Source organism: Thalassophryne amazonica, chromosome 7 (genome assembly GCF_902500255.1).
Source record: "Thalassophryne amazonica chromosome 7, fThaAma1.1, whole genome shotgun sequence".
NCBI lineage: Eukaryota > Metazoa > Chordata > Actinopteri > Batrachoidiformes > Batrachoididae > Thalassophryne > Thalassophryne amazonica.
In genome coordinates, this window is record NC_047109.1 from 18,451,309 (window position 1) to 18,523,397 (window position 72,089).

Sequence of the window (72,089 nt, forward strand, 5' to 3'; positions counted from 1 at the left end):
GGTCTCAGACACGCTTTGTCCCCTGTTTACAATGGGGTACTCAGGTCAAAGCAGTTTCAGTCTTTTGTTCATGGTAATGAGTCATTCACGTCATCAGGAGAGTCGTCAAGGGAGCCATCAGGGGAGGCTTCCATCCCATCATTAGGAGGGACAGCTGCCCTGTCATTAGGGGGGTGCTAACTAGAGCACAATAGGTGCTAATTAGAGCTATTGTTTAGTCACTAGCCTGTAGCAGTCGGCCTCTCGGTAGGAGGGGTCTGGTTAGGTTAAAAAACTCCAGCTTTTGTTGGCTTCTGTTTTATTCTTCTCTACAAGAGTCAAGACAGAAGTCAGACTACCAGAGCAAGAATTTTAGCTGAGGAAGCTTCTGCGATTTGAAGCGAAACATCCTCACGTCAAGCAACCCAGTCCAGTCGAAGATTCAAGCTTCTCTACTATGGAAACCACCTGGACAACTGAGAGCCTACACAGAAACATTTCAAAGAACCTTACTTTGCCGACTTTAAAGGCCTGAAATCTGTTAAACACCAGTCATATTGCATATCAATATAAAGGCAATAATCTCTTCTATCACATTGATTCATTAAAAGCTCAATATTATCAATTCTGAAAAACTGGCAAAAGAATTGCAGAATCTTGACCTTGACCTCTGATCATAAAACTAATTACATAAATGAATTCCCCATATCGGAAAACACATGAAATGATGCCTTATTTACTGAAACAGGTAAAATATGAGGAATTTCAAATTACCCACTCTCCAGGATTTGGCCCTAAAAGCGTCCACCTATAAAATTCAAAAAGTGTTGATTATAGAAATATAAAGAAAAGTTCCATCGAACGGACAATGGTTTACAGAGGTTCAGGGCATCCCCGATGATGCCTCATCTCAGTTTTTCTAACTACGTGCTCCGATTTGAAAAGTGCTTTGTCAAAGTTGGACATTTTTACTATATTTTTTTAATGTACCAGATTCTCTGGGTGTTTTAACATCAAATTTTGAGTTGACCAAAAATGGGGTAAAAGTTGGTCTGGTGAAAACCAAACTTTACCAGGTCTGATCAATCTGTTTGAAGGGTAATTGGTGAAAATGTCATCAAAATCCAAGTCGGACCTACATGGCCACCCGCCTGATTTTCTTAGAGACAGCGCGTTAATTGCATTCTTGATGCGGGCCGCAGTCCCAGCTGAATCACTGTCACATGGAAACTCACTGTTTTTGTTTAGATTTCAGAAACGTTACTGTGGTCAACGTATTTTCTTCTTCCTGCAGACGTGTGTGTGCTCAAACCGCTTCCTAGTCCAGAGCGAGATCTACGATGTCTTCATGGAGAGGTTAGCCCGAGCAATGGACAAGGAACTCCGCCTGGGTCACGGCTCAAAGCCCGAGACCACCCAGGGTCCGCTCATCAATGCCCGAGCCGCAGAGAAGGTACTTATAGAGTTCAGTTGACCTAGACTCGAACACATCCCCTCCCTGGTCCAAGCTGCTCGTCGACCCGGATGTGGCAGCAGACGGTCACCTTTAGCCTGAATGATGTCACAGGTCCTGTTGGTGACTCAGCTGACCATCTCCCTCAGGTGGCCCATCAGATTTCAGACGCAGTGTCTCGGGGAGCGAAGGTGCTGAAGGGCGGGAAGCGTGTGGGCGGGTCCTTTGTGGAGCCCACCCTGCTGGCCGACGTCACCACGGACATGTTGTGCACACAGCAGGAAACCTTTGGCCCGCTGCTGCCCGTCATCAGGTGGGCATGCTCACAGGTTACATGACACTTAAGGGGCGGGGTCACATGACATTTATCACCTGCAGTTCAAAAAGCAAACAGTTATGGTTGTTTTTGTTCTGTTATTGTGGAAATCTTCTGTTGGCCAATCAGAGGCTATGTTTGTGATTGACAGGTTTGACACAGAAGAAGAAGCTCTGGCTATTGCTAACTCATCTAACACCGGACTAGCAGGTGAGTATGTCCCTCTGGGATCCCACAGTTGGTTGAAGCATCACAGTTCCGGTACTGTATCAGGAATCCATTTTTATCTGTACAGACTGATGTCAGTCGGTCGTCTCTTCTCAGGTTATTTCTACTCCCAGGATGTGAGTCAGATCTGGCGGGTGTCGGAGGCCTTGGAGGTCGGAATTGTTGGTGTCAACGAAGGCATCCCATCCACGCCAGAGGCCACATTTGGCGGTGTGAAACAGTCTGGTTTGGGCCGCGAGGGCTCGAAGTACGGCGTGGATGAGTATCTGGAAGTCAAGTACATGTGTTTTGGAGGCCTGAAGCTTTGAACCATGTTGGAGTGAAACCCACAGGTCCATCAAAGACCAACACTGTGATCAGTGCCAAAATTATCCAGTAAATCAGTTGACGCTCAAAATCTGAAATATTTCATAGGACTTGGTATCAGCAAGGACCACACAATACAAATCACGATACGATACGTATCATGACTCATGATATGTACTTATTATGGTACTTATGGTATCACAAGCCATAATATGTACTTATTATGATAGTAAGTACGTATTGTATCATAACATACTTATCACAATTTGCAATACGCATGATACAGTATATATCACAATACATGGGACTCCTAATTTTTTTTTTGGGGGGGGGGGGGGGCAGTATGCTATGCAATTTACTGCAAATTTAAGTGTAGTTTGAGAATAAGAGTTGTTGTGTACCAGCGGTAGTATTTAGTCATAGATTTACATCACATTCTGAGAACTCTGTGGACAAACTGATTCAAAACAATTTTGTTACCTGATGGACATCAAATATGGCTATCGGGTATTGCAAAGACTTTACGTCCCTCCGTCCATCTGTGTACAGCATAAGTCCAATCTTAGTACTGCCAGGGTCTTCAAATTCACATTTGTGAGACCCAAATCTTGGACAAGTTCAAAGATGGCTAACCTTGTCCTATTTTAAGAGGTTAAAAAGTCACATTTTGTTTCAATCTGTTCTGTTTTTATTTTGAGTGGTGGAGGTGACACCCAATCAGAGTAGAGCGGCACTGTGACGTCAGTGGCAGGTCTCCCTAAAACATGTTTCTAATATATTTGTTAAAAGCTAGCGAGAAGTAAACACTTCTAAAACTGAAAACACTGTTTTAGCGGACATTAGCATGGTGATGTCGTAGGCTGATCTAGCTAGCTGCAAACTCTTTCATTTGTGTGTAAATAAAACCTCTTTGTCATATATTATGTAAAAGCTAGGGAGAAATAAACACTTCTAAAACTGAAAACGATGTTTTTGTAACCTGATAACACCTCTGGAGTGATATTTAAATGACATTTTGCGGACATCAGCATGCACACTAACTTCCGCCAACTCAAAATTACCTTCTGCTCTTGTCAGAAGCTCATAAATGCAAATGTAGTTTATGATTGATTGAGTGATTGATTGATAGAGGGGTTTTATTGAACATGTACAAATTGTAAGACAATAGGATCTTAATAATTAATGTAAATATCAATATATATATATATATATAAAATTGTAGTGGAATAACAAACATCTGCAAATTATAAAGAAAATGCTCATACAGCCAAGGGTGTTTTAGCGTTGCGTTGTATTTTTAAATTTCCATTCCAGTTTTTTAGAACTTTGCGTAGCGTCACTGAATGGACTGAGGCAAAAGATGCCAGAAAAGAATAAAATGGAAATAATCTGAGTGTGTGACTGAACTACAGTGCAGATTTGTAACATTATACGTACCTTTTCCTTCACCTCTTTGTAAATTCTGGGCACTCCGCTTGTGTGACACAGCTCCATAATGTTTACTTAAAGCCTGACATCGCCAAAGTGTGCGAAGACGAAGCTGCTGTGCTTACTATATCACCTCACCTCTGAAATAAAACTGGATGTGCCAGGTAACCAGCATGTCCTCCAGTGACATGTACAGGAGTGGAGGTCATAGATCACAGGGATTTGAGGGAAGTTTAATATTTCACTGCTAGAGCTCTTAAAAAACTCCATTGTATCTGCCCCAAAAAAAATGAGATAAAAGAAACTAGAAAAGTGAACTACATCTTGTCCTATCAGGAAACATGATAAGAATTTTTCTCTCCCTGGAAAATAAACATTGTGCTGTTCAAACAGGATTTCAGACAAGATTATAAGTGACTTTTTATTCATGTAGACTTTCTTTCATTGGAAAAAAGACAGTGGATTTGAATGGATTTACAGGAATTTACACAAGAATAAGCGGCTTTTTTTTTACTATAAGGTATGTTTTCCATGATTTTTAAAATATTGTCCAAGCTTTAGCTGTGGTTTTTGAAATGCTGTAACAGTCTGTTCCGTCTTCATGAATTTCATGTAGTTTAATTGTCTGAGTTAATGCATAATTTGGTTTACAATTTAAAGGAAAATCATTCCAGATCCTACTTCCACGTCATATTCTGTTATTTCAACAATATCATTGACAGTTCCAATGAAAGGTTGAATTCTTTTGAGATTTTTTTTCTTCCAGGAGATGCTGAAAATGTATCATTAGATACAAAATTGATTTGGTTTCTGGGGCTCCGCGGGTGCAGCCCCCCAAGAACCCTGTGAAATTTTCCTCAGATTTCACGATTTTTATTTCACAGCCCTGGACAGGACTTTGACATTGGAATTTTTTCAAAAGTACAGATTTGTGGAATTGGAAAATTCTGTTGTCTAGTTGCTTGTATTAACAGATGAGAGGAAATATTTGTATATTTCCACATGACTAAAATAAATTTAATGTTTTAAAGTTCCATCACTGCCTAAATGTTGGAGGTTGTTTTGTCACACCCATATATTTTGAGATCTGAGTTTTCTAAGTGAAGGTTCTGAGAGCATTTGACACAATTCACTGAGTTGTTATGAGTGGGCGGAGCTAGATGCTCAGTGACATCATCAAGTCTTTATGGTTGCGTCTTTGTGCGTTATCACACACAAACAAACACATTTAACATCACAACTGTCAGCCCAGAAAAATGTCTTTTTCACTCCAGAAGCAAATCAAAAACAGAACACAACATAATCACACAATCCGGTGTTACAAACTGATCACTTGTACAGAACAACCACGTTGAGTTTATTTGGTCATATACTACCGCAGCAGCCGTTGTGCTACTAGCGTGCTACAGTAGTTTACAATCACTTTTTATTAGAATAAACCATAATTTTGCACATAAAAACATAAATAGTCTAAACTGTTTAAAGTGTTTAGACGTAGCAGAATAATTGTGATTACTGTGATAATGTAGCTAAAGCACAATCTTCTGTTTTTCTGTAATATATTTGTTTTGATTGACTTGATGTCCTGTAACTGATTTTAAAAACAGAATTATCATGATTTAAAATATTTTTGTAGTTTTTCATAAAGAAATGACGAGCAGGTGGATCTGTGTAGTTCCAGTCCATGTCCACAAGTCTGTAAATGGGTACCAGCCTTGGCTGGTAAAGCAACCTGTGATGGACTGGGGTTGCCTACAGAGGTAGCCGTAGGCTCTCATCAGCTTCAGGCTCCAGACTCTGCTGATCAGGGCCAAAATGTCCCCGTAGTGTTGAATCAACAACAGCAGAAACTTGGCCAAAAGTTTAAATCAGCAACGGTACAAACTAGGCCAAAACATCCCAGCGGTGTTAAATCAACAACGGTACAAACCAGGCCATAACGTCCCCGCGGTGTTAAATCAACAACGGTACAAACTAGGCCAAAACGTCCCCGCGGTGTCAAATCAACAACGGTACAAACTAGGCCAAAACGTCCCCGCGGTGTCAAATCAACAACGGTACAAACTAGGCCAAAACGTCCCCGCGGTGTTAAATCAACAACGGTACAAATCAGGCCAAAACGTCCCCGCGGTGTTAAATCAACAACGGTACAAATCAGGCCAAAACGTCCCCGCGGTGTTAAATCAACAACGGTACAAACTAGGCCAAAACGTCCCCGCGGTGTTAAATCAGCAACGGTACAAATTTGGCCAAAACGTCCCCGCGGTATTAAATAAACAATGGTACAAACTAGGCCAAAATGTCCCCATGGCGGTAAATCAACGACGGTCCGAAATCAGTCAAAATGTCCTACTATGTGTCAAATCAATGACGGTCCAAGCTTGACCATAATGTGTCTGTAGTATTTCCGTGTTAAAATGAACAATAAGAAGTTCTGAAGTTAGATTCCAGCAGTGCTCACTTCCTGTCTGTGTGGAGTTTTTTCTTCCTGTGTTGCTGGGTTTCTCCCACTGTCATATTAGGTAAAAACGCTGCAGCAGACTACAGCGCCTCCGAGTGGTCAGGCTGTCTTAATCTAATTAGGACCCATTAAACACAGAGGGCTGATTTTGTTGAACGGGGCAGGAGTGGGGGACAAGCGGTTAAGAGAGCGTGTTTTCTGTGTGGAAGGTTCCTGGTTCAAACCCCACCTATACACATTCTCCATATAATGTGAAGTTGCGTCATCAAGGGCATCCGGTGTAAAACTTGTGCTAAATCAACATGCAGGTCCTCCTTTGCTGAGCTGTGGCGTCCCTGAGTGAAGACAAGGTGGAAGGTGAAGGGACTTACTTTTTACTGATTTTGTTGTAAAGTAAAAATAAAAAAACCCTCATTGTTACCTCTGAGTTTATGATGAAAACATTCACACAGTTGTTAATTTTATGTTAGTTTTTGTGTAACGTAGCTCATAATAAATAGAACAAAAAGGATACAGTGAAATGTAATGAGGTGACACTGTCGGAGTGAAGACGTCGCTGTTTGTTCGTCACAGCAGATTGTAATTTACAGCACAACTGCTTTAAATTATTGTGTTAATGGAAAAACAAGCTCATCTTTGTGGTCATAATCATAGATGTTAACAGAATTGTAAGAAATGTGTCATTAAACAGTTTTCTAATTATTTCCGTCTGGTGTTCCTATTTTAGACGTCGCAGGCAAGAAAACAAACTCACGATTGAAGCTGTTTGCAATAAAACATTCAAACTGTTCCAGAATGTTCTTCAATCCAATCAGTATTGTACCATGACAAACCTGCCAGCTGCAAATGTGCACAATTCCATTTCCTTCCAAAGGTCATGACCCCTGAAGCAGTTCGCTGACCTCTCTGCACCTAAAAAGTTCAAACTTTAGTCCATCAGAAGGATCCGGTGTTCCACCCTGTCAGCTCAACACATTCCCGTTGGAGGCCTGAGGGCCGAGCCGGTTCCTGCTGCGCACCGATCGGTCCCGGCTGAATAGTGTGTCCTGGTCGCTGTCCAACTCCGACTCTGACATCATCAGGCTGGAGTTGTGTTCCGTGCTGCGATGTTTGATACCTGCAAGAAGGAAAGATCTTTGAGGTCTGCCGTCCTGCAGGTCTCACTTGGTTCCTGTTACGATTTTATTAAGCGTGACTTAACTATGTTTCTGTGAAGGCTCTCAGTTGTCCAGGTGGTTTCCATAGTAGAGAAGCTTGAATCTTCGACTGGACTGGGTTGCTTGACGCGAGGACGTTTCGCTTCAAATCGCAGAAGCTTCCTCAGCTAAAATTCTTGCTCTGGTAGTCTACCAGAAATGTCCTCACATCAAGGAACCCAGTCCAGTCAAAGATTCAAGCTTCTCTACCGTGACTTAACTAGTCGGGGAAAAGTTCCAGTCCAGCTTGAACTAGATCAACAGAACAAACTGAAGTTTCAGTACTGCTGGAACGTGTAACTCAGCATCTGGATTGGAGGACTGGTCATTCCACCACCAAGACTACAAATACTCAACTGGGCCAACATGGCACCACCAGGTGTTATACATGTAGGCAGACTGTAGGGGGCAGGAGGAAGCACAGACCTCAATGAGTTCCTGCCAACAAAGCAGGAAAAAAGTAGACTGAACTCATCACAGAGTGTGAAGAAACAGGATGGAGAGTGAAGTCCTGAAGCAGAGAATTTGGATCCAGAGGATCTACCAACTGAAGCCGACTTCAAGTATTTGAACCCTGTAAAGGAGATAAACGCAGAAGATGACATCTCGAAATCAGACCTCAGAGCAACAGTCTGGTTGTCCAGAAGCAAGATGAAGTTTGGAAGCTGGTGGAGAAACCAGAAGTGTCGCCAGTCACGCAGCTGGAGAGGGAGGGGCCAAAGCACAGAGATCTAGCTGCAAAGGCGGAGAAGAAGAAGGTTCCTGAGTTGTTCTGCCATCAAATAATGGTGTTGAGATGAGCAAGTCAGGAAGCAGTAACGAGTGGACGTAGCTTTACCCTGCGAGTTCGGGTCGAAGCGGACAGCGTTATCACACCTGCAGTTTCTTTATTTTGTTCCATTGTGGCTCATTCGCTGTGGGTGGGTTTGCTTTTGTGCGGTAAAAGTTCGAAGTGGTACCAAGACGTGAATAAAGCTACACATGACAAAACTCTTCACTCATCTGCCAGAAGAACAGTTTATGTTCTGGGGTAAAGGTCATAGTGGAAGTGGGATGGTCCTGCTCCGTGGAGGCGCTCAGGATCTGTGGAACGTGAGCAAAATAATAAATGGATCACGATGAGGACAAAATGCTGAACCTGTCCAACAGATGTTTGTGTGATCTGATCCTTTCTGTGAGGACAGCTGTCCATTGTCTCTGTTTGAGGAGGCTGACACACAACATGAGTGTGTTCACTGAATTTTTGGAGCACCCCACCTCTTTAGTCTCCGTAGAAACAAAGACTTCAATTTAATTCATTTATATAGCACCAAATCACAAAGTTGCCTCAAGGTGCTTCACTCAAGTAAGGTCTAACCTTACTTACCAACCCCTAGAGCAGTGGTGGGCACAGTTCCGCTAATCCGCTAACCGTCAATTATTGAAGCTAACATTTTTGTTAGCAGATTAGCTTTTCAGATAACTCTGAAAACCATTAGCTTCCAATAAATTTAGTTCCGATAACTTTTTTTTTTTTTTTTTACAGTTTTGTTGGTATGAGATCAAATAAGCAGGTTGTGCTTTTTGTAGACATTACGAGTTTCATCAGCACGCCTAGTGAGATACTATCAAATTCTGTAAATCGAGGTAATATCTCAGTAATACCACCCACCTCAATAGCAGGGTGTAGTGGTTAAGGTGTTAGGCTTGATAACGAGAGGATCCTTGGTTCAAATCCCAGCCTGACTGGAAAATCACTAAGGGCCCTTGGCCAAGGACCTTAATCCCCTAGTTGCTCCCGGTGTGTAGTGAGCGCCTTGTGTGGCAGCACCCTGACATTGGGGTGAATGTGAGGCAGTATTGTAAAGCGTGTTGAGCATCTGATGCAGGTGGAAAAGCGCTACATAAATGTAGTCCATTTACCATTTAGTGGCTGGGTTAAGGCATGCTACAATATGTTTAACCTAATGTCGTCTATTTTCTTCTCGAAGTAATCTATGAAATCTTATGCTGTATAAGGAGAGCGACTTTCAGGTGGTTGTCCATGAATTAGTGTTGCCACGTGTCAAAGAAGAACTTTGAGTTATGCTTGTTTTTGCTGATCAAATCAGAGTAATAGATCCGCTTTGTAGCCAGTAATGCGTGCTTATATTCTAAGATAGCATCGCACCACACAAGAATACTTCTAATTTTGAACTACGCCATTTCCGTTCTAGACCTCTAGCCTTTATGCTTGAGGTCACGCAAGTAATCACTGAACCAAGGTGACTGTGTTTTTGGGGGGCGTGGTTTTAATAAAGGTGGCGCAATCATGTCGAGTGAGGTTTTGAGCACCGAGTTTAAACTGTCCACAAGACTGTCTACTGATTGGGCATTTTCCAAACGTGAAGTTAAGACATCAGGCAGTCTAGCTTTGAGTTCAGTCGCAGTTGAGGAGTTGATGCGTTGCCACAGTGATAAGGTTGTTGTTCCACTAAACATGGCAATGAAACTGTAAACCTAATAAGTGAGTGATCAGAGACCACTGAAGCAAGAGTCATGATGTCAATATTCATGACAGTAATACCATGTGCGAGAACCAAATCCAGGGTTGAACCCTGAATGCATTGCTGAAATCCTAATGCATCCACAATTTGTAATAAATGATTTGCAGAGGGGACCAGAAGACTCATTTGTATGAATCTCCTTCAAGAATCCAAGCAGGACTCTTAATGATGACCAGAACCACATTAACTAGGAAACCTAAGGATGTCTTTACAGGTCGAATATGGGGACATATCGCTGCCTCTACGTTCTGATTGGTCCAGTGAGAACTGAGGACTTACTGAATTTGGGTCGGAGTTCCACCCTCTCCTGATCGTCCACGTTGTCCAAGATTGTATACTTGGTTTTCTTCTTCACTCGGGTGTGTCTCCTCCTGAACAACAATCACAGACTGTGTTTAAATGCAAAATCAGGAAAGAGATGGGCCCATTGGGGGAGGGGGGTGTCGGAGCAAGTGCAGACCTTGAACTTTACTTTGAGGGTCATTTAATCCAAATTGTGTGTACATGGTGCAGGACAGTGAAGGTACTGTCACAAACAGTTCCTCATGTTTAAGGAGGAATGTTTGTTTGAGGGCGTACCGGAACCCGTGAGTTTGGGTTCTCTCACCTCTTGCAGCAGCAGATGAAGGTCCAGCTGATGGACAGGATGACGATCATGACAACGAAGCTGGTCAGGATTACATAGAGCGCCTGCCACTCTAGTTTATAAAAGAAAAAAATTCTGTTAAATCAAAGCTGCAGAACCAAAATGCCTGATGTGATGTTGCTCTAGAGAAGAGGGGGGGGAAAAAACGTGGCGTGGTCTTCTGTTTTGCTTCAAACGGGCTTCTCCTCATGTTTTAAATGTTTTATACGGTGCTACTTTCTGCACAATGGAATCTAAGGTTGTTTGTTTTTTGTATAACCCCAATTCCAGTGACGTTGGGATGTTGTGTAAAATGTAAATAAAAACAATACAATGATTTGCAAATCCTCTTCAACCTATATTCAGTTGAATACACCATAAAGACAAGATATTTAATGTTCAGACTGATAGACTTTATTGTTTTTGTGCAAATATTTGCTCATTTTGAAATGGATGCCTGCAACACATTTCAAAAACGCTGGGACAGTAGTATGTTTACCACTGTGTTACATCACCTTTCCTTCTAACAACACTCGGTAAACTTTTGGGAACTGAGGACACTAATTGCTGAAACTTTGTAGGTGGAATTCTTTCCCATTTTTGCTTGATGTACGACTTCAGTTGTTCCAACAGTCCGGGGTCTCTGTTGTTGTATTTTGTGCTTCATAATACGCCACACATTTTCAATGGGCAACAGGTCTTGACTGCAGGCAGCCCAGTCTAGTACCTGCACTCTTTTTCTACGAAGCCACACTGTTGTAACACGTGCAGAATGTGGCTTGGCATTGTCTTGCTGAAATAAGCAGGGACGTCCCTGAAAAAGACGTTGCTTGGATGTTAGCATCTGTTGCTTTGTAGGTGGTGAACGCTCAAAGAACACCCAACTGGAAACAGGTGAGGTGTCATGATTGGGTATAAAAGGAGCATCCCCAAAAGGCTCAGCTGTTCACGTGCAAAAGATGGAGCGAGGATCACCACTTTGTGAACGACTGCATGAAAAAATAGTCCAACACAAGAACAATGTTTCTCAACGTTCATTTGCAGGGAATTTAGGGATTCCATCATCTACAGTCCATAATATAATCAGAAGATTCAGAGAATCTGGAGAACTTTCAACATGTAAGCAGCAAGGCTGAAAACCAACACTGAATGCCCGTGACCTTCAATCTCTCAGATGGCACTGCATTAAAACCAACATCATTGTGTAAAGGATCTTACTGTGTGGGCTCAGGAACACTTCAGAAAACTATTGTCAGTTAACACAGTTCGCCGCTACATCTACAAGTGCAAGTTAAAACTCCTGCAAAGCGAAAGCCATACATCAACAATATCCAGAAACGCCGCCACCTTCTCTGGGCCCGAGCTCATCTGAAATGGACATGCAAAGTGGAAAAGTGTGCTGTGGTCTGTTGAGTTCACATTTCAAATTGTTTTTGGAAATCATGGCCATCGTGTCCTCTAGACGAAAGAGGAAAAAGAGCATCCAGATTGTAACCAGCGCAAAGTTCAAAAGCCAGCATCTGTGATGGTATGGGGGTGTGTTAGTGCCCATGGCATGGGCAACTTACACGTCTGTGATGGCACCATCAATGCTGAAAGGTACATCCAGGTTTTGGAGCAACACATGCTGCCATCCAAGCAACGTCTTTTTCAGGGACGTTCCTGCTTACTTCAGCAAGACAATGCCAAGCCACATTCTGCAGGTGTTACAACAGCGTGGCTTCATAGTAAAAGAGTGTGGGTACTAGACTGGCCTGCCTGCAGTCCAGACCTGTCGCCCATTGAAAATGTGTGGCGCATTATGAAGCGCAAAATATGACAATGGAGACCCCGGACTATTGAACAACTGAAGTCGTACATCAAGCAAGGATGAGAAAGAATTCCACCTACAAAGCTTCAACAATTAGTGTTCTCAGTTCCCAAACGCTTATTGAGTGTTGTTATAAGGAAAGGTGATGTAACACAGTGGTAAACATACCACTGTCCCAGCTTTTTTGAAAGGCATCCATTTCAAAATGAGCAAATATTTGCACAAAAACAATAAAGTTTATCAGTTTGAACATTAAATATCTTGTCTTTGTGGTGTATTCAGTTGAATATAGGTTGAACATGATTTGCAAATCATATTCTGTTTTATTTACATTTTACACAATGTCCCAACTTCATTGGAATTGGGGTTGTATTACTATTATTTTAAGCCTGATACAAGAAGTGTGTGTGTGTGTGTGTGTGTGTGTGTGTGTGTGTGTGTGTGTGTGTGTGTGTGTGTGTGTGTGTGTGTGTGTGTGTGTGTGTGTGTGTGTGTGTGTGTTTCTACCTTTGGCAGTAATCTGCTGACTTTGGAAATATACAAACGGACAGTTTTACATTTGCACCAAAACAAGTTCCTCTGAGGAGAAAACCTATAAAATGGAATTCTGGCCCCAACAGGAAACCACAGGGGTCTCAGGGTGCATTATTCTGCCAGCCCCATCACTGGCATCTGTAGAGCTTTATGATGTCACAAGACAGGTTCATAGAAGAAGAAATCATTCAGGCACTCTAATCACCACCCAAAGCCTTGATTTAATTTGTGCCTCTCTCTTTTAACTCCCTCATTTGAGGCTTTCTTTACACACATTAACGGTTAACTGTAAGTTGTGCTTGTCAGGAGAAATTCTGTCTTTCTGGCAAACTTTTGCATCACAAAACTCAAGAATTGTAAAAATTTGAAAACTGAAATATTTATACATTAATAATTAATACTGGGAGGTCAGAGCTCTGGCTCCCTCTCCCCCAAAAAAGCACATGCATTTCTGACATTTATAAATGCCTTTTTTGCTGAATTTGGGGTTTCACAATTAGGAAGCATACAGAAGCCCAGAAATGCTCACATCGCCCACTAGATCACGACAAATGCTGCCCAAATGTGCCACAAAGGTCTTGATTTGGTCTTCATTTAAGAAGTTAATGTTTTATGAAAATGAGATGGGCTGACAGACAAAAATCAACTTACAATTGTGCCTGTTGCCCTTATGGGGAACTAGTAATAATTTTCAAAGTAAAATTTGCTCGTTTTTATGGATTTTTTTTTTTTTTTCATAAAGTCTCTCTGCAGTGTTAATAATTACCACAGTTGCTCTCTCCATCACCAAGGAAACGACGAATCAGGTTATCCATCCAGAAGGTGTCGCAGACGCACTCTTTAGTGATTGGGTCACACTGACCATGCCCAGAACAGCGCAGCAAACACGCTGAAGGAAAACAACAAAATAAACTCTAAATGACAAAAAGATTTAATCAGAAATCAAACAGGATGCTGAATGTTTCCTGCATAAGCAAATGAATAAAATGAAGAATTACAAAATGCTTGTTCAGTTAAGAATAACCAATAATGTATTAATGAGTTGTTGGGGGGCCCAGGGGGCCCCTCATGTAGATCAGGTTTCTTCTCTGGATTATGGTTGATCTGTGTGTCCAACTCACAGACGGTATCGATCCTCAGGACTCTGAAAAGCAGGAAGTCGCTCTTGTCTCTGAGGAGCTGTTTCCTCAGCAGGCCGACCACCCTGGAGCCCGGTACCGGCCCCCTGGGGCCCCGCACCGAGAGCCGCAACACCGTGCTGCACACACAAAACACAGGATGCCACAGTTTCTAAATACACACATTGATTTTGTTAGAACATGCAAATATCCCTTGCGTAGCCAGGTCTACTAAATATAAGCAATGTTTAACTTAATTTAGAAGTTTATTCAAAAGTAGCTGAACACTTGATTTAATCTTCAAAACATTTCTGAACTCAACAAAGTGAACTCAAAAAAATTTATTCCAAACATCAGTAACTCTATTCAATTTCAATTTATTTTCATTTATATAGTGCCAAATCACAACAAAGTTGCCTCAAGGCGCTTCACACAAGTAAGGTCTAACCTTACTAACCCCCAGAGCAAGAACACAGGTGACAGTGGTAAGGAAAAACTCCCTCTGCCAGTATGCTAGCCATATGAAAGGGAAAATAAGTGTGTCTTAGGTCTGGAGTTGAAAGTCTCTACAGAATCTGTTTTATTGACACAGGGAGATCATTCCACTAGGGCTGCAACAAATGATTATTTGGATCATCGATGAATCTGATGGGGTTTCGACATGATTAATCGGATTAGCGGGGAATTTTTAAAAAATGTGCCAGGGAAACAATTTTTCTCTCCTTCCATCACTTTATTTAATAACAGAACATTATTTGAAAACTTAAAATACTTGAAAATCAACAAATCATCAAATGTCCCTTGGCTGTTGAAATATAAAATAATAAAGAATAAAACAGTTTATAATAAAAAACAAAAATAATTATTTCAAATGACATTGCTTTATCAAAGTGCTGAGTTCCCATAAAACAACATTGAAACATATAAATGTTATAAAATATATGGTGAAAAAAGAGGTATTTTTGTTGCTGCAAATGAGCAATTGGCATAACCAGTTAACCATAAAACCTAAATCAAAAACTGTAGCCTGACTCATTATATGTATAACATTCTCTGTATAACTTGTAAACTATGTGGTCATTTCACAATGACACGTGACTCATGTCTCTTTCTCTAAAATTGTATTGTAGCATTATTAGTTATTATTACTATTATTATTGTTGCTATTATTATTAATATATAAATAAAAATAAATTAAAAATATTATAATTTGTAATACATTTGACTCTTTTACGACAACAAACGCTGAGCCATTAATTATTATATAATCAATCAATCAATTCAATCAATTTTATTTATATAGCGCCAAATCACAACAAACAGTTGCCCCAAGGCGCTTTATATTGTAAGGCAAAAGCCATACAATAATTACGTAAAAACCCCAATGGTCAAAATGACCCCCTGTGAGCAAGCACTTGGCGACAGTGGGAAGGAAAAACTCCCTTTTAACAGGAAGAAACCTCCAGCAGAACCAGGCTCAGGGAGGGGCAGTCTTCTGCTGGGACTGGTTGGGGCTGAGGGAGAGAACCAGGAAAAAGACATGCTGTGGAGGGGAGCAGAGATCAATCACTAATGATTAAATGCAGAGTGGTGCATACAGAGCAAAACGAGAAAGAAACACTAGTAGTGTCTCCCTGATCCGAATTGGGAGCTGGTTCCAGAGGAGAGGAGCCTGAAAGCTGAAGGCTCTGCCTCCCATTCTACTCTTACAAACCCTAGGAACTACAAGTAAGCCTGCAGTCTGAGAGCGAAGCGCTCTATTGGGGTGATATGGTACTATGAGGTCCCTAAGATAAGATGGGACCTGATTATTCAAAACCTTATAAGTAAGAAGAAGAATTTTAAATTCTATTCTAGAATTAACAGGAAGCCAATGAAGAGAGGCCAATATGGGTGAAATATGCTCTCTCCTTCTAGTCCCAGTCAGTACTCTAGCTGCAGCATTTTGAATTAACTGAAGGCTTTTCAGGGAACTTTTAGGACAACCTGATAATAATGAATTACAATAGTCCAGCCTAGAGGAAATAAATGCATGAATTAGTTTTTCAGCATCACTCTGATGCTGAAAAACTGACAACAAATGCACAATAGGGTGGTTCTAAAAAATAAAAGTTGGAAATTACTCTCACCCCTTCATTTTATGATGCTTTGGGAAAAAAGAAAGTCTGCCAAATATTTTTGTCATACATTAATATTTAGAGGTAGCACATCATAGCTGAAGGTTGTAAATATATCAGTTATTGCTGCCCGAGTGCCCGTGCAATAGGTTATCCTTTATCCAGTATCTAATCACATCACTTATAAAGAGGATAGAAGTTAACCACCTGAGTGTAACTAAAGTATAATTTTATATTCAATTTAAAACTATACCTGGGTTTAAATATTTCTCACAAACAACATACTTTCAAAAATGTTATTTTAGGCTACAAGCTGAAAATTTTGCTTCAATTCACAGCTTCTTTTCTTTCAGATCTTTGGTGATGGTGAATCTAACATGAGATAAATGTAAAAAGAGATACTTGCTGACTTAACATGCTTAACCATTAACTGGAAACTTCAGTAAAACATGTCAGCTACTAGAAGTAGAACATTTGTATACCTTATTGGTTCCACTGACTGAAATAAAGGGAAACAAATTGCCCTCAAATGGGCAAATACTCAAGGTATTTTTCTTCAAACACACTGATTTGAAGAAAACTGTCCATGATGCTGCTGTGACCTCTATAGACGTGGCAATTCCTTTTTGGGAGAGAGCTAGAATCCCACTGAGGGCAAAGCAGCATCTGATCACAAAGAAAAGGTGTTCGGAAAATGGAAAACATTGAAAAAGACCAAGAATCGCAATACAGACAAGCAGAAGAAAGATGAAACAGTGTTTTGTGAATCTTTGGAGGACTTGTTTGACATGGCACATCAGGATGTCCTAACAATGACAAAGTTTGAAGATGACAGACAGTTCCTACTTGCTCAGCGAGAGAAAGGTAGAGGATGCATGACAGGCATAGATAAAATACAAACTGCCAAAGAACAAAGAGCAGAAAAAAGGAAAGCTGCAGAAGCAAAATACAAAGAGAAACTGGAGGAGCCTGGACCATCTAATGTCTCACTACCTGACACTGTCTCCAGCCAGAGTGAAGAGAACACAGAAAGTCCAGATGAATAATTTGTTATGCCAGTGCCACAAAAAGCCAGTAAAATTAAAGCTGTTGTAACACCAGGACTTGCAGCAGCATTGGATAGGACCAAAACAACAGACAGAAGTGCCACCTATATTCTGACTGAAACGGCAGCAAGTCTTGGTCATGATGCCTCTACTGGTGGTTGGCTCTCACTGCGGTATTGTATCACTTCCTGTTCCGGAGCACAGCGGTGTTTTTCTGTATCTGTTAGCTGTTTAATCTGCGCAGTTAGATTGATCTAGTTATCTAGATTACGATTTGTTTCCCAGTGTAATCTTTACGTGCCTTAACTAAAGCACTCCTTCTGCTGAATCACCTCTAAATTATTTACACATTATTCACTTTGTGTGTTTTTAGGAATCCGCTAGCTTAGCGTAGCTACTAGCTCTTAGCCGATTTAGCATGGCGGCTTCCTGTCTCTCCCGCACTTTCCTGCTCTGGGTGTGAAATGTTTAGTTATTCCTCGGCCTCCTTTAGCAGTAACGGTACTTGTAATAAGTGTAGCTTATTCATAGCTTTGGAGGCCAGGCTGGGCGAATTGGAGACTCGGCTCCGCACCGTGGAAAATTCTACAGCTAGCCAGGCCCCTGTAGTCGGTGCGGACCAAGGTAGCTTAGCCGCCGTTAGTTACCCCCTGGCAGATCCCGAGCAGCCGGGAAAGCAGGCCGACTGGGTGACTGTGAGGAGGAAGCGTAGTTCTAAACAGAAGCCCCGTGTACACCGCCAACCCGTTCACATTTCTAACCGTTTTTCCCCACTCGACGACACACCTGCCGAGGATCAAACTCTGGTTATTGGCGACTCTGTTTTGAGAAATGTGAAGTTAGTGACACCAGCAACCATAGTCAATTGTCTTCCGGGGGCCAGAGCAGGCGACATTGAAGGAAATTTGAAACTGCTGGCTAAGGCTAAGCGTAAATTTGGTAAGATTGTAATTCACGTCGGCAGTAATGACACCTGGTTACGCCAATCGGAGGTCACTAAAATTAACATTAAATCGGTGTGTAACTTTGCAAAAACAATGTCGGACTCTGTAGTTTTCTCTGGGCCCCTCCCCAATCGGACCGGGAGTGTCTGAGTGGTGTCCAAAAAATGAGGTAGGCTTCATAGATAATTGGCAAAGCTTCTGGGGAAAACCTGGTCTTGTTAGGAGAGACGGCATCCATCCCACTTTGGATGGAGCAGCTCTCATTTCTAGAAATCTGGCCAATTTTCTTAAATCCTCCAAACCGTGACTATCCAGGGTTGGGACCAGGAAGCAGAGTTGTAGTCTTACACACCTCTCTGCAGCTTCTCTCCCTCTGCCATCCCCTCATTACCCCATCCCCGTAGAGACGGTGTCTGCTCCCAGACTACCAATAACCAGCAAAAATCTATTTAAGCATAAAAATTCAAAAAGAAAAAATAATATAGCACCTTCAACTCCACCACAGACTAAAACAGTTAAATGTGGTCTATTAAACATTAGGTCTCTCTCTTCTAAGTCCCTGTTGGTAAATGATATAATAATTGATCAACATATTGATTTATTCTTCCTTACAGAAACCTGGTTACAGCAGGATGAATATGTTAGTTTAAATGAGTCAACACCCCCGAGTCACACTAACTGTCAGAATGCTCGTAGCACGGGCCGGGGCGGAGGATTAGCAGCAATCTTCCATTCCAGCTTATTAATTAATCAAAAACCCAGACAGAGCTTTAATTCATTTGAAAGCTTGACTCTTAGTCTTGTCCATCCAAATTGGAAGTCCCAAAAAACAGTTTTATTTGTTATTATCTATCGTCCACCTGGTCGTTACTGTGAGTTTCTCTGTGAATTTTCAGACCTTTTGTCTGACTTAGTGCTTAGCTCAGATAATTATAGTGGGCGATTTTAACATCCACACAGATGCTGAGAATGACAGCCTCAACACTGCATTTAATCTATTATTAGACTCTATTGGCTTTGCTCAAAAAGTAAATGAGTCCACCCACCACTTTAATCATATCTTAGATCTTGTTCTGACCTATGGTATGGAAATAGAAGACTTAACAGTATTCCCTGAAAACTCCCTTCTGTCTGATCATTTCTTAATAACATTTACATTTACTCTGATGGACTACCCAGCAGTGGGGAATAAGTTTCATTACACTAGAAGTCTTTCAGAAAGCGCTGTAACTAGGTTTAAGGATATGATTCCTTCTTTATGTTCTCTAATGCCATATACCAACACAGTGCAGAGTAGCTACCTAAACTCTGTAAGTGAGATAGAGTATCTCGTCAATAGTTTTACATCCTCATTGAAGACAACTTTGGATGCTGTAGCTCCTCTGAAAAAGAGAGCTTTAAATCAGAAGTGCCTGACTCCGTGGTATAACTCACAAACTCGTAGCTTAAAGCAGATAACCCGTAAGTTGGAGAGGAAATGGCGTCTCACTAATTTAGAAGATCTTCACTTAGCCTGGAAAAAGAGTCTGTTGCTCTATAAAAAAGCCCTCCGTAAAGCTAGGACATCTTTCTACTCATCACTAATTGAAGAAAATAAGAACAACCCCAGGTTTCTTTTCAGCACTGTAGCCAGGCTGACAAAGAGTCAGAGCTCTATTGAGCTGAGTATTCCATTAACTTTAACTAGTAATGACTTCATGACTTTCTTTGCTAACAAAATTTTAACTATTAGAGAAAAAATTACTCATAACCATCCCAAAGACGTATCGTTATCTTTGGCTGCTTTCAGTGATGCCGGTATTTGGTTAGACTCTTTCTCTCCGATTGTTCTGTCTGAGTTATTCTCATTAGTTACTTCATCCAAACCATCAACATGTTTATTAGACCCCATTCCTACCAGGCTGCTCAAGGAAGCCCTACCATTATTTAATGCTTCGATCTTAAATATGATCAATCTATCTTTGTTAGTTGGCTATGTACCACAGGCTTTTAAGGTGGCGGTAATTAAACCATTACTTAAAAAGCCATCACTTGACCCAGCTATCTTAGCTAATTATAGGCCAATCTCCAACCTTCCTTTTCTCTCAAAAATTCTTGAAAGGGTAGTTGTAAAACAGCTAACTGATCATCTGCAGAGGAATGGTCTATTTGAAGAGTTTCAGTCAGGTTTTAGAATTCATCATAGTACAGAAACAGCATTAGTGAAGGTTACAAATGATCTTCTTATGGCCTCGGACAGTGGACTCATCTCTGTGCTTGTTCTGATTAGACCTCAGTGCTGCTTTTGATACTGCTGACCATAAAATTTTATTACAGAGATTAGAGCATGCCATAGGTATTAAAGGCACTGCGCTGCGGTGGTTTGAATCATATTTGTCTAATAGATTACAATTTGTTCATGTAAATGGGGAATCTTCTTCACAGACTAAAGTTAATTATGGAGTTCCACAAGGTTCTGTGCTAGGACCAATTTTATTCACTTTATACATGCTTCCCTTAGGTAGTATTATTAGACGGTATTGCTTAAATTTTCATTGTTACGCAGATGATACCCAGCTTTATCTATCCATGAAGCCAGAGGACACACACCAATTAGCTAAACTGCAGGATTGTCTTACAGACATAAAGACATGGATGACCTCTAATTTCCTGCTTTTAAACTCAGATAAAACTGAAGTTATTGTACTTGGCCCCACAAATCTTAGAAACATGGTGTCTAACCAGATCCTTACTCTGGATGGCATTACCCTGACCTCTAGTAATACTGTGAGAAATCTTGGAGTCATTTTTGATCAGGATATGTCATTCAAAGCGCATATTAAACAAATATGTAGGACTGCTTTTTTGCATTTACGCAATATCTCTAAAATCAGAAAGGTCTTGTCTCAGAGTGATGCTGAAAAACTAATTCATGCATTTATTTCCTCTAGGCTGGACTATTGTAATTCATTATTATCAGGTTGTCCTAAAAGTTCCCTAAAAAGCCTTCAGTTAATTCAAAATGCTGCAGCTAGAGTACTGACGGGGACTAGAAGGAGAGAGCATATCTCACCTATATTGGCCTCTCTTCATTGGCTTCCTGTTAATTCTAGAATAGAATTTAAAATTCTTCTTCTTACTTATAAGGTTTTGAATAATCAGGTCCCATCTTATCTTAGGGACCTCGTAGTACCATATCACCCTAATAGAGCGCTTCGCTCTCAGACTGCAGGCTTACTTGTAGTTCCTAGGGTTTGTAAGAGTAGAATGGGAGGCAGAGCCTTCAGCTTTCAGGCTCCTCTCCTGTGGAACCAGCTCCCAATTCAGATCAGGGAGAGAGACACCCTCTCTACTTTTAAGATTAGGCTTAAAACTTTCCTTTTTGCTAAAGCTTATAGTTAGGGCTGGATCAGGTGACCCTGAACCATCCCTTAGTTATGCTGCTATAGACGTAGACTGCTGGGGGGTTCCCATGATGCACTGTTTCTTTCTCTTTTTGCTCTGTATGCACCACTCTGCATTTAATCATTAGTGATCGATCTCTGCTCCCCTCCACAGCATGTCTTTTTCCTGGTTCTCTCCCTCAGCCCCAACCAGTCCCAGCAGAAGACTGCCCCTCCCTGAGCCTGGTTCTGCTGGAGGTTTCTTCCTGTTAAAAGGGAGTTTTTCCTTCCCACTGTAGCCAAGTGCTTGCTCACAGGGGGTCGTTTTGACCGTTGGGGTTTTACATAATTATTGTATGGCCTTGCCTTACAATATAAAGCGCCTTGGGGCAACTGTTTGTTGTGATTTGGCGCTATATAAAAAAATTGATTGATTGATTGATTGATGATGCAAGCAACTTAAATATCATTATCATGTAAAGGATGTTCTCTTATGTTACACAGCTATATAATTGGTTCTTGTGCTGATTCATACATTTTTGAATATTAAGTACTGCAAGGCATAAAGAATATTATTGTTTGGAGCTAGATCAAAATATATGTGGAAATATATAAAGCATAGACTTATTTAAATTTATCAATAATGAAACAGTATTTCATCAATAAAATGAAAATGCAATGTTTGATTGTTACAAAATCTTCGCTACCCCAGTATGTAGGTATTGTAGGAGCATGATACATGTACGAGAAGAACTGCATCTCACAATTCATGTTTTAGTGTTAACTATTTTATGGGATATGAAAAGATTTGAAAATGGAAATATCTGGAAATGACCATACTATATGACAAAGTTATTGCAAGCAAAATCTTTAAGGGCTGTGTGCTACCAGTAAAAATTAATAGAGTTTTATGAAATTGTACATGATGTGTTTTTATGTTAGGTACAACAAATTTAGAGGGTGAGACTTGAAGTTTTTTGAAAAAAATTTTTTGACCATTTTTATGGACCACCCTAATGCACAAACATGCTGAAATGCCAGCAGCTTAATGCTAACTTTAACATTGAAAACGCCATAGACATGCTAACATGTTAGCATCGGTGTTAGCATAAAATACGTCTATCAACTGTTTCAGAAGACCATAACAGGTCAGTTTAACATAAAGGTAAATATTCCGCACAGACATATGCTCTTTGGGGTTTTAGTGGGGAAAAATTAAGATAAAGCAAAATAAAACAAATGAAAGCAACGAAGCAGCAGCTCGAAGCACTCCTTCATTGGTTCAAGATTCAAAGCAAAGCTCGGTTGATTATATGGAAGAAACGAAACATTTGCGGTAAAACAAAGTTATTTAGCAACTAATCGATGACTAAATTAGTTGACAACTATTTTAATAATCGATTTTAATCTATTAACTCGATTAGTTGTTTCAGCTCTACATTCCACAAAACAGGGGCATGATAAGAGAAAGCTCTATAACCCGTAGACATCTTATTCACCCTAGGGACACAAAGTAGTCCTGCACCCTGAGAATGCAAAACCCAGGGCGGTATGTAGGGTTTAAGTTGGCCAGCTAAGTAGGGAGGTGCCAGTCTGTGAACAATTTTATAGGCTAGTAGCAGAACCTTAAAATCTGATCTCACAGGGACAGAAGCCAGTGAAGAGACGCCAAAATGGGTGTAATGTCGACAAACTTTCTGCTTCGTGTCAAAAGTCTGGTGGCAGCATTTTGAATCAATTGGAGACCCCTAATGCTGGACTGTGGTAAACCAGAAAATATAACATGCAGTAGTACAATCTAGAAAAGACAAACGCATGAATCAGGGTCTCAGCATCAGCCATAGACAGGATGGGACAAATCTTCACTATATTTTGCAGGTGGAAGAAAGCAGTCCTAATATCTCTAATGTGGAGGTCAAAGGACAACGTAGGTTCAAAAATTACCCCAAGGATCCTCACTTTGTCAGTGTGATGTATGACACACAAGCCTAAGCTAAATGTTAGCTGGTCAAATTGATGCTGGTGTCTCACTGGACCAAGAACCATCATTTCAGTCTTGTCAGAGTTTAAAAGTAGGAAATTGCAGACATCCAGCTTTTCACTGATGCAACTCTGGGATTAAACGCTGCTGCTGCTTCTTATAAACTAATTAACAATAACGTTCGAGTCAGTGTTTGTTTGGTTTTTTTGGTTGATCCCGTTCTCCAAATCCAGTGGTCAATTGCCCTAAAAGGGTTTGTACTGGCAAAGGTCAAGGTCACTGGGTCAGAGGTCAGATTTCCACCAGGCAATGAACTGTGGAACCAGGACTTTCTGTCTTAAACGAGGTGGAAACCTGCTCAATGACAATCTGCTGTGCCCTCAGTGCCCTCAGGGTCACAGTCACCATCACCGCGGTTATATACAAATTTTATTAAAAAGAAAAAACTGGGATTGTAAAAATACTCATCTTGTCTGTGGAAATGACATTATAAACACTGACAATGTACAATGTGTTTAAGAACACTCTAATTTCGTTTTCCAAAGTCTTGTGGTCAAAAAAGAGGCCTGAAAATATTAAAAGTTTTAAAACTCGCAGGAGAAAAATCAGAATAGGAAATTTGCCAAAATGCTGTTTACTGAATAATTTGGGGAGTTTGTGACTCATTTCTGATCTGATTTGTGTTTGTTCTTGAGATTAACATTGTTTTCTTCACCAGACTTTGAGGAATGTGAGTGAAAGTAGAATATCTATTGATGAGGGTAACAACAACATTTGAGGATTTTTAATTAAATGTATAAACCTTAGCCCTGCCCACCCCACCTATAAAAGCTGGAGCCACCCATGATACCTGAGGTGAGAGCGTCCCTGCAGCGCTCGGACCTGGATGTCGTTATCCAGGACGTGGAGGACAGCAGCCAACTGTCGCACCACCATGTCCCTTTGAGCCACGCTGACCTGAGACACCAAGACCAGCATCTCCAGCTCCACCTCCTCCCCACTGCTGGGTTCTACAGAGACACGGCAGCACACAGTTCAGCCACCACAGAGTGCAGAATGAAACTCAAGCCCTGATCCTGAAGAGAGACTCAAAAAGTACATGAATTATAGAAATGTTTAAAAACAATGTTCCTCAATGAAAGACGGAAAGAGTTTGCATATTTCTCCCTCTACAGTAGATATAATTTAACAATTCAAGTAATCTGAAGGAATTTCAGTGTATAAAGGGCACGAGTTCAAATCTAAGTTGAATGTCCATGTTCTCTGATCCCTCAGATGGCACTGTATCAAGAACAGTCATTCATCAATAGCTGATGTAACCACATGGGCCAGGGATTACTTTGAGTGACATCTGCAAATTCCACTTAAAACTTTACTGCGCAAAAAAGAAGCCTTTTATTAACCTTGTCCAGAAGTGCCAACAACATCTCTAGGCTCAGACGTATCTGGGTACGTGGGCCATCACAAAGTGGAAATGTATTGTGGTCAGACTCAGTATTCCAAATCTTTTTGTCAGAAATAGACACTGTGTGGTCTGAACCAAAGATGAAACAGGCCGCCCAGACTGTTGTCAGCAATAAGTCCTAAAGCCAGGGTCTGGGGTCGTGTCAGTGTCCTTGTCAAAGGCCATTTACACTCTATGATGCAGCATTAATGCAGAAAAGTACACAGATTTTAGAGCCACACATGCTGCCATCAAGCTAACGTCTTTTCCAGCAAAAAACACAGATTCCACAACAAGACAATGCAAACCACATCTACCACATTACAAAGACATGGCTGCAGAAGAGAATAGGTAAAGGACTGGCCTGCCTGCAGTCCTGTCCTGTCCCCAAAAAAGAGAGCGTGGAGAATTTCGAAAAGAAAAATGCAACAATGAGGACCTCGTACTGTTGGACACCTTAAAGGCCACACATAACACGAAGTTGGGCGAATCAGGCTGAAACAGGCCAAATGGGTGAAACCTGAAAAATTCCAGCTGCAGTCGGGATGGACAGAAGGTCTGACAGCCATGTACGGATGTCGTATGATCCTGCAGTGACAGCTTTGTGCACGATTGTGTGCACGCACACGAACACAGTGGGACCATGGTGAGAGGTGTGATACCACATCGTGCTCTCACAGCAACAGAAGCAATTAAATGTACAAATGTTCATAAATTGAAGAAAATGTGTAAGGACAAAATAATTAGAGACTATAGAACATTATAAGAACAGTGAATGTAGTTTAAATGTAAGAAAATCATGATGTCGTGGTAATGATGTTTAATTGATGCTTGATGCCTTGATGTTGGGATGGTGTCTGCTTTGGAATTGAGGAAACAAATGGATTTCTTTTTGTCTGTTAAATGATTTAATTACTGTCATAAAGAGCAGAGAATACAAGAATTATCATCCTTCTGTTCCTTTTTGTTCATGAAGCATGCCCATGGAAGTAAACAGGGAATTAATGAAATTATATGAATGATATGAAATAAAGACATCCCTCTCTGTGTTGCGCACACAGTGACTGGAGGTCAGGCCACCAAAGTTCACGGCTGCTGGGGGCCACCTGCCTCCGATTTTTCATGATTGCCATTCCAATCCTCCTTCGGGCACCATTTGGCCTCATTCGTGTTACGTGTGAAGAGGCATTAATGCTGCATTTACACATAATGACGACAAGTCACGAATGCCACAAAGTACACATTCTTGGCTGCTGATTATGAATGTGATGATTTGAGGCAGAGGCGTCAGGTGTCCTCAGGAACTGCTGCAACCTGTTACCACACGTTACGATTAATGACACGTGTTGCTGGAGAATTATCAGGAACCATTACGCACGGTCAAGAATAATGTTCCGTGTTGTTGCGCGCTATTGCGCGTAACAGCGCATCATTAAGTTCTGTCACATTGTGAACGAGGTGAATTGTCCCCACACACACCCATATTCATCCAGCCGAATTCAGATGGCTCAGTTTTTCAGAAGAACTTTGTGACTGCATGCGTAGTTGGGCTCTGCGCCATGGAGTGGCGCAGAGAGGAGGAGGAGGAGACGGACAGAGCCAGATGTGTGGCTTCATGCGGCTCTCGTCTCACGCATTTTCCCAAACATCAAGCACATGCAGCAGGTGGAACACCTGAAGAGCACTGAAATGAGACTTTTAGCTGACTTGGTGTCAGCAATCAAACTGAATGCGGTGCAGCAGGGTTTAATTGTGTGCGTGCTTCTTCCTCCGCCGGACTGGAGGAGGTGCAGAGATGTCAGCTGCATGTGAGTCTCCTCTCGCTCCTCTGGTTCCTCTGGCTCAGATTCTTTCTCCCATTCATCGGTTACCACAGCAGGTGGAACACCTGCAGGAGCATCCTGAGGAGCTTCAGCAGGAACTGTGGAACGACACTTGGCTGACTTCGTATCACTGTTCCTCTTCGGCATACTGCATCAAACTGAATGCTGTGGAGCCGAGTTTAATTGTGCACACGCGACAGAAAACTGATTCGTCGTGGCGCGCAGTGAAATGTGACGCCACGTTACAAGTCATGTCAAACCTTGACAGTTTCCCTGTCACTTCATAATAACGCGTGACAGTCTGGGCTCCAAGAACCATCACAGGAACCACTACAAACGTTGTCACATTCTATTAAGGATCACCACTCATCAAGACGGATCAATACGCTCAGTTGCGACCTCCACGACGTGAGACGAAATGAGGGTGGTGTGTGACATTCGTGGAAGATTTTTTGACAGGCAAAAACATGCTCCACGAATATCAAGAATATCATGCACCAACACGCACTATTAAGAAACCTATTCAGATGTGATAAGTCACGTTAAGAATGTCAGGAATGTGTCACGAATGACAGAAAATGACATTCGTAACGCGTCTTGCTTATGTGTAAACACACCTTAAGACATGTTTGAAAGAAGAATGGGACACATCTTGGTGTCCTCAACCAGGCATGGACAGGCCCTCTGGTGTAATGTATGGTGGGCCAACACGCAGCATGGCTGTGATAATATAAGCGAAAAGGTATATTATAAATCATTTTGATCGACCACAACCGCCCATTGGTTGATTTCCTTGAAGGACATTGGCCTAATCCAGTGAAATCTCAGCCCTCCTCGGCCCAACCCTCCACTCCACTCCCACAATAAAAGGCCAGTCTGTAATGTACAGTTTCTTTGTTATTACAGGGGTCGGGGGGGGGGGGGGGGTCAGAAAACCAGTCAGTTTCTGATGTGTCCACCATTTGCCTCACACAGTGTGACACATCTTTGCATAGAGTTGACCAGCAGCCAGATGCCATCGAATGTGAGCATTTTCCCACTCAAGTCGGTTACGACGATGAATTGCAGTCAGGTCGAGACCCAGATGAGGATGACGAGCTGCAGATGAGCTTTCCTGAGTCGGTTTCTGACAGTCTGTGCAGAAATTCTTTGGTTCTGCAAATCAGTTGTTGCAGCAGCTGTCCAGGTGGCTGGTCTCAGACAATCTTGTTGGTGAACATGCTGGATGTGGAGGTCCTGGGCTGGTGTGGTTACACGTAGTCTGCGGTTGTCAGGCTGTTTGGATGTATTGCCAAATTCTCTGAAACACCTTTCAAAATGGCTTATGGTCGAGAAATGAACATTCAATTCCCGGGCAACAGCTCTGATGGACATTCCTGCAGTCAACATGCCAACTGCACGCTCCCACAAAATTTGTGACATCTGTGGCATTGTGTTGTGTGTTAAAACTGCACATTTCAGAGTGGCCTTTTATTGTGGCCAGCCTAAGGCACACCTGTGCAATAGTCATGATGTCTGATCAATATTTGAGAGAAATAGGTTTTTTGTGCATAAAGAAAATGTTTTCAATCTTTGAATTCAGCTCATGAAAAATGGGAACAAAAACAAAAGTATTGCTTTTACACTCAACAAAAATATAAACGCAACACTTTTGGTTTTGCTCCCATTTTGTATGAGATGAACTCAAAGATCTAAAACTTTTTCCACATACACAATATCACCATTTCCCTCAAATATTGTTCACAAACCAGTCTAAATCTGTGATAGTGAGCACTTCTCGTTTGCTGAGATAATCCATCGCACCTCACAGGTGTGCCATATCAAGATGCTGATTAGACACCATGATTAGTGCACAGGTGTGCCTTAGACTGCCCACAATAAAAGGCCACTCTGAAAGGTGCAGTTTTGTTTTATTGGGGGGGGATACCAGTCAGTATCTGGTGTGACCACCATTTGCCTCATGCAGTGCAACACATCTCCTTCGCATAGAGTTGATCAGGTTGTCAATTGTGGCCTGTGGAATGTTGGTCCACTCCTCTTCAATGGCTGTGCGAAGTTGCTGGATATTGGCAGGAACTGGTACACGCTGTCGTATACGCCAGTCCAGAGCATCCCAAACATGCTCATGGGTGACATGTCCGGTGAGTATGCTGGCCATGCAAGAACTGGGACATTTTCAGCTTCCAAGAATTGTGTACAGATCCTTGCAACATGGGGCCGTGCATTATCCTGCTGCAACATGAGGTGATGTTCTTGGATGTATGGCACAACAATGGGCCTCAGGATCTCATCACGGTATCTCTGTGCATTCAAAATACCATCAATAAAATGCACCTGTGTTCTTTGTCCATAACAGATGCCTGCCCATACCATAACCCCACCGCCACCATGGGCCACTCGATCCACAACATTGACATCAGAAGACCGCTCACCCACACGACGCCACACACGCTGTCTGCCATCTGCCCTGGACAGTGTGAACCGGGATTCATCCGTGAAGAGAACACCTCTCCAACGTGCCAAACGCCAGCGAATGTGAGCATTTGCCCACTCAAGTCGGTTACGACGACGAACTGGAGTCAGGTCGAGACCCCGATGAGGACGACGAGCATGCAGATGAGCTTCCCTGAGACGGTTTCTGACAGTTTGTGCAGAAATTCTTTGGTTATGCAAACCGATTGTTTCAGCAGCTGTCCGAGTGGCTGGTCTCAGACGATCTTGGAGGTGAACATGCTGGATGTGGAGGTCCTGGGCTGGTGTGGTTACACGTGGTCTGCAGTTGTGAGGCTGGTTGGATGTACTGCCAAATTCTCTGAAATGCCTTTGGAGACGGCTTATGGTAGAGAAATGAACATTCAATACACGAGCAACAGCTCTGGTTGACATTCCTGCTGTCAGCATGCCAATTGCACGCTCCCTCAAATCCTGCGACATCTGTGGCATTGTGCTGTGTGATAAAACTGCACCTTTCAGAGTGGCCTTTCATTGTGGACAGTCTAAGGCACACCTGTGCACTAATCATGGTGTCTAATCAGCATCTTGATATGGCACACCTGTGAGGTGGGATGGATTATCTCAGCAAAGGAGAAGTGCTCACTATCACAGATTTAGACTGGTTTGTGAACAATATTTGAGGGAAATGGTGATATTGTGTATGTGGAAAAAGTTTTAGATCTTTGAGTTCATCTCATACAAAATGGGAGCAAAACCAAAAGTGTTGCGTTTATATTTTTGTTGAGTGTATTTATTTATTATTTTTTGTTTTTAAGCCTTTGATTGTCAAGAGCTTCCGAAAAGAATTTTGTTGTATGTGTGCATAATGAAAATAAAGAACTCTATCTAGCTAGAAAACAAAATCAGGAACGTCATTTCAGATTTGAATTTGTTTTTTAATTTCCTCCTGTACCTGGCTGAACTTTGATGGTGGCGGTGGCGGAGCTGGAGCGTCCCAGAGTGTCAGTCACCCTCAGCTGGAACAGGTAGGTTCCCTCAACCAGGTTTGCGAGGTACAGTGAGGCCTGTGTGTCGGAACCGTACAGAACATCCTGCAAACACCACCAGGAGAAAATCACCCGAAACTGGGTCTATGCTTTAAAATCTTCTCAACAAGAACAAAGTAAAATCATTCTGTGGTCAAACCATCAGTGTTAATTTTGCAGGATGATTCACCAGCAATGGTGCTAACTAGTCAAACTAGTTAGCGCTGTGAGTCACTGGAAGGCTAGCTAGCTAACTTAGTCAGTACAAATATTACACAAGTTAGTATATATGTGCAGAAAATACATTTGTCCATCCGGTCCTGTGTCACTGGAAAGAAAACATCAATTTACTTGACTTTGTTAGAGCAGGACTTTATAAAAATGGATTATGTGACATGCAGTTAATCAGACAGTTGACTCATTTTGTTCTTCGTTATCCCGACAAATTTAACCATTTCATTTGACATCTTTTTTCTGGCCTGGACTGACCCCAGCTGCCGGGCTCTGGGCGTCTCGGACCCACAGGAAGTGAACATCTGTCTGCTCGCCGTGGGTTACGGAGCCTCGGAGGACCAGCGAGTTGTTGGGCAGGATGAGGGTGTGGGTCCCACTGGTGTGAGCAACCAGCGGAAGAGCTTTGGCTGCAGTGGAGGAAAAAAAGAAGACGTTTTTAACAGTTAACATTTTTAAGATGCGTGACCATCAGGAGCTTCTCAGATCTCCGTTTGTCTAACGTAGAAAATGGCCGACTTCTTACCGGATGTTGACACACACACTTCACCATGTAGCGCCATTCTTTCTCACGTCACACGGTAAATAAATGAAGCTAACATCTGCACCATCCATCTGATGGTCAATAATTTAATGCTATAGTCTGTAATCTGGTTTGTCCACACTGCTGCGATAAGAAGAAAAACAGGAAAACCCTTGAACCTTCGACAGCATGAACCACTGCGGTGTGCGGCTGCTGCTCTCGCGGGGAGTGGTGACCGAATGTTCCATCATCCACTTATTGAAAACAATAAAACCTTTAGTTTACCCACCACAAGTACTTTGTTGGGATCATCCGTGTTGTATTTGTGGAGGATTTTATAAATCAGATGTCATGCGTAACACTGTGGTCACATCATCTGCAAATGACGGCAACAAGCAATTCCCGAGGTGTGCACGCTACATCTCCGTACGATGTCTAAATCACTTCAGAGGTGTTATCTGGTTACAAAAACTGCATTTTTAGATTTCAAAGTGTTTATTTTTCACTAACCTTAACAAAATTTCCATCCATCCATTTTCCATACCCACTTACTCCAATTAAGGGTCACAGAGGGGTGCGGCCTATCCCAGCAGTCCCAGGGCAAGAGGCGGGGGACACCCTGGACCGGACACTACTTTGTCACAGGGCCCTTTACAAAATACAACCCCAATTCCAATGAAGTTGGGAAGTTGTGTAAAAATGTAAATAAAAACAGAACACAATGATTTGCAAATCCTCTTCAACCTATATTAAATTGAATACACCACAAAGTGTTATGTGTCGGACGCAGTCAGAGAACCGACCAGCGTTTGACAGGCCCCAGCAAAAAGGAAACAGAGCACGGTTCAATGGATAACAGAATTTAATGACATAACAGTGAGTGCTAATTAATAACAAATAAGTGCGCGGTCTGGCGAGGTGGAAGAACGGTGCGCTCCCAGTAGCACAAACGGTCCGGAGCCAGAACAGTTCGGACCCAAGGACCCCGCCGACACCCCCCAGGTGGCCGCGACCATCCGAGTCTGTGAAAGAAGAAACCATCATGTGAGTCCACCACTCCACACACAGAGAGACCACTCAAGGTGTACAATAAACAGCAAACACTTCCTGGCTTAATCACCAATCAGCTTCCCACCCTGCAGGCATGGAACACCCAGTTCAATTCTCCACTGCAGTGGAAGCTGATTAAACGACTAACATAACAGCTCAATATAATAAGGTGTGAGGGACACCACATTTACTGACTGTACTCATGTTAGTCACAAAACCTAAAGTACCTCAGGAAGTGTGCTGACGAGCGTGAGACCTCACCCCCTCCTCTTTCACAGACCATGGCATCAAACCTGGTACGGTCTCTGCGTCCATGATGATGAGATGGTTCTCTAAACGTCGATCTCACCCGTCTGGTCACAAGGTCGAGTCTCTGGCAAATACACACTGTGTACTCCAGACTTAAATGCAACCATGCCCCAATCCATAAAGATGCACCACAGCTGTGAGTCCTGACGAGCTGCACATGACAAGCTTCAGGTGATCAGGGTGAGGTCCTAATAACTCAGCCACACATCCACTCAGTCCTGAACGCATGCCACCTGGAAGGAAAAACAAAAGACAGAAAACAGAGGACAGAAACAAAAGCCAGCCAGGCACCCCAGCCACAACACAAAGACAAGATATTTAATGTTCAAACTGATAAACTTTATTGTTTTTGTGCAAATATTTGCTCATTTTGAAATGGATGCCTGCAACACGTTTCAAAAAAGCTCGGACAGTGGTATGTTTACCACTGTGTTACATCACCTTTCCTTCTAACAACACTAAATAAGCATTTGGGAACTGAGGACACTAACTGTTGAAGCTTTGTAGGTGGAATTCTTTCCCATTCTTGCTTGATGTACGACTTCAGTTATTCAACAGTCCAGGGTCTCTGTTGTCATATTTTGTGCTTCATAATGTGCTACACATTTTCAATGAACGACAGGTCTGGACTGCAGGCAGGCCAGTCTAGTACCTGCACTCTTTTACTACGAAGCCACACTGTTGTAACACGTGCAGAATGTGGCTTGGCATTGTCTTGCTGAAATAAGCAGGGACATCCCTGAAAAAGACGTTGCTTGGATGACAGCATGTGTTACTCCAAAACCTGGATGTACCTTTCAGCATTAATGGTGCCATCACAGATGTGTAAGCTGCCCATGCCATGAGCACTAACACACCCCCATACCATCACAGATGCTGGCTTTTGAACTTTGCACTTTTAACAATCTGGATGGTCTTTTTCCTCTTTTGTCTGGAGGACATGAGGTCCATGATTTACAAAAACAATTTGAAATGTGGACTCATAAGAAAATAGCACTTTTTCACTTTGTGTCTATTTCAAATGAGCTCGGTGTTCTTTGAGCATTCATCAACTTTCCCAGTCTTTTCTTGCCCCGTCCCAACTTTTTTGAAATGTGTTGCAGGCATCCATTTCAAAATGAGCAAATATTTGCACAAAAACAACAAAGTCTATCAGTTTGAACATTAAATACAGTGAGGAAAATAAGTATTTGAACACCCTGCGATTTTGCAAGTTCTCCCACTTAGAAATCATGGAGGGGTCTGAAATTTTCATCTTAGGTGCATGTCCACTGTGAGAAACATAATCTAAAAAAAAAAAAAAAAAAATCAGGAAATCACAATGTATGATTTTTTTAAAATAATTTATTTGTATGTTACTGCTGCAAATAAGTATTTGAACACCTGTGAAAATCAATGTTAATATTTGGTACAGTAGCCTTTGTTTGCAATTACAGAGGTCAAATGTTTCCTGTAGTTTTTCACCAGGTTTGCACACACTGCAGCAGGGATTTTGGTCCACTCCTCCGTACAGATCTTTTCCAAATCTTTCAGGTTTGGAGTTTCAGCTCCCTCCAAAGATTTTCTGAGGGAAGGAGGTTGTTTGCCAAAATCTCGCAATACATGACCCCATCCATCCTCCCTTCAATATGGTGCAGTCGTCCTGTCCCCTTTGCAGAAGAGCACCCCCACAGTATGATGTTTCCACCCCCATGCTTCATGGTTGGGATGGTTTTCTTGGGGTTGTTCTCATCCTCTAAATATGGTAAGTGGAGTTGATTCCAAAAAGCTCTATTCTGGTCTCATCTGACCACATGACCTTCTCCCATGCCTCATCTGGATCACCCAGATGGTCACTGGTGAACTTCAAATGGCCCTGGACATGTGCTGGATTGAGCAGGGGGACCTTGCTGCCCTGCAGGATTTTAAACCATGACAGCATCATGTGTTACTAATGTAATCTTTGTGACTGTGGTCCCAGCTCTCTTCAGGTCATTGACCAGGTCCTCCTGTGTAGTTCTGAGCTTTCTCAGAATCATCCTTACCCCACAAAGTGAGATCTTGCATGGAATCCCAGACCGAGGGAGATTGACAGTCATCTTGTGTTTCTTCCACTTTCTAATAAATAATCATAACAGTTGTTGTCTTCTACCAAGCTGCTTGCCTGTTGTCCTGTAGTCCATCCCAGCCTTGTGCAGGTCTACAGTTTTGTCCCTGGTGTCCTTAGACAGCTCTTTGGTCTTGGCTATGGTGGACAGGTTGGAGTGTGATTGACTGTGTGTGTGAACAGGTGTCTTTTATACAGGTAACAAATTCAAACAGTTGCAATTAATACAGGTAAAGAGTGCAGAATAAGAGGGCTTCTTAAAGAAAAATTAACAGGTCTGTGTGAGCCAGAATTCTTGCTGGTTGGTAGGTGTTCAAATACTTATTTGCAGCAGTAACATACAAATAAATTATTAAAAAAAAAATCATATTGTGATTTCCAGATTTTTTTTCAAACCCCTCCATGATTTCTAAGTGGGAGAACTTGCAAAATCGAAGGGTGTTATAAAATACTTCTTTTCCTCACTGTATCTTGTCTTTGTGGTGTATTCAACTGAATATAGGATGAAGAGGATTTTCAAATCATTGCATTCTGTTTTTAATTTACATTTTACACAACGTCCCAACTTCATTGGAATTGGGGTTGTATGTGAGGATCCTGCACGTGGACTTCAGCTCAGCATTCAACACCGTCATCCCTGACATTCTCCACCAAAAACTCTCCAACCTTTCTGTGTCAGTTCCCACCTGTCAGTGGACCTCCAACTTCCTGATGAACAGGACACAGCAGGTGAGGCTGGGGAGCATCAAATCCAGCACATGGACAATCAGTACTGGTGACCCTGGTGTGTGCTCTCCCCACTGCTCTTCTATCTGAATGAATGCACCTCAAGGAACCCCTCTGTTAAACTCCTGAAGATTGTGGATGACACCTCCATCACTGGCCTCATCTAGGATGGTGATGTGGCTGCATACAGACAGGAAGTGCCCCGTCCCAGCTTTTTTGAAACGTGTTGCAGGCATCCATTTCAAAATGCACAAAAACAATAAAGTTTATCAGTTTGAACATTAAATGTCGTCTTTGTGGTGTATTCAATTCAATATAGGTTGAAGAGGATTTGTAAATCATTGTATTCTGTTTTTATTTACATTTCACACAACGTCCCAACTTTACTGGAATTGGGGTTGTATGAGAAACAGATTTATACAGAAATAAGCTGTTTTTGGCTGTTCACTCTGATTGGTAATCACCGTGTTGCACCACTCAGCCTTTAGTTCAGCATAAAATTGACTTGTCATCTATTTTGGTCCCACCTAGTGGGCAGAAGAGTGACCATTGTCTCTTAGTGCACAAAATGCCCACTCTGTTTGAAAATGAACGGCAGGTCGCGGCTTGTTGCCACTTGTAGCTAACGTAACCGTAGGGTAACAGTGGCGTTCAGTGGGGCGAAAGTGGAACCATGAGATTGACTGTTCGAATGGGAGCACATGCACCCCCTATTGGTAGCACTTTTTTTCGCTTTTAACCTCTATAGCTGATCTCATCAGCGGTATCTCAGAAGAGCTGAATTTAGCAGCTTCAAAACCAAAATGTATGAATACAGTATATTTCCAGCCCCCTGGTGACCCTTGATTGGTGGAAGTGGCTATAGAAAAGAAATTAATGTATATATTTATTTCCAGGACCGTCCAGGATCCATATAAGGGTCCAAACCCTTCACCTTCCATGATCCTGACATTCAACGTGGTGCTATCTGTCGCCCCCTCCTGGTCAGCCACAGTCAGTCTGAAGGTGTAGCGCCCTGCCTGCAGGCCCGTCGCTGTAGCTACTGGTTGATCCACGTCCTCCAGCTTCAGTCCAGGTGGGCCACTGGAGGGAGTTGCGGGGGGGGGGGTAGTAGCACAGGTGAGTTTTAAATGGATCTGTTATCAAACAAAGGTTATGACGCTTTAAAAAATAAATAAACACTAAACATTAACCTAACGGCATCCCAGCGGTAGCTCACGATAGAGCGGTCGTCACTGCTGCCACTGCCATCGAGCAACACACTGTCCAAGGGGAGGAACAACTTCCTGTCAGGACCAACGACAGCTGCTGGACCGCGATTTAATCCCGTTAACCTTGACACTGTAAAAAAAAAATAATAATAATAATAATTTTTAAGAGCCTAAATGTTGATGTTTATATTTTATTTTCAATTTTCTGTTAATTTGTTTTGTTGTTATACTGTAATTCAAACAAACGTGATCTAAACTCCAAAAACAAACATCAAATAAATGTAATCAGAATTATGTCATCACCAGGTGTTGTAGCAGAGGCAGTGATAGCAGACTGGGGGGTGGTGGAGGGGTCAGAGGTCACGGTCCAGGCCTGGGGGCTAGTGGTGGGCGGAGCTCTGTCTGGCAGCACATTCACGGTTTCTGAGGAGCACACAGAGACAAATATGAGAGCTAGAGAGCGCAGTCCCAATGCTGCCTACTCGACACGAACATCCCTTCATGGAGAACGACATGACACCTCCAAACCAGGAAAAACACTGACGAAGGGCCCGGATGTGAAATGTTTCATGTGCATTTTCAATGCGGATACACAAGTGAACACACATGGAAAAAAGCTCACAAAATACCTGTTAAAATACTGTTCTGACCTGGATATTGAGCCAGTAAAATTAATTTACATTAAATTATGTCCGGAAAGTATTAAACTTACCCTGACACCCACACATTCTGAAATATTAGTGTTGAAAATTACACGGATCCAATCTGTTCCAAGCTGCAATAAATCAGCAGCTGAGCTGATGCTGCAGCATTCAGCGGCTCATCAATCCCCAATATATACATTACAGGTTTGAGAGGATTCCATATGCGTTCTCCACCGCAAATGGTTCATGAGCCCATACCCGCCCCGGCCTATAGGCAGTATAGACAATTTCAAGTATAGACAAGTATAGACAAATGAGGAGAAAAAAATAAAGTCAATTTTAACTGTTCTTATACTAAAACTAGTTAATACTATTTATTATTATATGGCTGCAATGCTACGTGTACTGTGATTGGCTGATACCCGGCCTGATATTTTCCCATGACAGTCTGCAATGCATATTTTCTTTACAAACAAGGTTGTGTTTTTTGCACGGACCTCGCTGCGTTCAGTCTGTACTGACACATTTCCTCATACAGACCTCTCGCTCAGTTAACAATCCTTTAATATAAAATACATATAAGCCCATATTGATTTAACTGCATAGCAAAGCCTATCAAATAATAATATGAGCGAAGCGACACGCAGCAGAGCGAAGCTCACTCATGGTACAAGGGAGTCCCAAACAGGAAGTGCCAAATTATGAGTCCACAGTGAAACAGGAAATGTCAACTGTAAAACACTTCCTGGATCGACACTTCCTGGACTGACAGATGAGATCTCATGGAATCTTGTGGGAACTCAGTGGTAAGTTCACACTGAAACAGGAAGTGCCACATTTTGAGCCCACAGTGAAACAGGAAATGTCAAATGTTGAACACTTCCTGGCATGGGTGGAGCTAGAGTGGAGGCCGGGGTTTCACTGGACTCCCCTGAAATCTGACTTTACACAGATGATTGACATGTCACGGCACCACACATCTGGTTGAAAAGAGCTGCATTTTGAAAGTAATGAGTCACATTGACTGATAGGTTCCTCCTGTCCAGCAGTTTGTGCTGTGTACTAGAGGTGGGCGGATCGATCCTAATATCGATACCAACGCTGGTATTGATATTGAACGATTCTCGTGTAAAAAGATCGATACTCAAGCTTTTTTCTTTCCCACACGCACTCACTGCTGCGCACACAGACTCATCAAAGTCTACTCTCTGTCTGTAAGAGCAGCGCTGCGCTGTGTCACACAACATGGAGCAGCGCACCCTTGATTGTGGTTTGTCAGCCCTCTACCTCAGGAGATTTTAAGTTATGTTGAGTGATATTTTTTAAACAAAAATGCTGATTGTGATAATAAAGTATTATGTTGTCATGTACAATGTTTGGCGAAATTCTATCCTAGGTCTTTTGGATCCTTTGACTCTATGAAGCTTAAATATGAAAAAGTATCGTATCAGTATCGATATCGGCGATGCTGGGTCTGTATTTACTTGGTATTGGATCAATACCAAAATTCACGGTATCGCCCAGCTCTACTGTGTACCACAAAGAGTTCTAATCCACCTTAGTAGAAGAAGAGAAATGCTTGCCTCAGATTTGAACTGAACACGTCATTTGAACTATGGACTTCTAGTCACACCAAAGTTATATTGGTGAGTAAACGACTGTATTTTATGTCAGAAATGACGTCCAGATTGTTAAAAGCGGCATTTGTTCTTTAATTCGGGGGGTTCTTACATATACAAGTTTTTCCAGTGATTTTTAGATGAGCAGGCACCTGTTGATTAAATGACATCTTAATTTTGCTGTCTACAGCAGTGACACTAGTTTAGATATAAAGTATAAAGTCATCTTCCTTAAACTCAAACAGAAAGCAAATCTCTACAACTTGATATAAATTAATTAAAAATATAAAATCCAACTTCCTGATGAAGTGGTGTAGTGGAGAATTTTCTTAAAGTAAGTAAGTAAAGTTTATTTGTATAAGCACCTTTTAAGATAAAATCACAAAGTGCTTTACAGGAATTTAAGAACACAGAAATAAAAACATAGAAACTAAAGCAGCAATAACATAAAATTAGTTAAAAGTGAGTCTGTACAAACAGGTCTTGAGCTTCTCCTTAAAAGTTCCAACAGAGTCAGAGAACGTAGGTGTAGTGGCAGTGCATTCCACAGTTTGGGTGCCACAACCTCAAATGCACAGTTTCCTTTGGTCTTTAAAAAGAAGACCCGATAGGTCAGTGGCAATTTGCCAGAAAGTACGTCTGAGATGAAAGCCTAGATTTGATGTTTTGGTGAAAGAAACTTTTGTATTTCTTCATAATTGATGTAAATCAGTGGTGGGCACAGTTCTGCTCATCTGCTGTTAGGGGATTAGCTTTTCAGATAACTTCAAAAACCATCAGCGGACCAATTACAGCACACCGAATGGTGACCATTGACATTTTGACCCAAAATGCATAGAACACTGCCATCTATTGTCACTGCCATGCGCATATTAAGCAAATATGTAGGACTGCTTTTTTGCATTTGCGCAATATCTCTAAAATTAGAAAGGTCTTGTCTCAGAGTGATGCTGAAAAACTAATTCATGCATTTATTTCTTCTAGGCTGGACTATTGTAATTCATTATTATCAGGTTGTCCTAAAAGTTCCCTGAAAAGCCTTCAGTTAATTCAAAATGCTGCAGCTAGAGTACTGACGGGGACTAGAAGGAGAGAGCATATTTCACCCATATTGGCCTCTCTTCATTGGCTTCCTGTTAATTCTAGAATAGAATTTAAAATTCTTCTTCTTACTTATAAGGTTTTGAATAATCAGGTCCCATCTTATCTTAGGGACCTCATAGTACCATATCACCCCAATAGAGCGCTTCGCTCTCAGACTGCAGGCTGACTTGTAGTTCCTAGGATTTTTAAGAGTAGAATGGGAGGCAGAACCTTCAGCTTTCAGGCTCCTCTCCTCTGGAACCAGCTCCCAATTCAGATCAGGGAGACAGACATCCTCTCTACTTTTAAGATTAGGCTTAAAACTTTCCTTTTTGCTAAATCTTATAGTTAGGGCTGGATCAGGTGACCCTGAACCATCCCTTAGTTATGTTGCTATAGACTTAGACTGCTGGAGGGTTCCCATGATGCACTGAGTGTTTCTCTTTTTGCTCTGTATGCACCACTCTGCATTTAATCATTAGTGATTGATCTCTGCTCTCTTCCACAGCATGTCTTTTTCCTGATTCTCTCCCCTCAGCCCCAACCAGTCCCAGCAGAAGACTGCCCCTCCCTAAGCCTGGTTCTGCTGGAGGTTTCTTCCTGTTAAAAGGGAGTTTTTCCTTCCCACTGTTGCCAAGTGCTTGCTCACAGGGGGTCGTTTTGACCGTTGGGGTTTTTCTGTAATTATTGTATGGCTTTTGCTTTACAATATGAAGGGCCTTGGGGCAACTGTTTGTTGTGATTTGGCGCTATATAAATAAAATTGATTTGATTTGATTTCAAGGATTCAAAAGGATTCAAAAGGAGTTTATTGTCATATTCACACAGGAACATGTTCCCTGCACAATGAAATGTGTTTACTGCATTTTACCCATCCTAATTGCCAGTTAGGAGCAGAGGTCGCCTTTTTGGCGCCCGGGACCAGCTCCAGATGTACATCCCTACCTTGACCGGCCTCATGACAAACAAACAACAACACACACATAACACACACAACACACATAAGCCGGCCTGGTACATGAACACATATAAAAGCACACACAAGGGAAGAATTGGGAAAAGAAAAAACCTCCATTGCTGCTGTGTTGAACTCACGCAGCAGCACTGGAGAAAAAAAACCCATAGCAGAGGAAAACAGTAAACAAATCACAGCAGACGACAGCCGAGACGTGAATATGTCCAGTGTTCAGACAGACAGCCCGGAAGGCCGCCCTTGGCGCCATCGACAGGCCTTATCTGTCCATCCTGGAGGGGGGGGGATCCCAGTCCTGAATCAGTCCACCAGAGTCTCAAGGTCCCACAGTCAACATCTCAGGACTGGGAGGGGAGAAAACAAAGAAGCGGGGGAGACGAGGAGCGAGGCATCAGGAATGTTCCTCGGGGGGAGGATTTTATCCCAGCGGCCTTGAAGGGCAGCTGGTGTTTGGAAACCAAATAGATATCCAGATTAACAGACGCCTGAAAGATTCCACCGTCTGAAACTTCAGAGTGGCTCCCAAATACATCTGAATAGAGGAGAGGAGATGTGGTCATTACTGACGATCAAACCAGTTTTCCAGTGCAGCCATTCTCCCCAAGATGGATTCCAACGTGCGGTTAACACCCGCCGACTGAGCTGACACTGCCCTTCCAATCGAATCAATCATGTGGGGCAGCCTGGACGGGCCAATTAATGCTGCCTCTACCTTCTTAATTTTCCGGTAAACCAGTGCTATGGCCGCTCCACACAGCAGAAACCCAGTCACCACAGCTCCAAATAAGTAAACATCTTCAACGTCCTCCACAGACAACGTGTACAGGCACATGACTTGCCACCTCCGCCAGCTGCCCATCACGTAACCCGCCACATGTGTCCCGGCAGGACAGGTCGGGGTCCTCCGCTCCCGAGTTGTCTTGTAGAAAAAACAGTGTCAGTTGCGTTCAGAGACCACTTGATCAGATCCATTTTGCCGTTTTCCAGAGGAGCAGGGCTGGCAGCCTCACAGACAAACACGCTACAGTAGCAGGAAAGTTGGGGAGGGAGGAGGAAAGAAAAATGCGACCGTCCCAACCGAGAGCAAGAAGGCAAAAAAAAACTGATTTGATCTACTGGATGACAGTGTAAGTGTAAATAGCATCCAAATGTCATACGGTCGCCATTCGGTGCACTCCTGTATCAGACTTAAACAGAATTTTCAGTTTTGCAAATGCATTTTTGTTTTACAAATGAAAAAAGTTACATATTTACAAATACAGATTTCTATGTAAAAACCAACACACATGTTACAGCAACATGTGTGTTGGGGTTTTTTTTTTACAACCAACCACTGATGAGGAGGCTCAATTACCCATAATGCCTTTGGGCATCTGTTAGTGTTAATGCTCAAACAATCAGAATTAATGCATTACGTTAAAACTAAAAGATATGTGTGATATTTTCACTTTGTAAAAATGTCAGTTAACATAGATATAAATAAACTGTCCGGAATTAGTCTGGTTTTTAAATCCAGCCATATGTCAAACCTGCTTTTCTGTTTATGCCTTTGGCCCATGTCGGGACCAATGTATGCTGTGAATGTAAATGACCCTTCCTTACAGCAGTGGGCAGAGCGCACAAAGACAGAAGCTCTGACTTGTTGTTTGTGTTGGTTTCTGCTCATCTTTGATTCTGCTCAAATGTATTGGCAGTGCTTAAACTCAAAACTTGCTTGTCAGTAGCTGACAGTGTACCGGAGTCAATACTAAAAGTTAGCGGTTATCGGTTAGCTGTAGCTTCCGCTACATTTTTTTTAATGGGTTTATCGTTATAAAGGTTAACTTTTCAGTTAGCGGATTACCAGTTATCGAAGCTAATTTTTTGGTTAGCTGTGCCCACCACTGATGTAAATAAAGTCCAAGACATATTCAGTGCCTTGGAAATGTTCATGTTTCTATCCCCTGACTTTTCTGAAGAAAACTGGCAATAAAACTAATAATTATTTACAGGTTTTAAATTTTACAGATTTGCTTTCAGTTTGAGTTTGAAGAAGATGAAGAAGAAGGAAGATAAATTAAAATGTGTGAAATACCAAGTGTTCCAATACTTTTGGAGGGCACAGTATGCTAACCTTACACAAGTGTAAAATGAGTGTGGTATTATTACCGTTTTGTTTAAGTGTGTTTAATTTTCACTGTTGCTGCACTTTGTGTCAAATCATAGTTATATCGCATATCATATTTATATGACAATATTGAGATACAATAATTTGGTCATATTGTACAGCCCTACTGTCAACTAGCTGAAAATTGAATATTAATTTACATCTACATTAAAAAAAATGCTTAAAGTGATGGAGTTAAGAGGGCGGTAATTAGGGGTATGGGGGGTTATGGTTATGGTTATGGGAAGGGACACACTTACAGTATGGTTATGTCTGAGTTAGGAGGAGTTAGAAATAGTAAAATAAAAAAAAAAACTGCATCAAAAAATGTCTGTAAATGTCATGTGGTTAAGCAAAGCTAGTTTCCCCTGCTTGTAATAGCTACAAAAATCCCATAAGTATAAGCACATTTGTTTATTTGTGTTACACACAGTTCATATTGTCTGTGTTTATTAATTCCGCATATCATTAACCCCCTCAAATCCACCGTGGCGTCGGTGCAAGTTTTGAATTTTGCATCAGTTATACAGCTTCATGATGAAGTGGTACAGAGAAGGATTTTTGTTTTTTCAAGAAAACTTGAAAGTTCAGCTACAATTTGCCAGAAGGCACATCAGAGATGCAAGCCTAGATTTGATCTGTTTTGTTGAAAGAAAGTTCTTCTCTGCTCCCCTCCACTATCATGCTGAGACTGCTGATGCAAAATGCAAAACTTACACTATGCACAGTTTCTCCAGTCACAGCCACATAAGCCTTATAAATTCTTCTGGGTGTCTTGGTGGCTTTCCTCACTCTTCTCCTTCTTGCAGACTCACTCAGTTTTTGAGAACTGTCTAGAGTGCCAAACTGTGTGTATTTCTTCATAACCGATGTACAGTAGTGTTCAGAATAATAGTAGTGCTATGTGACTAAAAAGATTAATCCAGGTTTTGAGTATATTTCTTATTGTTACATGGGAAACAAGGTACTAGTAGATTCAGTAGAGTCTCACAAATCCAACAAGACCAAGCATTCATGATATGCACACTCTTAAGGCTATGAAATTGGGCTATTAGTAAAAAAAAGTAGAAAAGGGAGTGTTCACAATAATAGTAGCATCTGCTGTTGACGCTACAAACTCAAAACTATTATGTTCAAACTGCTTTTTTAGCAATCCTGTGAATCACTAAACTAGTATTTAGTTGTATAACCACAGGTTGTCATGATTTCTTCACATCTGCGAGGCATTAATTTTGTTGGTTTGGAACCAAGATTTTGCTCGTTTACTAGTGTGCTTGGGGTCATTGTCTTGTTGAAACACCCATTTCAAGGGCATGTCCTCTTCAGCATAAGGCAACATGACCTCTTCAAGTATTTTGACATATCCAAACTGATCCATGATACCTGGTATGTGATATATAGGCCCAACACCATAGTAGGAGAAACATGCCCATATCATGATGCTTGCACCACCATGCTTCACTGTCTTCACTGTGAACTGTGGCTTGAATTCAGAGTTTGGTGGTTGTCTCACAAACTGTCTGCGGCCCTTGGACCCAAAAAGAACAATTTTACTCTCATCAGTCCACAAAATATTCCTCCATTTCTCTTTAGGCCAGTTGATGTGTTCTTTAGCAAATTATAACCTCTTCTGCACGTCTTTTATTTAACAGAGGGACTTCGCGGGGGATTCTTGCAAATAAATTAGCTTCACACAGGCGTCTTCTGTCACAGCACTTACAGGTAACTCCAGACTGTCTTTGATCATCCTGGAGCTGATCAATGGGTGAGCCTTTGCCATTCTGGTTATTCTTCTATCCATTTTGATGGTTGTTTTCTGTTTTCTTCCACGCGTCTCTGGTTTTTTGTCCATTTTAAAGCATTGGAGATCATTGTAGATGAACACCTGCGTATACGTTTTCCCCTCTCCAATCAACTTTTTAATCAAACTACGCTGTTCTTCTGAACAATGTCTTGAACGTCCCATTTTCCTCAGGCTTTCAAAGAGAAAAGCATGTTCAACAGGTGCTGGATTCATCCTTACATAGGGGACACCTGATTCACACCTGTTTGTTCCACAAAATTGACAAACTCACTGACTGAATGCCACACTACTATTATTGTGAACACCCCCTTTTCTACTTTTTTTACTAATAGCCCAATTTCATAGCCTTAAGAGTGTGCATATCATGAATGTTTGGTTTTGTTGGATTTGTGAGAATCTACTGAATCTACTGGTACCTTGTTTCCCATGTAACAATAAGAAATATACTCAAAACCTGGGTTAATCTTTTTAGTCACATAGCACTACTATTATTCTGAACACTACTGTAAATAAAGTCCAAGACACATTCAGGGACTTGGAAATGTTCATGTATCCATCCCCTGACTTGTCTGTAGAAAAGTGGATGTAAAACTTGATGGTTTGTATGTGTCCTACTAAAGGGGGCACTTACTTATTCACACCATCATTTTGGCTTTTAGATTTTTATTTCTTTTAATTCATGATGGAGAGATTACTTTTCACTGTGAGTTTAAAGGGCATCATTTTAGAAATTTTAATATAAAAAGCCTGAATTTTAGATTTGTTTTTTGATGCCTTAAAAAAAATTCAACAAATGTTTTCAGAGAACAATACTGCAGAAGAGACACCTGATGGTGTCACAGTCTCCCCTTTTCAGATGCTCTTTCGAGGTATTTAAGCATAAACTATGTGGTCTCAAAACAATTCTCATATGATGATGTCATAGATGAGTTTGCTGCAAAGAAAACAAGGAGAGTCGAGCTGTAGCAGGTGATATGAGGGTGACGGGATGGTTTTTAAGGTTGTAATTTGTTCTACGTGTTCTAAACTGTTTTGATTGACTTGTTTGACATTAAAAAAACAGATTGATTTAATTTCATGTGTGTATGTAAATGTGTAATTTACTGTGTGTGTGTGTGGCGGGGGAGCATTAAAAATCTTGCCTTCGGCGCTGAATTGGATAGGGCCGGTGTTTTGTTGAGATGAGGTTCGTCGAGTAACTGCACGTGTGCACTGAAAAAATTACTTGACGAAGTTCGCTTATTTTAATGGGCAGGTAAATGTATAAATTGTTCATCCGAACGTAGTAATGTATAAAATCTACTCACTATAAAACAATAAGTATTTTTAACCTGGAGTTAGCTTATTTTGACAGGCAAAATATACATATACATACATTTATGCTCCTAACGTAAAATACAGAAAATGTTTTACTTACTAGGCTATAAATACACTGAATACAATTAATTAAAAAAAACTTTGACTCAGAAAAAAAAATGCGCATGCACAGTTGCACGTTGAGCGAGTTACATCATCTCCACATGTGCAGTAGCGCGATGCACCTCATCTTGACGGGACACCGGCACTACATCAGCCAATAGTTCTGAATGCAACTGCGTCATTGGCTACGAAATTATTATTTTATTATTTTTAATGTTGAAAATTGAAACAGATCCGACATGTTCCAGCTTCCAAATTCTGCTGACACGAAGTCACAATATCACACAATCCAGATGTGCACACAGAGAACATTAATTCATTCCACATGGTCTGCATTAATTAAATCCATTTTTGTATAGTACTGAATAAATTCAGCTTTGAATAAAATTCCAGGTGGTTTCAAGTCCTCAGATTTGGTAAACAGGCATGACACTTTACACCAGTTTATTGCCCAAAAGTCATGGAAAAAGTAACAAGAATAACCAAAACTGCTTACTTATGGAAGGAAATGTTGTCTCCCTTCTTTCCAGCATTTCCCACCTGTTTCTTGATGGGATTCTTTGAGTGTCAGTGTGCGCTGCCCACTGAGTTGCCCTGTTTCAAAGTGGCGACCACGCCCCCTTGCTGGGACGCATCTCAGTGCGACTGCAGACTCTAGTACACACATACAGCTCTGTGGTGGAGCATCAGTCACTGTCAATCCAGATAAACTCCGTCCACCGTTGTCAGTGAGTGGAGGCAGACTCCCCCCTGTGGTTACCTGTGGTACTGAAACAACACTGAAATCATTTCTGGTACAAACCCGTCCAGAAAACTGATGGGGAATGTGACTAGAGGACTTTGTTCGGTTTAAACCTGTAACACTTAATGTTTGTCAAACTTTTTCAAAGTCCAGACAAGAGATTTTTATGCGTGACATCATCTCAGTGCAAACTAAAAAAGGGGCGGGGCCAGCAGGTTACCGTGTAATAAACACGCCAACAATTCGCTGTAAAAAACGGCAAACTTCGTTAAATATCGTAACCAACACTTTGCCACGAGCATTTAAGTAGCTCGACAGCGCTAAACGTGAAGTGTGCATCGTGATGTTTCCCTCTGGTGTCAGCACCAGATCCGTACTCACAGAACGGATCTGGTGCTGACACACCTCTCTGTGGTCTGATGCATATAAACACGGTGTCACTTCAAACAGACATTAAATTCTGTCTGTTAATGTAACAGTGAGGCATAGCGCCTCCTGGAGGCTGCTCCCAGCACTGCTTCATGACATCACTGCTCTGAATATGAAACAAAGTGTCAACATTCTGTACCAGGTTCAGATTCAAGGGTGACAGAAGTGTGAAGTTTAACGGTATCCGGGGGAAACAACATTTCTGCACGGCCTTCAGGGGGCGTCGTCAGCAAAAGAACTGCCAGAGAGAAAAGAAAGACTTTATTAATATATTACATAAAAACATAATGACAATAAATATATATATTGCATGACTGAAATATTTTTAACATCTAAATCAGAAATTTACAGCAGATGGTTTAAAAACTCAGAAAATTAACTGAAGATCAACTTTATGAATAAAGATGTTTCTGGATGCTAAAAGAAATAAAAACTTGCAGGTGGCTGAAAAGCACAAAACAGGCGATTGACAAGAAACATGAATGTAGCCACACCCACCAGTCTCTGTAGACGCACTGCTGGGCCAATGGAGCACAGGGGCGGAGCCTGAGGGCTTTATATGTTCTTGATGGGAGAAGCCAGTCGTGGGTTTCTGTGGTGACCATGTGACTGATGTAGAATCTGAGCTGCTCTGTGATTTGTTCTGGAACAAAAAAAAAAGAAGCAGTTCTCATTAAGACCACGTCCACTCAGAGCGGATTACTGACACGTTTCTTCTAAATTTTTTTCACATCTGCACAAAAAAAAAACCAAAACAAAAAACAAACAACTAAACCTTTATGAAAATGGTGTTTGTGGTCTTCAATTCTATAATACACAAATTTTTTCTACAGCATGTCTCGGGGACAAACCGGAGAAACTGGACAGATTATATTGCCCAGCTGGTTTGGGAATGCCTCTGGATCCCCGGGAAGATTTATGGACTTGGCCAAGGATAGTGAATGTGGGATGAGCTGTCGTTACTTCGGGAACATTTTTATTTAATTTTATTCAAAAGTCTGACCTTTGATCTTGGAAAATGCAAGTAGAAAAAAACATGTGTGACATCAAACAATAAAAACTTCTCTCAAAGGTTTTAGGTTTTTTGTGGAAATAGAATTAGCCAGCACAGAAACCCCCAATAATCCAGAAAATGACTGACATACTCTTAGACGGACAAACTCACAGATGGACACACAGACACTCACAGACAGACACACTCACAGACGGACACACTCACAGACGGACACACTCACAGACGGACACACTCACACACGGACACACATACACACACAGACACACTCACAGACAGACACACAGACTCACTCACAGACGGACACACACACACACAGACACACTCACAGACAGACACACAGACTCACTCACAGACAGACACACACACACACACACACACACACACACAGACACACTCACAGACAGACACACTCGCATACAGACACACAGACACACTCACAGACGGACACACACACACAGACAGACACACTCACATACAGACACACACACTCACAGACGGACACACACACACAGACAGACACACTCACATACAGACACACAGACTCACTCACAGACGGACACACATACACAGACACACTCACATACAGACACACAGACTCACTCACAGACGGACACACATACACACACAGACACACTCACAGACAGACACACATACACAGACACACTCACATACAGACACACAGACTCACTCACAGACGGACACACATACACACACAGACACACAGACTCACTCACAGACGGACACACATACACACACAGACACACAGACTCACTCACAGACGGACACACATACACACACAGACACACTCACAGACAGACACACAGACTCACTCACAGACGGACACACATACACACACAGACACACTCACAGACGGACACACACAGACACACTCACAGACGGACACACACACACACACAGACACACTCACAGACAGACACACTCACATACAGACACACTCACATACAGACACACAGACTCACTCACAGATGGACACATACACAGACACACTCACAGACGGACACATACACAGGCACACTCACATACAGACACACAGACACACTCACAGACAGACACACAGACTCACTCACAGACAGACACACACACACACAGACACACTCACAGACAGACACACTCGCATACAGACACACAGACACACTCACAGACGGACACACACACACAGACAGACACACTCACATACAGACACACAGACTCACATACAGACACACACACTCACAGACGGACACACACACACAGACAGACACACTCACATACAGACACACAGACTCACTCACAGACGGACACACATACACAGACACACTCACATACAGACACACAGACTCACTCACAGACGGACACACATACACACACAGACACACTCACAGACAGACACACATACACAGACACACTCACATACAGACACACAGACTCACTCACAGACGGACACACATACACACACAGACACACAGACTCACTCACAGACGGACACACATACACACACAGACACACAGACTCACTCACAGACGGACACACATACACACACAGACACACTCACAGACAGACACACAGACTCACTCACAGACGGACACACATACACACACAGACACACTCACAGACGGACACACACACACACACAGACACACTCACAGACAGACACACTCACATACAGACACACTCACATACAGACACACAGACTCACTCACAGATGGACACATACACAGACACACTCACAGACGGACACATACACAGGCACACTCACATACAGACACACAGACACACTCACAGACAGAAGGACACACACACAGATGGGCAAACTAATGTATGGACACACTCACAGATGGATACACTCACAGACAGGGCTGGACTGGTTATCTGGCGTACCGGGCAAATCCCGCCGGGCCCTCGCGCATTTTGGGCCCCCTCAGGTCTGTCATTAAAAAATATATGTATATAATTATAGTTTTTGATTGCGACTGTAAAAAATGACACATAGAGGCCCATTGGATGCTTCTCCTGAGGCACATTGGGCTAGTCCAATGAAATTCCTTGGTTCTCGAAGGCCCGCCCCTCCCTACAGGCCCCCACCTGACCCAAGTCATCACTCAAAGTTTTGGCTATTCGGTCCGAGCTCGAGTGGAGAACGGATAGTTGTGCGCAAAATGGAGAAGCAAAAGAGTGGAGCTGAGAAGCGAAAGGAAAAAAGAAAACAGAAATTAAAAGACGACGCAGCAAAATGTGCCAAAATCACAGATATGTTTAAAACCACAAGCTCGACCTCGGGTTCGGTTAGTGGGGCCACCGGTCCGTCATTTCAAACTAGCCCGGGACCGGCGTCGAGAGCACAGGTGGTGGAGAGTGAGCAGGAGGAGGAGGAGACAGAGACGGAGAGAGACGTGACCCAGCAGGAAGAGATTGAGGTTAGAATTCATCTCAACACTTGCTAGTAGCCAATGCAGTGTAGCTATTCACCGCTTCGGCGTTTCGTTTCCCATTTATTGCCTGAAACTAAGACTAAGTCGTCATCCTGACTTTCTCAAATCAGTCACAAACATGTACCTATTTGATTTATTTTCATACACTTTGACTTCTCTTGTATTGTTGCTCCAGCATATAGAACTCTTCCATTTGTCTTGAGCTGTCACAAGGACGACCTGTGCTGTGTGTCTACAGTCATTGCTAGTGTGTGTTAGTTATGACATTCCCCCCTTTCACTTTCTCAAATCCAACTAATATCTTACTTCTACTGCTTGTCGTGTGTTGTGCAACTATGATTTTATACAAAATGTATTTTTGTAATCTTTTCCTTCTGTAATGGCATGCCATGTCATTATCAAGACATCTGGTATTAAGTATTAGCTGCCTCGTGGCGTGGTAGATGGATAGGTAAGAAGCCGACTAGCTGTGCTACTGTTTAGCAATCGCTGGTAGCCGTTCCAAGGTGGAGTAGCTACTGCCAGCCTGGTGAGAAGGGGCAGAAAGACGTGTGATTACGCTGTGGAATTGGCATAAAATATTTTTGGTTGTTATTAACATTCCATTCAGTAAGGTCACTCACAGTATCTCTCGACTGGAGCAATTGTAAGCTGAAAGTATGAAAATGTTTAACCTAGGAAATTATTACTGAGGGATTAATTTTATTCAGTAAGACTTAGAACATACAATAGCGGCCCAGATGGAGTTGTGCACAACACAGCCCTTTCCTTACTGTATATTAACAGAAATCATATTTACCTCATGGCCTATGCAGCACAATGTCCCTACTGTTTCCATGTTATTCATATGAGCATCTATATTTAAAGGACATAATACATTAGGGAATTAGGAGTTGGAACACCTGTGTGTGTGTGTGTGTGTGTGTGTGTGTGTGTGTGTGTGTGTGTGTGTGTGTGTGTGTGTGTGTGTGTGTGTGTGTGTGTGTGTGTGTGCAAATAATTGTATTCTGTTTTTATTTACATTTTAGACAATGTCCCAACTTCACTGGAATTGGGGTTGTATAGTGTTGAAAGAAAAATATGATGCACAGACGGCGTCACCAAAAAAAACAAAACAAATACACACACTCTGTCACTCACCGTTTCCTCTGCAGGACGTTGGGTCATGGTTCTGTCCTGGTCTGACAGGGTCACATTCCCCTCAGATGAGGCTCTAATCTGGGTTGTGTTATTGTCTGTGGTTCTGCCCTCTGGACCATCAACTGCCTCCGACTGATTGATTCTGTCTCTGGCCTGAAAATGTAGCAGATCTGGCAAAATCTCAAGTCCAGACTGACCATCACCTACTTTTCCAGCATCACTGGCCCCTCCCACTCCCTGTTTACTTTCCTGTACATACCCCTCATCCTGCACATCGGGTTCAGAGGAGTCTCTCTGTGGTGTGTCAAAGGAGGTGAGGTCCCTCAAGGCCTCCAAGTCATCAGGGGCCTTGGAAAACTGAGACAGTGCCCTCCAGTGGCTGCTGTATGGTTCACCTCGCACCAAGGACTGCAGGACCAGCGTCTGCAGGGGCGCGCGCCGAACGAAGGCCAGGATGGAGTCTGCTCCAGGTCGCTGTCTGAGCTGGCAGTTCTCCCTCTGCTGGCAGTTCAGGATGTAGCAACGACCTTTAAACAGCCACGCCAGGTCGAAACCCAGCATGTCGCAGCATGCCGTCACACACTGTGGAAGCGACCCCGTGCCGGGAACCCGAAGGATCCCGCTGCTTTCCACATCCGGAGACACCACTGCCTCAGAGAAGGTTGCCCCCTGCCAGCACTGAGATGCTACTGCAGCTAGAAGAGAACCAAACAGTGCCCTCTAGTGGACAGTTCATAAAACCTGGTCCTTAAGGACCCCAAGTAAGTAAACAGTAAATCCTATGTAGGTCCTGATCGGCCTGTTGGTGCCGGTGCTTGTCCCCGGATTCCTTATGGACCCCCCAAGTACTACAGATTTTCTTTCTCCCTATAAAAATTACACATAATGAGTTGAACGGGCGTGTTCGTTAGAGGACAAACCCGACTGAGTTGATCTGCGAGAAATGGCAAATGCAGTACTCTGGGAGCAGAAACAAAAACCAACGGCACACTGGACCAGCTGTAACAATGGACCTAAAAATGATCACAATCACATTAGTTCACTTTTAAAATCTGAAAATCACATATCTGCTTGCTGTAAGATTTTTATGCCATGTTGGAGCAGCTTTCACATGCTTAAAATTATATATATATATTTGCAATTTATGAATATAATTGAATGGATTTTGTTTTCAAACAAGTGTGACATTTTTTTCAGCTGCAGTTCACAAATTAATTAGTCAATCCTCAGAAAATAGGAGCGAGGGAGCTATAGGGTCTGCAGGGCTCAAATACACAACAAGTCTGCCTGTGGTTAGGGTCAACCTAATCTTGACCCTAATGTATCGAAAAACTATCGGCCGATATCAAATGTATCATTTTGTTCTAACATTCTGGAAAAATAGGTTTTACAGCACCTCGTGGACTATCTTACTGAGAATCTCTTTGAGCCACTGCAGTCTGCTTTTAGAAAATATCATTCCACAGAGACGGCTCTCACTAAAGTGGTGAATAAGCTTCTGCTTGCAATGGATTCGGACACCACTATGGTTCTTGTGCTGTTAGATCTTAGTGCTGCATTTGATACCGTGGATCATCAGCCTCCTTGATACGCTGGAAAATCATTTTGGGATTACTGGGAGTGCCCTTGCATGGTTGACATCTTGACCAGTCGTTCTCACTGTGTTTTGTACAGTAACACTACCTCTAACCTTAGTGACATGAAATTTGGGGTTCCACAGGGGTCCGTCTTAGGCCCCCTGCTTTTCTCCCTGTATATAGCACCCCTTAGGCACATATTGCGGCGTGTTGGGATTACCTTTCACTGCTATACTGCTATGATACTCAGTTATACATGCTGATAATTGCTGGTAATCTCATCCACATAGAATCCTTAAAAGATTGCCTTGCATCAGTGAGAAGCTGGATGTCTAGAAACTTCCTACTTTTAAACTCTGATGAGACTGAAATGATGGTTCTTGGTCCAGTGAGACATTGGCATCAATTTGACCAGTTAATGCTTAGGCTAGGCTCGTGTGTCATACATCACACTGACAAAGCGAGGAACCTTGGGGTAATTTTTGATCCTACATTGTCCTTTGACCTCCACATTAGAAATATTACGAGGACTGTTTTCTTCCACTTGCGAATTATAGCGAAGATTCGTCCCATCCTGTCTATGGCTGATGCTGAGACCCTGATCCATGTGTTTATCTCTTCTAGATTGGACTACTGCAATGTTTTATTTTCTCGTTTACCGCAGTCCAGCATTAAGGCTCTACAATTGGTTCAAAATGCTGCAGCCAGTCTTTTGACACGAAGCAGAAAGTTTGACCCCATTACACCCATTTTGGCATTCCTTCACTGGCTTCCTGTCCCAGTGAGATCAGATTTTAATGTTCTGCTACTAGTCTAAAATTGATCATGGACTGGCACCTCCCTACTTAGCTGACCTAATTAAACCTTATGTACTGGCCCAGGCTTTGCGTTCTCAGGGTGCAGGGCTAGTTTGTGTCCCTACGGTGAATAAGAACTTTGCGGGTCACAGAGCTTTCTCTTATCGTGCTCCTGTTCTGTGGAATGATCTCCCTGTGTCAATAAAATAGTCAGATTCTGTAGAGACGTTCAAGTCCAGACTTAAGACGCACTTATTTTAAATTTTCGTATGGCTAGCATACTATATAGTATAGTTGCACGATTTTTACTCTTTTAATTCATTTTATTAGGAAACGGAGTGTGCCGCGGCCTCAACTTTACCTTAATTCTGGGTCTTTTAGTGAAGCTTAGGGCTCATGGCCAATGATCACCTTAGTCTTTCCTGTTTTTCTTGTTGTTAAATGCTGACAAATTATATTGTATTTCTTGTCTTTCTGATGCCTGATTCTGTTTATTACCTCCGCCAAGGAGGTTATGTTTTCGGTCGAGTTTGTTTGTTTGTTTGTTTGTCTGTCTGTTTGTCAGCAGGATAACTCAAAACGTTTTGAATGGATTTTGATGAAATTTTGTGGAGTGGTTGGAAATTACAAGAGGAACAAGTGATTAAATTTTAGTGGTGATCTGGATCACGATCCGGATCCAGGAATTTTTTTAAAGGATTCTTCACCATTGCGGGATAGGGGGAATTTTGACATTCTAGTTTCTAACTCCACAAAAACAAGGCAGAAAGGCTTGAAAAAAATTAGGGTGTAACATAGTCAAATGTTCTATCAAACAAAGTTTGGTGATGATCGGATCCGGATTCCGGATCTGGTGATCCAGAAAATGCAAAAATATAGGGAAAATAGAAAATTTGTCAGTGTGAGGTGACAAATGAAGCTAGAGATGCACAACTAACACCAAATTGTAGCTGAATCTGTACTGATTCAGTAAGGTGTCATCAGCTTTGATGTAGCTTCAAATGTTATGGAGCTAGATCCAGAAGAAAACCACCATTACCAAAAAATCGTTTTTATACAATAACTTTTGAACTAATAAAGACATAAAAGTGATTCCAAGTTCTAGTGGTATGTTTTCATGGTCAAGGATGTCAAATATACAGGAAAGAAAAGTGTATGTATCATAGTTTTGGTTGTAACACTGAATTGTTGAATGGATCACTGTGCCAAGGAGGGAATCTCTTTAAGCCCCGTTTACACATAGACGGTAAGATCTCCCGGAAGCGTCCCGGAAGAGTTTTTGGCCCCTCCGGGCCGTCTTAGGGTCAGTGACCCTATGGTCTTGTTAGTAAACGATGTCAAATACAACACACTGCAAAAAGGAAATCCCTCATGACAAACTATACAGGGCTGGGGAGCACAATGAATTTATTAGATGAAGGACTATCATTTGGCATTATTATATTTTAGTGGCAATGAATATCACTATCCAGATTAGTTCACTTAGTAAAAGCAAAGTGATGAGTCAGCAGTATACTCAGCAGTGGTTAAGTTCTGGTTCAGTGCACATCACTGAACAAAGTACACAAGGTGCAAAACCCACTCCCGGGTGTTGATGAATCACGCCTAGGATCCAGAAAACCCAGAGGCTGACATCAGCACCTTACTGTCGCATATATTCTGCTTCGGTGCACTTCACTGAATATATAGAAGGTGCACTTAATTATGTAGCACATGCAACACTTAAAAAATAGTTCTATTTCAGAATTTACTGTTATTTATTTAGAGAAGTGTTTCATAAATGTTAAAAAAAAAATTCATATATTTGCAGTTTAGTTGAATAATAAATTGAATTTTGTCTCTTATTTGTTTTTGTCTATAAGCATATGCAATATCAATATCAGTGCTCAGATGACAGTAGCTTCTGGGAAAGGTGCAAGTTGCAAAAAACTGTGATGCCAAGCGCTAAGGATACATGCTATCCAGTCACAGCAGATGAAACTTTTTTTTACTACTGAGCAAACATCATTGTTAGACTTTTTTAGGTTCAATGTTTCCATGGCATGTAGATGTTATGGCGTCAGTGACCCCATGGCCTTGGCGGAGGTTTGCGCTCTCTGAGTGCTTCTAGTTTATCTCTGTTTAAGATGCAGCTCCATCCAGAGATGGGTGTGGTATTTGTGCTGGAGACCATCCTGTCCTGTGCACCAACAGCATTTCCTGCGTATTCGTTTTGTGAATTGTTTTATAATTTATGTCTGTAGCATGGCCCAAGCAGAGGGTCACCCCTTTGAGTCTGGTCTGCTTGAGGTTTCTTCCTCACAGAGAGTTTTTCCTTACCACTGTTACTCTGGGGGTTGGTAAGGTTAGACCTTACTTGTGTGAAGTGCCTTGAGACAACTCTTTTGTGTTTTGGCGCTATATATATGAAAATAAATTGAGAGTGGTTCAATTCCCGAACTGTTCGATCTTTGAAAAAACTAAAATAACCTGGTTATTTAAATACAACCTCAGTTCCAGTGAAGTTGGGATGTTGTGTGAAATGTAAATAAAAACAGAATACAATGATTTGCAAATCCTCTTCAACCTATATTCAATTGAATACACCATAAAGACAAGATATTTAATGTTCAAACTGATAAACGTTATTGTTTTTGTACAAATATTTGCTCATATTGAAATGGATACCTGCACCACTTTTCAAAAAAGCTGGGACAGTGGTATGTTTACCGCTGTGTTACATCACCTTTACTTCTAATAACACTCAATAAGCATTTGGGAACTGAGGACACTAACTGCTGAAGCCTTGTAGGTGGAATTCTTTCTCATTTTTGCTTGATGTACGACTTCAGTTGTTCAACAGTCCGGGGTCTCTGTTGTCGTATTTTGTGCTTCATACAGTAATGTGCCACACATTTTCAAAATGGGCAACATGTATGGGCTGCAGGCAGGCCAGTCTAGTACCCGCACTCTTTTACGATGATGCCACGCTGTTGCAACATGGGCAGAATGTGGCTTGGCATTGTCTTGCTGAAATAAACAGGGACGTTCCTGAAAAAGACATTGCTTTGATGTTAGCATCTGTTGCTCCAAAACATACCTTTCAGCATTGATGTGCCATCATAGATGTGTACGTTGCCCATGCCATGGGCACTAACACACCCCCATACCATCACAGATGCTGTCTTTTGAACTTTGCGCTGGTAACAATCTGGATGGTCTTTTAACTTTTTTGTCCGGAGGACACGACAACGTCCATGAGTTCCAAAAACAATGTGAAATGTGGACTCATCAGACCACAGCACACTTTTCCACTTTGCATCTGTTCATTTCAAATGAGCTCGGGCCCAGAGAAGGCGGCGACGTTTCTGGATGTTGTTGATGTGTGGCTTTCGCTTTGCATGGTAGAGTTTTAACTTGCACTTGTAGATGCAGCGATGAACTGTGTTAACTGACAATGGTTTTCTGAAGTGTTCCTGAGCCCACACGGTAAGATCCTTTACACAGTGATGCTGGTTTTTAATGCAGTGCTGCCTGAGGGATCGAAGATCACGGGCATTCAGTGTTGGTTTTCGGCCTTGCCTCTTACGTGTAGAAAGTTCTCCAGATTCTCTGAATCTTCTGATTGTATTATGGAGTGTAGATGATGGAATCTCTAAATTCCTTGCAATTGAATGTTGAGAAACATTGTTCTTAAACTGTTGGACTATTTTTTCACGCAGTTGTTCACAAAGTGGTGATCCTCGCCCCATCTTTGCTTGTGAACAGCTGAGCCTTTTGGGGATGCTCCTTTTATACCCAATCATGACACTCGCCTGTTTCCAATTAACCTGTTCACCTGTGGAATGTTCCAAACAGGTGTTCTTTGAGCATTCATCAACTTTCCCAGTCTTTTGCTGCCCCTGTCCCAGCTTTTTTGAAATGCGTTGCAGGCATCCATTTCAAAATGAGTAAATATTTGCACAAAAACAAAAAAGTCTATCAGTTCAAACATTAAATATCTTGTGTTTGTGGTGTATTCAATTGAATATAGGTTGAAGAGGATTTGCAAATCATTGTATTCTGTTTTTATTTATATTCACACAATGTCCCAACTTCATTGGAATTGGGGTTGTAAATCTAAAAAAACATTTTTTAAACTGGGTGTTAAACATCTTTGCATAAACTGGATTTGACTGATTTTCAAAAATCAATTGAATAGCTTCAGAATGTGGTGTTGAAAGAAAAATGTTCCCTGAACACATCGTCTCTTTGGATTGTGTGGCATTTTAAAATTTTCTGATGTTTTAAAAACTATATTGTCTTTTTGGAACTTCAGAAATAAATTAGTAGTGAACCTGTGTTTAAGATGGTTATAATCTCTTTGTGTGCAAAATTTCAGACACTGGTGATTTTTTATTTTTTTTATTTTGGGTTACTGCTTAAAAAAAAAAAATCTTGACACATTTGCACCCTGTCAGCCTGCTACGAGAATAACGGTTATATTCTGAATTTGTTTCTACACAGTGTTTACTCATCCACAACTTTAAAAAAAATTGAGGTTAAAAAACATAATTTTTACAAACAGCAATAACTGAAACATAAAAAATATAAAAACTTCAAGACAAACATTTGGTTTCTGACCTTCCAAAGTGTGAAGCAGCAGAAGAAATGTTTTCTGCCACATGAAGAATCACTCTGAGATTCTGCAGCAAAAAAAAAAAAAAAAAATTAACACACGCCCACAATTGATTCACCCTTTGGAAAAAGGCTATTTAAAATTTCTTGCATTTTAATTGTACATAAGAGTTTCATCTATTTGGATTAAACCATTTTAACAATCAAACTTTAAGTTTGTCAGTTAAACTGGTTCTTATGAAAGTAAGTTAGTTTATTGATGATAAATATATAAAATAGAATTTGTTTGTTAGCACAAAAATAAAACGTATTTGTTTCACTGTTTGAATCACGTTAAGTGCATTAATTAATTCATGTTAAACTGTCACTAAACACTTTTTTTCTGAGTGATGACATCATAAAGTGTTTTTCCAACAGGTGCCCGAATTTTCCTGAACATCTGCTTTTTGTTTGAGTTGTAAAAATATTTTTGTTTGACTTGAGGTGGTTATTGATGCCGAACACAGTTTCTTCATGTTTGCTAAAATTAAAACACACAATTTGATGACGAATAACTAATTAGGATCCAGTCAGTGCAGCAGAACTGAGCACACGCACGATGACACGCAGTGACTGTGCGTGAATCTGTCTGTACACGGTGTCAGAACCTGAATACTGGACAGCGCCCCTCGGAGCCCCGCCCCCTGTAGCCCCGCCCAGTAGCATCAAACAGGTTCTAAAATTAGCGCACTTTTCCCGTGTTACTAAAAAATGAGTTATTTTGTTAAATTGACCCCAAAATAACAAATAAATGGGAATCAAAACGGCGCATAACTGATAGTTTCCTCCAAACACTCGTCACTCCAAACTCCGTACAAAATTGTCACCGTTAAACGTTTTCTTACTGTTTGTTAACGTTTTTTTTAAATTGTACAATAATAATTACGATCGTTTCTAGGTCGTGAACACAAACTTTAAAACTCGGCACACAGTCAGCGTGTTTCAACTCAAAATTTAAATATTTTACAATGATGCTAATGTTCTTTTCAGTTTTTTCCTTTTCTCTTAAAATAATGTAGTTTTTAGTTCTCTCGCCACAAACAGACACTTAATGACGGAAACCTTCTTTAATTAATATTATTAATATTGTCATTATTTATTATTATTATCGTGTTGTGGGCATATGGATTCGGACCTTCAAACGGCGGAATTTGTCAATGGAATTCGGCGTCCACGATGACGTCACCTTGCAGGAGCTGCAGCATCGATTATTGATCAGTGTCGCTGATCAGTTCTGTCGGTTCGGGCCCTGCAAGCTGCGGTCTCACTGGGTGGTATTATTCTGATCGATGATCCGGTTCTGCATCCATGCCAAGAAAACTGTCAAGTTAGAAAAAAAACTCAACGCGATTTACTTTCAAAATAAAACGTTTATAATATTGAACGTAGGTTTTGAGATACACCACCATTGTAAGATACCATTTCAACGTATTTATTTTCCATATTCATCTGTGAAGACTAAATTTGCATGAACCTTTTTCAGAATTATGATTTAGTCTTATGATTATTTCATGTGGCTGTGATTGGAGAAATTGTGCACAGTGCATGTTTTGCATGTTGTATCCCTAGTTATTACATCTTCATGGTGAAGTGGTATAAAGGAGGAGTTTCTTCAAAAGAAGACCTGACAGTTCATCTGAGATACAAGCCGAGGTTTTAACCTGTTTTGGTAGTGGTGCAGCTTCATAAATTGGATTTCGATGGTCAGAGGAGCCGCAAATGGAATTTCTGTTTCTCTCCCTAACCCAAAACATGGCAGCCTTATCAGCTACCAAAGGTCAAAACGCCTTGCTTGTTTTCCAGAAGGATTTCAACGGCCTTGGTGAAGCATTCGGCTCCCCTCTTATCTGCCCTCCCCTACAGCCTGCTGTTGTCAAGGCAACTCCAGACTTTATGCACACACGGACAGAGTGATACAATCTCATCTGCACACGATGCACACCTCTCCCCCGGCCTCTGCTGTGCCACTCCGGGAGGCTGTGCGGCACATAGCTGCAACGCCCCCCACTCTCACGTAAACAATATCAAATGTTTATGTGTTGTTGTTAATTCTGATGTGCCATTATTACATCCATCTAGTAATAACTGTGGATTAATTGCTGTATTTTTGTCTGAGGTAACTGGGTGTGAAGATAATTTCCTTGCACTTGTTGTAATAGCAATAAAGAAATCATCATCACGGTGAAAGAATATCCTCTGCTCTACTCCACTATGAAGCTGAGTGATGATGCAGAATGCACTATTTCTCCATTCATAGCCATAGAAGCCTGTAACTTCATCTGAGATGTCTGGGTGTCTTTCCTCGCTTCTCCTTCTTGCACAGTCAGTTTTTGAGAACTGTCCATTCCATGCAGATTTACCATAGAGTTCCATACCGTTTGTATTTCTTCGTAACTGATGTAAAAATCCAAGACATTCAGTGGCAGCTTCACCATCAGAGAGCCTCGTCCACACTGTAAATTGAACAAGGTTTTTTTTTTTATTTTTGGGACTTTTACTTTGAAGGTCAGCTGGTGTGACTTCCGGTTAGACTCGAACTAAAGATCTTGATGTGAAAGGATGATGAAATCTCATTTCAGTGTTGACTGCAGATGATAAATTCTAAAAACCACTCAGACATTCAGGCGCATCCAGAATTTTATTTTATTTTTCATGTTTTCTTACAAAAACAACATTTACAACTTCACCCACAGAGAAATATAAATTACAACAAACAAGAAATTATATTATTACACTTCTGTAAACTCAGCAAACAATAAAAACTAATTCTCTTTCACGTCTGCAGTTTGATGCATTTAAATTATTCAGTGTCATTTTCCCGGGGGGGGGGGGGGGGGGGGGGGGTCTTCAATTGGTGTTTTAAAGGTTCAGATTTACTGCAAATGAACCACAAACATCCCTTTTTTTCCCATTCTTTAAAAAAAAAAATATTGACCAGAGTTCACCCTCAAGTGAGTTTGCATGTGCAGATTCACGGTGATTAGATTTGCTCAAAGGCACTGGGCTGCAACAGGGATCGAACCTGCAACCTTTCACATAAAAACTTCCTGTTTGGAAAAACACATCATGGATGTAAAAATCGAACAGAACATTAAATTGCGATGATATTTCTGTACTTCTATTGTATTTTGCTGAAATGAAATGGTAAATGGACTGTATTTATATAGCGCTTTTCTATCTGCATCAGATGCTCAAAGCGCTTTACAAATAATGCTTCACATTCACCTCGATGTGAGGCTGCTGCCATACAAGGCGCTCACTACACACCGGGAGAAACTAGGGGATTAAGGACCTTGCCCAAGGGCCCTCAGTGATTTTCCAGTCAGGCTGGGATTTGAACTGAGGATCTTCTGGTATCAAGCCGAATGCCTTAACCACTAGACCATCACCTCCCCTGAAAGATGTGTATTTTAGCATATGCTAGGTTAGCTTCAGCATTTCCAGCACACTGCTGTTCTTTGTGCTAAACGAGGCTAGCTAATGATAAAACCGCACTTTTTTTTTACATTGTGTTGGCCATTTGTGTAAAGTTTATTATTGCATTATAATGTTTACTGCAAAAGCATTAAAGGGCTACGCTAAGCTAGCCTAGGATGCCCAGGTGCATAACTGACTGATGTCATCCCACTGCCGTTAACACCTTTTATGCTAAGATATGGTAATGGATTCTTCCCATTTACAATGTTTGTGTTATGCTAGGCTAGATATGTCCTTAGTGCAAAGACATCAAATTAAAATCTGATTTTTTTTTTTCACTTAATTTTTTGAATCACTGCAAGCCCACATCCACAGACCTTGCAAGTTTGAATCCCTGAGCTCTACATTCTGCTGCTCACGTGCCTTTGAGCGAATGGGCTCTGCTGCTGAGTGATGGGCAGCAGGTCGGTGTGGCCGTGCAGGTCAGCTGGTGTGCTGGACATGGCAACATTCAAAATAACAACAGACCCAAACACCCTGTGAACAACTGAACACAAAGCAAGGACGTTCCACACAGCACCTGAAGGAGGCGCTCTACTGTCGTCCCAGAGGAGCGTCTGATTTCAGGCAAACAGGTTACGATATAAATAAAGGAATTCCTGATTTAGTTTTTTAATATCTGTAAATTTAAATATTTCAGGTTGTGGACTTCAGTTGAAAAACTGCACTTTTGTAAACTGTGGCTTTGTTTCACTATTATTCATTCATTTATTTTTGTTAAGTTTCATACATATTTCATCTGTTGATTCTTTCAGATTTCTTTGGTGGTGGTGGTGGAGTGGGCACCAGACAAGTCTTCATACTATTATGACTCTGGTTCTGTCTCATTACAGGGGCTGCAGCCTTAGAGGGCTGCGTTCTATGGAGATCTGGCCTTCCGAGGCCGCGGAGGCCGAACCAACGAACCATTCTGCAACGATGCAGTCTCTTCCACAGAACATTTTGTGATTGCATCATTAGCCCCTGTTGCCTAGCAACCTTCACAGCTACATGCAACAAGCTAGCATAGAGGGCATAACACGTATCATTTCTCAGTACTTATATACGCTTCACTTATAAGCATTACTTACTTACAACTATATTATTATTGTTATTTATTGTAATTAATAATACTTATTAGACAGCCTGACTTGTGTGACAGGCTGTCTGTTTGTCCTGACAGCTGTGTTCTGATTGGCTAGTTGTACAGTGATGTCAGTAGGCATTTTTTTTTCCTTCCATAGTTAAATTTTAATACATTTCTTCAACCAATGAAAATTACAATTTTTTTAAACAACGTTGTAAAATTAGTACACTAGCATGACGTCAATACGAGCTAATAGGTTGCTCCGCCCACCCTGACCGTTCACGTACACGCTTGCAGCTGTCTTTAAAATGACCAGATAACATTTGCACTGAACCGTGTCAAAAAGTGCATATTGTGCGTTATGTACTGAGGAAATAAATTTTTAGTTCCAGTAACAAACACATTAAAAAAACAAAATCAGAAAATTTACAAATGCCTTGCTGCAGTGCAACAACAATAGTAATAATAATAATAATAGGGGCAAAATCTAGAAGTATGTAGTTTCAAGATTTTTTTAATCTTTGAAATTTTATTTATACTATTAAAAAAATTAAAACTGACACCAGTTTAATTTTATGTCTTTAATTTTAAGTCATGTAAATCTGCTGTAAATCTGTTGTAATTCTGTCGCAAATCTGTTGCAAGTCTGTTGTAAATCTGCTCTGTTGTGAAGTCTGTCGTAAATCTGCCGCAAGTCTTGTAAATCTGTCGCACATCTGTCCTAAATCTGTTGTCTGTCGTAAATCTGTTGTCTGCTGCCAATATGTCACAAGTTTGTCATAAATCTGTTCCAAGTCTGTTCTAAGTCTGTCGTAAGTCTGATGTCTGTCATAAACCTGTTCTAAGTTTGTCATAAATCTCCTGTCTGTTGTAAATCTGTCCTAAATCTGTTGTCTGTCGTAACTCTGTCCTAAGTCTGTTGTAAGCCTGTCATCGTAAATCTGTTGTCTGTTGTACAGTAGTGTTCAGAGTAATAGTAGTGCTATGTGACTAAAAAGATTAATCCAGGTTTTGAGTATATTTCTTATTGTTACATGGGAAACAAGGTACCAGTAGATTCAGTAGATTCTCACAAATCCAATAAGACCAAGCATTCATGATATGCACACTCTTAAGGCTATGAAATTGGGCTATTAGTAAAACAAAAGTAGAAAAGGGGGTGTTCACAATAATAGTAGTGTGGCATTCAGTCAGTGAGTTCGTCAATTTTGTGGAACAAACAGGTGTGAATCAGGTGTCCCCTATGTAAGGATGAATCCAGCACCTGTTGAACATGCTTTTCTCTTTGAAAGCCTGAGGAAAATGGGACATTCAAGACATTGTTCAGAAGAACAGTTTAGTTTGATTAAAAAGTTGATTGGAGAGGGGAAAACTTATACGCAGGTGCAAAAAATTATAGGCTGTTCATCTGCAATGATCTCCAATGCTTTAAAATGGACAAAAAAACCAGAGACGTGTGGAAGAAAATGGAAAACAACCATCAAAATGGATAGAGGAATAACCAGAATGGCAAAGGCTCACTCACTGATCAGCTCCAGGATGATCAAAGACAGTCTGGAGTTACCTGTAAGTGCTGTGACAGTTAGAAGACACCTGTGTGAAGCTAATCTATTTGCAAGAATCCCCCGCAAAGTCCCTCTGTTAAATAAAAGACGTGCAGAAGAGGTTACAATTTGCCAAAGAACACATCAACTGGCCTAAAGAGAAATGGAGGAATATTTTGTGGACTGATGAGAGTACAATTATTCTTTTTGGGTCCAAGGGCCAACGACAGTTTGTGAGATGACCCCCAAACTCTGAATTCAAGCCACAGTTCACAGTGAAGACAGTGAAGCATGGTGGTGCAAGCATCATGATATGGGCATGTTTCTCCTACTCTGGTGTTGGGCCTATATATCGCATACCAGGTATCATAGATCAGTCTGGATATGTCAAAATACTTGAAGAGGTCATGTTGCCTTATGCTGAAGAGGACATGCCCTTGAAATGGGTGTTTCAACAAGACAATGACCCCAAGCACACTAGTAAACAAGCAAAATCTTGGTTCCAAACCAACAAAATTAATGCCTCGCAGATGTGAAGAAATCATGAAAAACTGTGGTTATACAACTAAATACTAGTTTAGTGATTCACAGGATTGCTAAAAAAGCAGTTTGAACACAACAGTTTTGAGTTTGTAGCGCCAACAGCAGATGCTACTATTATTGTGAACACCCCCTTTTCTACTTTTTTTTTTTTTTTTTTACTAATAGCCCTATTTCATAGCCTTAAGAGTGTGCATATCATGAATGCTTGGTCTTCTTGGATTTGTGAGAATCTACTGAATCTACTGGTACCTTGTTTCCCATGTAACAATAAGAAATATACTCAAAACCTGGATTAATCTTTTTAGTCACATAGCACTACTATTATTCTGAACACTACTGTAAATCTGCTGCCTGAAATCAGATGCTGAAACATTTTTTTGAAGAACAGGGTGAGCATTTTGTTGGTCCTGCAGTCTCCATATAAACTCAACATCAGGAGATAAAAAGTCGAACAGTGACATCATCATAAGTAAGAAACCGTTAAACCATCAGCTGTGACCTTTTTTTAATTAGGACAAACTTGTTTTTTGTGTCCATGTGCAAAAAGGTCACACAGCTGCCTCAGAGTCAAGGACCCAGCAGCTGGAGAAGACCAGGGACATGCCCACATTTCACCTGGCCAAAGAAACACCCATGTTTCTGTATGTAGCAGATAGATGGTCTCTGGCTGCAGGACCAACAACATGTCGTCGCCACATCAGGAGCTCTGAAACCTGCTGCTTCAGAGGAATTATTTCTTGATGTGTTCGAAATCTGATCGGTCGAGATCCTCCAGAAATGATAAATGTGATTCATGATCCTTCAGTGTGAACTCTGATGCAGCTGAGCTCACTGCAGGAACCCAGAACCTTCTTTGGGCTGCGCCTGAATGAGGCACGTCACAGACTGACAGCTGCTGCATAGATGGCGGCTCAGCGTGCCACACCGTGGTAGTCTGTTTGTTTTGGAGTTTGGTAAGGTCACTGCGTCCTGCTCGGCTTCGTCTGGTGATGCTGGTGCTTCAAACATCAAATCTTTGAAATGAATAGCAGGAAAAGGTGGAGGATTCACACCGACACGGTGAACACGAAGGAGCACAAAATACTCCAACAGCCACTAGGAGGCAGCACAGAGGTGAAGAATAAAAGCAGGTGAAGGCAGAAGGAAAAGAGTCAGGATGTTACACTTCCTGTTGCTGGACTCATCAGCACTCGAGAAGCGGGTGGAAGCTGCGTCTGCAGTCCACAGCTTTGGCGCTGGGAGGCTGCACTCGCTTCGTTCTGAGTGCCTCGTGACCCAAAGTACCGCTGAGCCGAGAGTATGCTGTCTTGTACTTCTTATCGAAAGCAGCTGCGAGACAGAACGGAAACAATCAGTCAATCAACTCAAATCCTAAGGTAGAAACACATGAGCCTCCTCAGAATTACCGACGTGGTCTTTGCCCATAACCGCCAGTGTGAGGAAAAGGAACTCTCGGTACAAACTCCTGTCAGAGACAGAAACAAAGTCCACACAGACATCAGCAACTTTTCACACAGAGCGAAGACAGCCCCGCCCCCTAGCACCTCACCTCTGTACCCGCGGTGAGCCCGGATGTTTGATGAGTGTGTCCAAGAACAGGTTGATGGCCTTATGCACCTCGTTCATGCCCACGCATCGCAGCACCTCTTCCAGGAAGGACAAGCTGAATGGGTGGTTGTGTCGCCGCCAGCCATAACTTCGCATCGGAACGCCACCTGACAGAAAGACAGGAAGTCAGTAAACCCACACTAAGCTGGACTAACCTGTCTGTGGAAGCACTGACACGAGGACTCACTGTGGCTTCAAGAAGCAACAACATTGACATTAACTACAACACAGTGGCTACCTAAACATTACTCCGCGACCACTGACACATTACTCCGCAACCACCGACTGAAACATTACTCTGTGACCACTCAAAAATTACTCCGTGACAACCAAAACACTACTCCGTGACCACTGAAACATTAGCCTGTGACCACCAAAACATTACTCTCACAACTGAAACATTACTCTGTGACCACTCAAAAATTACTCCATGACCACCAAAACATTACTCTCACAACTGAAACATTACTCCGTGACCACCAAAACACTCGGTGACCAGCAACATATTACTCTGTTACCACTGAAACTTTTTTCCGTGACCATCAAAACATTACCCCGTGACCGCCGAAACATTACCCCGTGACCGCCGAAACATTACCCCGTGACCGCCGAAACAATTACTTCGTGACCACCAAAAAATTACTCTCACAACTGAAACATTACTCTGTGGCCACTCAAAAATTACTCCGTGACCACCAAAACACTTGGTGACCACCAACATATTACTCTGTTACCACTGAAACATTACCCCGTGACCATCGAAACATTACCCCGTGACCATCGAAACATTACCCCGTGACCACCGAAACATTACCCCGTGACCACCGAAACATTACCCCGTGACCACCGAAACATTACCCCGTGACCACCAAACTATTACTTCGTGACCACAGAAGCCTTACTCCATGGCCACCAAAACACTAGTGACCACCAAAACATTACTCAGTGACCACCAAAATTTTACTCTGAACACTGAAACATTACTCAGTGACCACCAAAACGACCACCAAAACTGGACATTTTTGATCATTTAAATTATTGTGTATTATCACTGTGTTTCATGTATGGACGTATTATAATTCAGGAAAGAAAGACTTTTTATAACTTTTTCTGAATGGTTTTTAAATGAGTTCACACTTGGGCCACCAAATTTAGACATTTGACGGACGACAATATTAGCACCTACCCCTGCGCTAACTGGAGCAGCATTCCCAACGATCGAACCCTCCCTCAACTGCTTTGATATGGTGTGGCTAAACATTTGTTAACAAGAGTGTTCTGAGAGCACAAGATCCCCCGCTGGCAAATGCTGCTTTGGTACAAGTGCTTGCCACATTCTGGTAGCATTTCAAGGTATGTGATAGTTGATTTCAGAATGCATACACCAACATATGAAACTGGCAGTGTCTAGATTTGTTAATCAAGGGCCATAGCTCTGCCAAAATGTGCCATTGTTGTACAATATTACAACATGCATATTACCAACCTATAAAATGGAATTGTAAATTTTCCAAAATTCCAAATAAAAATGTGAGAGGAGTTGATTTCAGAATGCAGGCACCCAACTCACGAAACTGACGAGTCTACATTTGTTAATCAAGAGCCATAACTCTGGTAAAATGGGTCCAACTCGGGAGAGACACAAATTACCATGACATTATTCCCCTTTTGGCCAACGGGGTACAAAAATGGATAAAAACATTGATTCCGTCATCAAATTGGATGTGGAGCGAAAAACCTGAACGTAAAGTGAAATTGTAGCTAATATTAGCCAGAGGCCTTGTTGTGACCATGCAAAGAGTTCTGGGAAAACCTCAACTTAAAATGTGTTATTAAATATTTAAAGCAGATTTGACACATTTTAACATGTTCACATTACACACTGCTTGGCCATTACTATTAGGACAGTCCTCAAATGAAATGTAAAATAATTACAGGATATTACCTGTTGATGGCGCCACGTAAAAAGTCTGGAGATTGTTTCAAAGACACTTAAATAGTTGTGTCTGTGATTTTATATATATATATATATAAAATGTTAAACTAAAATAAGGTAGGTGTGTTTTGTTTCTTACTGTGGATCCTCCACAGGACGTAGAGGGGGGGCCAGTGGTCCGTGTCGGGGGACAGCGTGTCCCACAGGAGTCGCACTCTGACTGCTGAACTTTCTGACTGTGAGACAAAGAAACAGCACAGTAAATAAATACGTAAACTTTTTTTTTTTAAGAAAAAAACTCTACAAATGAGGCTATGTTTTTAACTGAGTCACCAGAGGGAGACAGCCAGTCCAAAGTCCAAAATAAACACATCTGGAACCATATGCAGACTGTAAAACCAATTCAGAAGTAGAAGTATAAAACCATCCAGGTACTAAGGCTCACTGCTGTCGGTGCTTCTGTGGATTCCATAATGTGAAGCAGATAAGACTCTAGGACTCCCCCTGGACCTGATGGACCAAGTTACTTCCCCAGCTAAGGCCTACATTTACAGTTGGGTGGACTGGGACAAGATGGCAGATGGAGTTCCTTGTCCACGGACACAGACAGGCAGTGTAACCAGAAATCAAGATTAGGTTCACATATTGCCAACCGGGCTCCTTAATCCACAGTTACCGAACTGCTCTAAAACTGTTCCCCAAACTATAAAATAAGAGAATTTGATCCCTTCATAACATGCTGTACAGTGTCTGCGACGCACAGGAAAAACCCCAGTCATCAGCAAACTCAGGTAAAGAAGCTCATTCAGAAGAAGATGAAGCAAGAGAAGAAGTAAAGGTGAGAGTCCAAAGATTGAATGTTGGGATAAAGAAGGCAAATCAGAGAAAAAACAGGATGGAAGTTCGAGAAGGTCAAGAAACTGGGGGGCGGTCATAAAGTACTGGACAGTGGAGCAAATGAGGAACGGTACAGAGACAATGCTAGCAAGACATGGAAAAGAAGACAGGTCAAGTGACTAATAAAATCTAGACCAATAAATTTTCATCCAACAGAAATTATTTCCTAGCAAAAATCAATGCCAGAAATTCTCTAAAATGTGGCATACTGGGGGCACACACTTTTTTTCCTCAATAAATACAATAAACACATGATACAGTATACAAATCTATTCTACATAGCCTCTAAGTAGAGAGAGAGAGAAACAAAGCATAAAAAGAATGCAAAACCTGACCATAAAGGTACATAAAAGCGTGGTGGGTGGCAGGGTGTAGTCCTGATTCTGGGGGCTTTGGGGGTGCTCCCCAGAACATTTTTAAAACAGCAAGTCAAATTTTGTGTATTCTGGTGAATTTTAATGAGTATGAAGCCCTCTGAAAAAAATAAGTCACTTCAAACTGTGATGTAAAAAAACATTCTTGATTATGGGGGGGTCTGGGGGTGCTCCCACAGAAATTTTTTAAAAGAGCAAGTCAAATTTTGTATATTCTAGTGAATTTTAATGGGTATAAAGCCCTCTGAAACAAAGAAAACTCACTTCAAACTGTCAAGTAAAAATGATTTGTCTTCTGTAGTATTTTGATCAGTTCTATTATGGTAAATGCCCCAAAAGGGTGCTGTGTTGCTGGCTGTACAGTCAATAAAACACAAAATTAAGGCCTAACTCAATTGACGTTGTTCTGCTGTGCACAAAGTAACACTGTCACTCATTTGAAAACACATGCGCAATGAGAAACTCAAAATTCGCTTATTTACATTTAATTGGTAAAATGCTCACTCGTAAAATAAACTACGGCTGCAACTAACGATTATTTTAGTAATCGATGAATCGGTCAATTATTTTTTAGATTAATCACTTTTTGTTTTGTTTTTTGTTTTTTACTTACATGTGAGTTTTGCCATTATTTATTTAAGTGAGTTATTATTAAAAGGCCTTTATCATGCAACATCAATGTTTGAGCTTGTACTAAAGTTATGATGTTATATTCTCGTCAAAAACATACCTGGAGTAGTGTTTTGTTTTATTTTGCACATGCATACATGCATCACCGACACACCACAAAGAGATTTCCATCAGGTTTCACTCGATTATGAGCATTTTTGGATGCCTACAGCAACTATCTCAACCACTGACAACACATTACAGCAGGAGTCCACAAAAGTATTTTAAAGGCCTAACGAAAGTGTAATATGTGATCTTTAAAGTAGACCTGCATTGAAATAAATGCAGTGAGATCTTTGGACCAAAAAATGACATATTTACACATACGATCCTTCTGAATGTAGTAAAGTAAATCTGCAAGCCCAGATCTGTCCTTCGATGTAGAAATCTTCATTTAAAAATGACAAATTTACAGCTAAAATTTAGCCCTCCGCAAAACTGTCAGCACATCATGGACGCTGCCGAGACGTCAGGGAAAAGACCCTATCCCAGCATGCACTGCGCGCTCCAACTGTAATTTGTGGATTTACGTCAGTTTGTATCTGCACCTTTTTCTTGTCTTATACGGAAGGATCTACTTTTTTTAAAACTTCATATTGTCTTGTGGCACGTTTGGTGAGTACACATTTCTTTTATCTGTGCTTGGAAATTATTTTGGGGGACTTTTTCATACACCCGTTTTATTGAGTGGTGTCGCATTGAAAATCTACTGTCTTTCGCTTCCGGTGTTACCGTCGCGGGGTACGGAGGCGGGACCCACAAAGAATTCAAGTCATTAAAAAGATATAAACCTCTCTCAGCGACCATGGAGCTCTGCGGCTCCGATTACCGAGACGTGCGGCGCTGCGGAAAGTCTGTCCTTGCAGCAACAGGTGTCACCGGCCGCTCCGCATCAAAACAGCGAGCGTAGTCTCTGGACTTTTGCCAAGTTGGCTGCACCTCCATTCAGTAGACAGGGACGTGGTGCCGGCTGCACAGCAGACACGGGGGCGATGTGAGTGGCCCGCTTCGGCATTTACCGAGCCTGCAGACTCAGTAAGCATAGTGGAGGCAGAGAGCGAGGCATCGGGGAAGAACGTCGCCCGCTGTCGATGTTGCCGCTGATCTGAGCATGCAGAGCTGTATCTCACATTCATTGCAGCTTACTTTTGGATGCTGAAACCAGGATGTGTATAACAGTAACATTACTAACAGATAAAATCAATTTCAATG

The 72,089-nt window shown here is 41.6% G+C and overlaps 3 protein-coding genes across 5 annotated transcripts in view; 1 reads left to right on the forward strand and 2 right to left on the reverse strand.

Moving 5' to 3' along the window:
• LOC117513687 (succinate-semialdehyde dehydrogenase, mitochondrial-like) overlaps positions 1 to 2,365 on the forward strand; it is a 49,988-nt gene extending 47,623 nt beyond the window's left edge. The window contains exons 8-10 of the mRNA XM_034173926.1: positions 1,582 to 1,745; positions 1,900 to 1,958; positions 2,073 to 2,365. Of these exons, the coding sequence (XP_034029817.1) occupies positions 1,582 to 1,745; positions 1,900 to 1,958; positions 2,073 to 2,284 (435 nt within the window). The 3' untranslated portion in view covers positions 2,285 to 2,365. The remainder of the gene's footprint in view (positions 1 to 1,581; positions 1,746 to 1,899; positions 1,959 to 2,072) is intronic.
• Positions 2,366 to 7,008: 4,643 nt separating this feature from the next.
• Positions 7,009 to 60,087, reverse strand: si:ch73-215d9.1 (dyslexia-associated protein KIAA0319). 2 transcript variants are annotated; one of them, XM_034173927.1, is made up of 16 exons: positions 59,899 to 60,087; positions 58,731 to 58,792; positions 51,755 to 52,449; positions 47,669 to 47,813; positions 47,310 to 47,408; positions 36,615 to 36,734; positions 36,294 to 36,441; positions 36,035 to 36,183; positions 30,665 to 30,822; positions 30,103 to 30,241; positions 24,280 to 24,439; positions 13,983 to 14,119; positions 13,628 to 13,750; positions 10,500 to 10,590; positions 10,172 to 10,263; positions 7,009 to 7,288 (listed from the first exon to the last, which is right to left on the reverse strand). In XM_034173927.1, exons 2-16 carry the CDS (start codon positions 58,771 to 58,773, stop codon positions 7,134 to 7,136), a joined length of 2,454 nt encoding a protein of 817 aa, XP_034029818.1. In that variant the 5' UTR covers positions 58,774 to 58,792; positions 59,899 to 60,087; the 3' UTR covers positions 7,009 to 7,133. The 2 variants fall into 2 exon arrangements, with proteins under 2 accessions (XP_034029818.1, XP_034029819.1); XM_034173928.1 differs by lacking the exon at positions 47,310 to 47,408.
• A 6,243-nt stretch (positions 60,088 to 66,330) lies between these two features.
• The window catches only part of LOC117513689 (DENN domain-containing protein 4B-like), a 110,837-nt gene continuing 105,078 nt past the window's right edge, over positions 66,331 to 72,089 (reverse strand). For both annotated transcript variants that reach the window (XM_034173930.1, XM_034173929.1), the window contains exons 26-29: positions 69,077 to 69,173; positions 66,943 to 67,108; positions 66,800 to 66,858; positions 66,331 to 66,722 (exon numbers count right to left, since the gene is read on the reverse strand). In XM_034173930.1, coding sequence (XP_034029821.1) covers positions 66,577 to 66,722; positions 66,800 to 66,858; positions 66,943 to 67,108; positions 69,077 to 69,173 — 468 coding nt within the window. In that variant the 3' untranslated portion in view covers positions 66,331 to 66,576. The remainder of the gene's footprint in view (positions 66,723 to 66,799; positions 66,859 to 66,942; positions 67,109 to 69,076; positions 69,174 to 72,089) is intronic.

What these genes read in the sequence shown, in the direction of transcription:
- si:ch73-215d9.1 (XM_034173927.1), bottom strand. Translation starts at nt 58,773, where the DNA reads ATGTGGCAGAAAACATTTCTTCTGCTGCTTCACACTTTGGAAG. An exon ending in GAATGTCAGGATCATGGAAG is followed by an intron (nt 30,823 to 36,034) that starts GTGAAGGGTTTG and finishes TTTTTTCCTCCA; the next exon opens with CTGCAGCCAAAGCTCTTCCG. An exon ending in TGATGGAGAGAGCAACTGTG is followed by an intron (nt 10,591 to 13,627) that starts GTAATTATTAAC and finishes TTTATAAACTAG; the next exon opens with AGTGGCAGGCGCTCTATGTA.